Consider the following 60,222-nt stretch of genomic DNA (forward strand, 5'->3'; position numbering starts at 1 on the left):
AAAACCAGACATTTGCTGCTAGAATAGTCATTTACCACATTAGCAATGTATAGAGTGGATTTCTGATTAGTTTAAAGTGATCTTCATTGAAAAGAACAGTGTTTTTCTTTCAAAAAAAATAAGGACGGTAGTGTAAACGACGACGACGAATAAACATAATCTTTGTATAAACACACACACTAAGTGTCTGTGTTAATCTACATCACTGTGTTGTTTTTATCTGAATAACTAACCCCAGTTATGATTCACCCTAAACAAGGCCAAGTGTCTTCACCTGCGAGTCAACATTTACAGCTGATTAACGCTAGCTGACTAGCATTAACCCAATCTCTATTTTTAATTATACTGAATAAATCTTACCACATCGTATAATTAAAAACACCTCAGAAATGGTAAAAACGATTCTCCAGTCCATAACGATAAATCCGTCTACCAGTCCATCACACAGTTCATCTTTCATAAGGGTCTTTCCAGAGGCGGATTCCAAATTCTTTCCGAATGGTCACAATAAGGTAGGGTGCTATGTAGGGTGCCAACGCGGTGTTGTTGTACCCTATGTAGTGCACTTCCACAGAGCGAATAGGGTCGTTTGTGATACTTGTACTAATTTCAGGCTGAGTATTTGGAGAAGTGAAAATGGCAGCTTTACGATAAATTGCGCTTTAGCCTAGGCTAATACTGTAAGCTATAAGCTAATGTTGTGTGGTAGGAAATGTACATTGAAGGTGTGAAAGGCAGTTTCCTACTGTTTAAGTTGGTTTAGCGGTTATTGCATGGCGTCGTCGCCCCTGCGGTTTTTGTGGACAAAAGTGCGAGCGTTTTTATGGTAGTTGTATGACTTGTATTTCCGGGTTATGCACAGCTTTAAGCGGATCCGTGGTCGTGGTGTGATTTCTGTATTACAGGAGAAATGTCCTTCACGGCAACCTACTGTATATTTCAGATAAATATCTCATCTCATCTCAATACATTACTTAATAAACTGTCCCAGCACATTATAACTACACATTAGCCCAAAATATAATAATTAAAAGTGTGTTTTCTATGTATTGCTTTCCACAAGTCGTCCATGATGGCCTTATATACCAAAGAAAAATATGTCCAGATGTACACTACCGTTCAGAAGTTTGGGGTCACCCAGACAATTTTGTGTTTTCCATGAAAAGTCACACTTTTATTTACCACCATAAGTTGTAAAATGAATAGAAAATATAGTCAAGACATTTTTCTGGCCATTTTGAGCATTTAATCGACCCCACAAATGCGATGCTCCAGAAACTCAATCTGCTCAAAGGAAGGTCAGTTTTATAGCTTCTCTAAAGAGCTCAACTGTTTTCAGCTGTGCTAACATGATTGTACAAGGGTTTTCTAATCATCCATTAGCCTTCTGAGGCAATGAGCAAACACATTGTACCATTAGAACACTGGAGTGAGAGTTGCTGGAAATGGGCCTCGATACACCTATGTAGATATTGCGCCAAAAACCAGACATTTGCAGCTAGAATAGTCATTTACCACATTAGCAATGTATAGAGTGGATTTCTGATTAGTTTAAAGTGATCTTCATTGAAAAGAACAGTGCTTTTCTTTCAAAAATAAGGAAATTTCAAAGTGACCCCAAACTTTTGAACGGTAGTGTATATGGATACCTGGCCATGAAGACAAGACAAAAAGCCTTTATTTATCACACGTACACTCAAGCACAGACTTAAAGCAGATACACAGAACCTTTATTTTTAAATACATTTCTGAGTGGATAGTATCTCCATCCTTGATTCTTGTACACTGCATAAATTGGAATAAATATCTCATTTCATCTCATTATCTGTAGCTGCTTTATCCTGTTCTACAGGGTCACAGGCAAGCTGGAGCCTATCCAAGCTGACTACGGGCGAAAGGCGGGGTACACCCTGGACAAGTCGCCAGGTCATCACAGGGCCGACACATAGACACAGACAACCATTCACACTCACACTCACACCTACGGTCAATTTAGAGCCACCAGTTAACCTAACCTGCGTGTCTTTGGACTGTGGGGGAAACCGGAGCACCCGGAGGAAACCCACGCGGACAACATGCAAACTCCGCACAGAAAAACCCTCGTCAGCCATGGGGCTCGAACCCGGACCTTCTTGCTGTGAGGCGACAGCGCTAACCACTACACCACCGTGCCCCGACCAAAGTCATATAAATAAAAATTTATGGTGAAAGTAAGAAATACCGTTACCGACTTGCTCGACTAAGACTGATTTGACTTCATTAATTGTGGGTTGACTCTCATTAAAACAGGATAGATGTTATAACTTATGCAACATACATGTACATGCATGCATTTTCACTGATAAAACGTAAAAAGCTAATTAAATAATCAGATGAACTGAGACAATCACATTCTGAAGCAAATTAAATAATCTTACATGTATACCGGTAACTTAAATACACAATACAAGTTACATGTATTGATTCTTGTACGAAAACGAGGAAGGCCAAAGAGGAGATACATGGATGTGGTGAGAGAGGACATGAAAGTGGCAAGTGTGGAGTGAATGAGAAGTATATCAGAGTGGTGCAAGACATGTATGAGAACAGTGAAACAGCAGTGAGGTGTGCAGTTGGAACAACTGAATGGTTCAAGGTGAAGGTGGGACTTCATCAAGGATCTGCTTTGAGTCCTTTTTTGTTTCCCATAGTGATGGATAGCTTGACGGACGAAGTGAGGCAAGAGTCACCATGGAACATGATGTTTGCGGATGATCTTGTGATATGTGGTGAAAGTAGAAAGGAGGTTGAGCTGGGTTTGGAGAGATGGAGGTATGCATTGGAACGAAGAGGAATGAAGGTGAGGAGTAGCAAAACAGAATACATGTGCATCAGTGAGAATGGGGATGAGAGTGTAGTGAAGATGCAAGGAGTAGACGTAAAGAAAGTTGGTGAATTCAAGTACCTGGGGTCAACTGTGCAGGAAAATGGGGGTTGCGATAGTGAGGTGAGAAAGAGAGTGCAGGCAGGGTGGAGCAGTAGGAGAAGGATTTCGGGAGTCATTTGTGATAGGAAAGTCCCAGCAAAAGTGAAAGGTAAGATGTATAAGACCGTAGTGAGACCAGCTGTGATGTATGGATTGGAGACCGTACCCTTAACGAAGAGACAGGAGGCAAAGTTGGAGGTGGCGGAGTTGAGGATGTTAAGGTTTGCGATGGGAGTGACAAGGTTGGACAGGATAAGGAACGAGCACATCAGAGGGACAGCACATGTGGAGAGCTTGGGAATTAAGCTAAGAGAGATGAGACTGAGATGGTATGGGCACATCCTGAGAAGAGATGCAGAGCATGTGGGAAGGAGAATGTTGAGGATGGAGCTGCCAGGCAAACGAAAATGAGGAAGGCCAAAGAGGAGATACATGGATGTGGTGAGAGAGGACATGAAAGAGGCAGGTGTGTTGGAGAAGGATGCGGAAGACAGGCAAGGCAAGTTTATTTATATAGTGCATTTCATACACAGTGGCAGTTCAATGTGCTTTACAGAGGTAAAGGCAAAACAGTAAACAATAGAAAATAAAATTACATAAAATAAAGGGGGAAGAAGAAAGAAAAAAATAAGAATTAAACAATAGTAGAAATAAAATAATAAAATGAAGTAAAAGTTCAGTAAAAAACAGCAGAATAAAATAGAATAAAAGTTAAGTAAAGTTTAAAACATGCAAAGACTGTAAAAGTTAAGTAAAGTTTAAAACATGTAAAGATGATGATATTTATCAGTTAGCAGAAAGCATCTGAGAACAGCTTGGTCTTTAGTCTAGATTTGAAGCTACCAACAGCAGGAGCATTTTTGATGTCCTCTGGGAGTTGGTTCCATAGCTGTACTGCATAGTAGCTAAAAGCTGCTTCACCACACTTTGTTTTAACAACAGGTTTTACCAGTAAATTTTGCTGCTGCGATCTGGTAGATCTGATTGGGTTAGGCCGCTGCAACATGTCAAAGAGGTAATTGGGCCCTGTACCATTTAGAGATTTGTACACCAGCAACAATGCTTTAAAGTCAATTCTGTAGCTTACTGGAAGCCAGTGAAGGGACCTTAGAATTGGAGTAATGGGCTCTGTTCTTTTTGTTCGTGTGAGAACCCTAGCCGCTGCATTTTGAATCACCTGAAGTCGTTTGATGGTCTTTTTTGGCAGGCCTGTGAAAAGGCCATTGCAGTAGTCAACCCTACTAGAGATGAAGGCATGTATAAGTTTTTCCAGATCATTTTTTGACATAAGTCCTCTTAGTTTGGAAATGTTTTTTAGGTGATAAAATGCCGATTTAGTGATTGCTTTCATGTGACTGTCAAAGTTTAGCTCACTGTCAATGAAAACACCAAGATTTTTAACCATTTCTTTTGTTTTAATCCCCTTTGTGTCAAGAATAGTGGTAATCCTGAGTCTTTCATCTTTTTTCCCAAATAGAATTACTTCTGTTTTATCTGTGTTCAGCTGAAGAAAATTTTGTGACATCTAGTTGTTGATTTGGTCGATACACTGGTAGAGACATTCAAGGGGGACATAATCATTAGGTGATGGAGCAAAATAAATGTGGGTGTCATCTGCATAGCAGTGATACAAAATTGAGTTGTTCTTGATAATTTGTCCAAGTGGGAGCATATAAAGGTTGAATAGTAATGGTCCAAGGATCGACCCCTGGGGGACACCACAGGTCAAGGACATTGATGTTGAGGTACAATTTCCCATGGTAACAAAGAAGCTTCTATCTTTTAAGTATGATTTTAACCAATTGATAACTTTACCAGTCAACCCAACCCAGTGTTCAAGTCGATATAGCAGTATGTTGTGATCAACAGTATCAAAAGCTGCACTGAGGTCCAGTAACACCAGAACCGATGTTTTGCCTGCATCAGTATTAAGACGTATGTCATTTATAACTTTAATCAGCGCTGTTTCAGTGCTATGATTGGCACGAAATCCTGACTGAAATTTATCAAAACAGCTGTTTGATATCAAGAAGGCAGTTAATTGATTGAAGACAATTTTTTCAAGGATTTTCCCGATGAATGGTAGATTTGATATTGGCCTGTAGTTGTTCAATACTGAAGCATCCAGCTTATTCTTTTTAAGTAGGGGCTTTACAACGGCTTTTTTCAGGGACACAGGAAAAATGCCAGTCTCTAGGGATGTATTTATGATCTGAAGCACATCTGTAATTATGAGGTGAAGAAGAGACTTAAAAAAGTTGGTGGGCAGAATGTCCAATTCAGATGCTGAGGAACTGAGATTTTGTACAGTTTTTTTCAAGAGTCTTGTAATCAATCAAACAAAATTCTGACATTGTGTTGAAATTGTCTGTCTGTGTCACTGGTGATTACAGCTTTTCAGTTATTTGCAACTGAGATATATTATGAGCAATATTCTGCCATATTTTATCAGACAGGGAGCAATGGAGACGAAAGATCCGCTGTGGCAACCCCTAATTGGGAGCAGCCAAAAGAAGATGATGATGATACCAGTAACTTAAATACACAATACAAGTTACATGTATTAATCTAAATGCAGGTAAACGATGTTTTATATCCAAATAAGAGTCTAAGCTTACCCGTCTGTGTTCTCGCTTCTTGAAGGCCGATCTTGTGGCCGATTGTTTTGAAACAATCTGACTTTCAGTTGTTCGTTCAGTTCTCCGTTCATTCACTTCTTCCACGTAAGGGCAAGATGGCAGCAATATCCAGTTTAGAAATAAGACGGCTGGTCCACTCATTCTCTATTTTGTCCATACGGAGTACTCCACCATTACTGCTTGGCTCAGGCAATTACTAAAACCCGGGACGTCACCGGTTTTAGCAACAACCGCAGGGAGGTCACTGCCCGAGCGATATGTCACGTCCCATTCCATCCCAGGTTTTAGCAACAACCCTTGGCTCACTCCGGGAGGACTGGTGCAACTGAACTTTGCTTTTGAAAAAAATAAATAAATACTTTCCTTTTCTTGTAGTTTTCTTTTTCTTTTATTGTTGGTACTGCACCCTCTTTCAATACGGGCTTATAGCCAACGCTCCTCAACAGATAAGAGGTTACATACGAGTCCTCAGTAAAATGTGCAGAGCAGAGGAGAGACCACTTCATAGCCGCCCAATGTGCCCGTGAACTTCTTGCAAAACGTGTCCAAATCTTTGCAGTTTGAACATTCTTGGACTATGAATGCAACGTAAATCCACCTTCTGTCGTGTTGCTGGTGGGTGCAGCAACACATCTACGTGGCATAGCGATAAATTAGCTCAAAATGGAAGATCGGAGTTGCAGTCAGCTCTGTGTTTTAGTATAGCGGAAATGGCAATGAGACCGATAGACTTCCTGCTGTGACGTTACGGACGTCAAGGTCATTCACTCAGACCGCTACCTATATACATCACTTTAATCATAAAAATTACTATATTAGATTTATTGTTAACACTTAAAACTATTCCTGTGCCATTGTTGAGGTCTCAAGGCATTTATAAATGAAAGTGAGGCTATGGCTCTGTGTATATGCTTTAAGCACAGTGAAATTCCTCCTCTGCATGTAACCCATCTGAAGCAGTGAACACACACGTGAGCAATGAGCACACATACATACCCAGAGCAGTGGGCAGCTATGTTAGGGGAGCAGTTGGGGATTAGGTGCCTTGTTCAAGGGCACTCCATGGCTGCCCCATGTTAACCTAACCGCATGTCTTTCAACTGTGGGGGAAACCCACGTAGACACAGGGAGAACATGCAAACTCCACACAGAAAGGCCCCTGTTGGCCACTGGGCTCGAACCCAGAACCTTCTTGCTGTGAGGCGACAGTGCTAACCACTACACCACCGTGCCACCACTGGAAGCACACAATTGTATATAATGTCTTTGTATCCTGTAGTCTTACTATTTCCCTTCACTGGAACCCAGAGTGCCAACCTGTTCCAGCATGATACACCTGTACACAAAGCAAGCTCCATGAAGACATGCTGTGTTAAGGTTGGAGTAGAAGAACTCGAGACCTCAACACCACTGAACCAGGGGTAGACAGTAATGAAGTACATTTACTTGAGTAGTACTTTACTTAAGTATTTTTTTTGGAAACTTATGACTTTAACGTTTCCATTTGTTGACTTTTCCATTTGAAAGACAAATATCGTACTTTTCACTCCACTACATTTCTATCAAGGTCCTCGTTACTATGAAGCAGCTTTGAAAGTGGATTTTTTTTCTTTTCTTTTCTAAAACGTGATTGATTTTTTTTCGCAGATGACACTGAGACAGCCTATCAGTAATCACTAGGGTCACATCACGTCCATAGACTGGATAAAATCAAGATCAGTGATTTCTCAGCCACATTATTTGAACACGATCAGTTGATAGCAGAATGGAAGGAGGTGGTTCTTCTGGGGAATGCTCTGGGGAAAGGATTAAAGATTCGTTTCATTTTAAATGTTTGCTTTGTTTGCCTAAAACAAACCACATCATGGCCTCCAAAAACTCGCCATCCAACCTTCAGAAGCATATTGAGGTCTGTAAATGTTTTATTCCAAGAGAAAGCTTGCAATGAAGTTGTCTGTGCTTTTAGAGCTAACGATAACGTTACAATAGCTATGCAGTCTGGTTAGTCAAATGATTTCTATGGATTTGCCCGCCAAGTTGTCCACAGCTAATGTTAACACATAGCTATTTAACTTGGACACTCTTAGCATGTAAAAACGGAGTTACGCTAACATGAATAATGTTAACTTATCTGAAGTCCTTTCAGAAATATGTTTTAGCATAATCTTGCCAAATAAACAGAATGTAGAAATCTTTCTTTTCTAGTATCGTTAGCTATCCAGTATGATTTCAAGTTTGAAAAGCGTTTGCTAGCATATCAGGTGTCGCTTCACTGACTAGCTAGCTTAACATTAAACCACCATGATGGCACAGCATGCATTCATTTTATGAATTCACATTTCTGTCTTTGGTAACATTAACTTTGCAGCTTTTGCGACCTTGCATAATTACTATAGCTACCACGTATTTTTTTTTTTACCAGTAGCGAAAGAGAAAAACTAGCGAGCATCTTATTGATGATTCTGCTTGGTTGTAAGTTGTGTTTCATTTTGTAACATTCTACCAGGTGTTTATTCTACATGTTCTACAAGTCAGTAAATCCAGTCGGTTGTTTCAGAGGCATTAGGTTTTGTAAGCGGTGTGGCAATAATACAACAATGCATTGACAGAAAATGTACTTTTAATACTTAAATATTTTTAAAAGCAAGTACTTCTGTACTTTAACTTGAGTAAAAATTTGACTGGACAACTTTCACTTGTATTGAAGTAACATTTGACCAGTGGGATCTGTACTTTGACTTAAGTAATGAAGTTGGGTACTTTGTCCACCTCTGCGCTGAACACCTTTATTTGGGATGAACTGGAACACCGACTGCATTCCAGGCCTCCTCACTTAACATCAGTGCCTGATCTCACTAACGCCTTTGTGACTGAATGAACACAAATCCCTACAGCCACGCCCAAAATCTAGTGGTTTGCATTGTCTTGTTGAAATATCCCTGGAAAAGATGTCGTCATGAAGGCAGTATATGTTGCTCCAAAACCTCAATTAACTTTTCTGCATTAATGCTGCCATCACAGAAGTGTAAGTTACCTTTGTCAAGGGCACTGACACAACTTCATACCATGACACACCCTGGCTTTTGGACTTGTTCCTGGTAACAGTCTGGATGGTCCTTTTCGTCTTTGGTCCAGAGCACACGGCGTCCATTTCTTCCAAAAAAGGCCTGGAATACTGATTTGTCTGACTACAATACATGTTTCCACTGTGTGATGATCCATCCCAGATGCCTCTGAGTGCAGAGAAGCTGGCAGTACTTCTGGACACAGTTAACATAAGGCTTCCTTTTTGTGGTTATATCAGTTATAAATCAATGATGGTTCTTGATTCAGTGTCATTGAGGGATTGGAGATCACAGATGTTCAGCTTAGGCTTGTGGCCTTGCCCTTTATGCACTGAAGTTCCTCCAGAATACCTTCCAACATCTCATCTCATCTCATTATCTCTCGCCGCTTTATCCTGTTCTACAGGGTCGCAGGCAAGCTGGAGCCTATCCCAGCTGACTATGGGCGAAAGGCGGGGTACACCCTGGACAAGTCGCCAGGTCATCACAGGGCTGACACATAGACACAGACAACCATTCACACTCACATTCACACCTATGGTCAATAAAGGCTACGTTTACATTAGACCGTATCTGTCTCGTTTTCTTCGCGGATGCACTGTCCGTTTACATTAAACCGCCTGGAAACGCCGGGAAACGGGAATCCGCCAGCATCCACGTATTCAATCCAGATCGTATCAGCTCCAGTGCTGTGTAAACATTCAGAATACGCGGATACGCTGTGCTGAGCTCTAGCTGGCGTCTCATTGGACAACGTCACTGTGACATCCACCTTCCTGATTCGCTGGCGTTGGTCATGTGACGCGACTGCTGAAAAACGGCGCGGACTTCCGCCTTGTATCACCTTTCATTAAAGAGTATAAAAGTATGAAAATACTGCAAATACTGATGCAAATACTGCCCATTGTGTAGTTATGATTGTCTTTAGGCTTGCCATCCTTCCACTTGCAAGTGGTAAGTGATGTGCGCTGGGATCACACACACAGCAGCTCAGTCCCGAAAACACTGCTAGTGTGCTTCACTCGCGCGCTCTGTGAGCTGCACAGGGCCGGAGTGCGCACCCTCCAGAGGGCACTCGCTGTTCAGGGCGGAGTGATTTGGAGCGCAGGATGCCTGCGGAGCCGAGCGTATCCGTGTATTGGTATTGTTGTGTGCACGCAAATCGTGTATTGGTGTTGCTGTGTGCACACTAATCATTTTAAAAACGTTAATCTGATGATCCGCTGATACGGTCTAATGTAAACATGGGCTTAGAGTCACCAGTTAATCTAACCTGTATGTCTTTGGACTGTGGGGGAAACCGGAGCACCCTGAGGAAACCCACGTGGACATGGGGAGAACACGTAAACTCCGCACAGAAAGGCCCTCACCGGCCACGGGGCTCGAACCCGGACCTTCTTGCTGTGAGGCGACAGTGTTAACCACTACACCACCATGCCGCCCCAATTAACATTTAGTAAATAAATAATAGAGTCTCAAACACAGTCTCTTTATCAGTGCTCCACCGCAAATGTGGTCTTGGTACAGATGTGATATTAAATTCGCACAGCAGGACAGCTGTGAAACCCACTCGGGCAGATGTAACCCGAGAACCTACACAGAAGATTAAAAACAAAATTAAGTATTATTTCAGCAATCTTTTCTTGTTTCTTGTCTGTTTGATTGAAATTGGTTACTTACCAACACAGTTAGAAAACCACAAGATGGAACTACAGATAAGACAGGTTTTGCAGAATAGTCTCTGGAGTTGTGTGCAAATTTTCTAAAACTGTCATGATCCGCCCCGGACTTCCACCCCGGAGATTTACTATCTCCCAGTTCAGCACAATCCGGATCCGGGATGGGACTTCCTGGTCTGCTCTGCTGTGTATAAATAGGCCGGTCTCAGAAGGGGACTTTCCAGAACGTCTTGTTTGTTTCTCTTTTGCTCTCTGTTTTGCCTAGTCTTAGCCACTGGTTTTTGCACTCATGTTTTGTCGGTTTTTCATGTTTTTTGTCTCCAGTTTTTGTCAGAACTATTTTTCATGTTTCTTTTTTTTCATATTAGCACTTTGGCCCAATCCCAATTCTAATTTCTACCCCTACCCCTCCCCCTTCCCCTCCCCCTTCCCCTTGGCCCTTCCCCTTGAAACTGAGCTACAAGGGATAGGGCTTGAAATTCAACCCTTACGTATTGGGATAGCCCTTCAACGATCGCATACGTCATCGCGTACCTCCGTCAGCGTTTACGTTAGCAAAACGCGACCAAATGCGTCATTGGCTGCGACCAGCCGCTACAGTCAGAGCCAGAACCAGAAATCTCTGCTGGCAGGGTGTGATTTGTTAACTAACACCACTGAATGGGATATCTTTGGCGCTTCGTGCACCACATCCGACAGAATGAGGTGTCAGAACACTCATGTAAACAATAAAAGCGAGAATAACAGAACAAAATGTACGCAGTAAAGCAACCGAAAACAATACTCACTCCCAAAGCTTTTTAGCAGCAGCTTGGATTTCAGAAATCACTGCTCATTCTCAGCTCGAAAGCGAATCAAGCGGCGTGTTTCCTCTGGATAACAACTTAAAACACGTAAATAATGGAGAAAATACATTTATGACAATCTTTCACCGCGGGAACCGCCATCTTTCTGAAATCCGCATGAAATCTCGCTGAAATCCGCATGGCATTGTGGGAAATCACTCAAACCCCTTCGTTCAGAGTCAGCTCCAGGAAAATCTCCGTTTGGAGGGGTACAGAAGCCCTACCCCTTCCCCTACCCCTCCGCGTTAACTGGGATTGGGATACCCCTACCCCTTCACGTGAACGCGCAAAATGGAGGGGAAGGGCCAAGGGGTTGGTCCAAGGGGTGAAATGGGATTCGGCCTTTGTCTACCTCGTTGTCTGGATTATTTTTGCTATTTTTGTTCGTTGACTCTTTTCTGGACTTTAAATAATTTTTTATTCATTGGATTTTCTGGTTTGTGTTCTGCTATTGGATCCTAACTCACCACATCTCGCCACCCTTAACAAAAATAAAACAAATACAGACTTTAATGAATGTGACAACAGCTGACAGTTTAATAGAAAGCAGTCAACATCTCACATTTAACATTCGGATTAACCTCAACCACTAATCAGTGCACCATGTAACCACTAGTGGTAGTTTCAAATGAAATTTACTCATAGTGTGTGTAATAAACATGATTTACAGATAAAGATTCATTACTGTAGGCATTTTTAGGGCGTTCAAATAATTTATTTCAGTCAGAAAACCAAATTCTAAACCTCTAAGATGAAGATATTGTGCATTATGCAGTGATCATCACAGTGGTGTTTTAAAGGTGCAGGAAGTAAATTTATTTGGTTCTTTCCAAGATTAGGTTTTTAAGGGTTAATAGGTGGGGTCAACATTTTAATGATTTTTTTTTTCCTTTTTGAGCCCATCCCGTATTATCACCCATCATCACAAAGCTCCACCCTATGACCTCCAGTGGCCTGTAGAGTAAACTTCAGCCAGAGATACCAACTTCATCTCCCAATAGAAAGGCCTAGGATTATCATGAGCATGACATCACATCTGAATTGTGAATTTGAGAAATTCTGTACTGATCATGTGCAAGAGCTTATCTTTGCCTAAATAATCCACAGCATTACTTCATGTTCACTGAAACCGAAAACCCTGCTGCCTGAGCCCCTAAGGAGCGGCATGGAGAGCCTGAGGGTAACTGTATTTCCATGCACTGTAGACTTGTTTATGGACAGACTGACAATAAAGCTCTCTTGAATCTTACTCACCTCTTTGGCTGAGGCTGTGGAACATGTTGACTCTCAGTTTGAGTCACATGACCAGCTTCATACACACCTTCATTTCTGATTTTCTCAGGACTGTACTGATAAAATAATCTGTGTTAGACGAGACCATGGCGCGCGCTGTCAGTCCAAACTATCATGCACTGTTACATCAGACAGTCATGTGCTTGCAAGATTGATTAATTGATTGATTTGTGCTGTTGTGTGTGTTCTGCCTACAGGCAGGTCCTTCCTTATAGCTCCCATTCCATGGCGCGTCTCTTGACCATTACATAGGGGCCGCCATTCTTTACTCTGTCCAACATTCCTGTTCGGGGTCTTCCAGGAGGCCTCCTCCCTTCTATTCTCTCCTCTATTACTAGCGGGAGAAGATCACCATGCTGTAGGAAATGACCAAGCCATCTACTCTGTCTTCTATTGATAATAGATATGATGGCTCTCTTCTCACCAACACATCACAGTACTTATTCGTTGTTTACTTTGTCTGACCAAGAGATGTTCAAGATTTTTCTCCAAAAGACACATCTCACAGCTATCCAGCTTCCGCACATCCTCTTTCTTCAAAGACCATGATTCGGCTCCATCCAGTAGAGTACTCCAGATGACAGTCTTAATACACTGCAAAAAAATTATATCTTAGCAAGTGAAAATATCTTGAAAATAGTTGAAACGATCTCGCATTTCTTATTAGAAGAATACAAGACACCAATTCTGAGATTATTAAACCTAGTTCTAGATTCTAAGATGTCTTATCAAGTAAAAATATCTGTCCATGCAGCAAGATAATTTCACTAGTATTAAGTAATTTTCTCCTCAAATTCAGTTTTCAGTTTTTTGCAGTGTAATTCTCTTCTTCAGATCAAGGCTGAAGGCTTTTGTGAGCAACTCCTTTCATTTAGAAAATGCATCATTCTCATGCGCTATTCTTGAACTGATGTCTTTCTCACAATATCCATCCTGGGTAATCAGACTCCCAGGATAGTTGAAGTATGTTACTTGGCTTAGTTGATTGCCCCCAAGGAAGATTGTGAATTCCTCACCAGGTGTCTTACTGATTTTCATTACCTTGGTCTTCTTAAAGGTCCCCTTGCATAATTTTTTCATTAATTGTGCGGTGGTCTCTAGTATGAATGAATGCCCTGTGAGCCGGTTTTGGTGAAAAAAAGCTGTGGTTCTCCTGTTTCAGGCTGTTCTAGTTTGGTGGAGGAGTGGGTGGCGGGAGAATGACAGGATTTCAACTCTTACTCATTAATATTCATGACATGTAAACGTGTTACCTCTGATTGGCTAACAGCAATCAGTAAATGTGTTACCTCTGATTGGCTAACAGCACTGTGATGCTATCTCCAGTGGGTCAGAACAAGCGGATGTGGGTGTCTTTGTAAAAACTGTTTTGATTGGCTATTATGGTCTTGACATCGATGTTTTGACCAATAACAATGTAGATGTGACAGCGGGGGCGTGGCTGAGCGTCGGTCTGTGAATGGAGGGCGGAGTCAGGGAAGGTAAGTTGCAGAATCACTGCACCTGACGGGAATTAACGTGTGTTTGTGTGTCTTCCCCAGTGACCGCGCCCTATAAGAGGAGAGGGAGAGCAGAGGAAGGGAGCTCTCCCCAACCAGAACGCTTGTGTGTGTGTGCACGTGTGACTGGGAGGGATTCATTCATTCACTCATTCATTCATTTATTTATTTAATTGAATACTCCCTGCGGCAGCGGCTCTCATCAAGGCACGAGGCATGGAGCGGAGCTCGCTTCGGGGTGTGTGTGGGGGGAATAACGTCCCCTGGCTGGGAGCTGACGGGCCCTGGCAGCGCTGGTTCATTTGGGAGCGGGCAGGGGTCGCTGGCTACCAAGTCTGGGGAGGCTGGGACCTAGGGTTAGGGTTAGGTGAATTACGTCCCGAGGCGCGGAGCTAGCCCGCCCACACTGCAAAAAGGAATTTCAAGAAAGTAAAAAAGCCTTGTATCAAGGAAATAAGTCTTATTTTTTGTCCAAAAAGAAAGTTAATCTTGTCAAGCATGTTTTGCATTGGAAAAATAATCTAATTTTAAGAAAGCATGGCTAACTTTTTCTTAATAAGATATTCCAGCTACTTTTGAGCTAGAATAAACCAGTAACAGGGTATAAAAATGCTTTACAATAAAACCCAGTGGAGCAACAAGATTATTTGCCTCGTTTTAAGAGTAAGACCACTTGTACAACTTCTCAATTTAAGAATGCCAAGAAACAAGAAAAATTATCTCATCATCTCTAGCCACTTTATCCTGTTCTACAGGGTCGCAGGCAAGCTGGAGCCTATCCCAGCTGACTACGGGCAAAAGGTGGGGTACACCCTGGACAAGTCACCAGGTCATCACAGGGCTGACACATATGGCCCTTTTCCACTACCCTTTTTCAGCTCACTTCAGCTCGCTTCAGCTCACTTCAGCCCGACACGGCTCGCGTTTCGACTACCTTAGAGCAGCACGACTGAGCTCGCTTCAGCCCTGCTTAGCACCCAAAACTCGCACGGTTTTGGAGTAGGGCTGAAGCGAGCCAAACCGAGCCAAGTGGGGCTAGGGGCGTGAGGAGACACTCCCCTGTGCACTGATTGGTGAGGAGGAGTGTCCTCACATGCCCACACACGCCCCGCAAGCACGCTGGGATCTGTAAACACCGTAAACCCGGAAGAAGAAGAATTACGAATTACGAGAATTTCTGAAGCCTTATGCGCCTCGCCTCATCTATACGCTCTTGCCAGTATCTGTTTGCGTTGTCGGTGACAACAAGCCACAGCACCAAGACCAGCAACACTAACGACTCCATGTCCTCCATGTTTATTGTTTACTATCCGGGTCGTGAGACTACCGCTTAAACGATCACTGATGTCACTGTTTGCACCGCCTAACGACATCACGTGACGTCCACCCACTTTCGCTAACTCCACCCAACGTGTCCACCCACTTCCAGCCAGCACGGTTCAGCGCGGTTGTAGTCGAAATGCAACTCCAACAGCCCCGCTCAGCTCGACTCAGCCCAACTCAGCACGGCACGGCTCAGCCCAACTCAGCCGCATTGGTAGTGGAAAAGCGGCAACAGACACACAACCATTCACACCTACGGTCAATTTAGAGTCACCAGTTAACCTAACCTGCATGTTTTTGGACTGTGGGGGAAACCGGAGCACCCGGAGGAAACCCACGCGGACACGGAGAGAACATGCAAACTCCGCACAGAAAGGCTCTCGTCGGCCACGGGGCTCGAACCCAGACCTTCTTGCTGTGAGGCAACGGCGCTAACCACTACACCACCATGCTGCCCACAAGAAAAAAAAAAGGTTGTTTATTTTCATTTATGTGTTCTCAGGCCATCTGAACCTGGCAGAACCTGCTGCTTCATATCTAACATATTAAGATGACAGCAGGCTAGCCTATACAACATGATACAAATAACCATGCTGGCCAAAAACTGCATGGCTCATAAACAAAACAAAATGACCAAAAATGACCAAAATGAAATGACTCTTGACTCAACTGCATTCTCAATCACAATGTAGCAATGAATATGGTTTATGCAGTAGGATCCTGCAAACATCAGCATAAAGACTGCTATTAATTAATTGATTGCTGATCTGCTGTTTTATCATTCAGATTAAAGTTATTTTGATACATGAAAAGAAAAAACAATCATGAAACAAACAAAAAAAACAGCCAACAGTTTGTCTATGAGAGATCAATACATTAAACAGTGTGCCTTTTACAGTTCATCAGATGAGGCTCTGTGTAGCCCAAGCACATCTCCCAGATAATATTTTGTAGGAACATATGTCACATCCTTGTGAGTATAACTGTAATATGGAGTGAAATCTACCAGACTATCAGCAGTTATTAGTTCAGTTGCTTGTGCCATGTTTGGAATCTCTATTGTATATGCCATGTAATTTCTAGCATAACAAACAGTATTATGCTGCTGGAACTCAAAACAATATAATGATGAGTTAATTACACAGATATTGCTCAAAAGTCCAAATTCAGGTAAATCATTGGAATTAACAGCAGTCACAAGTAATGTCTTCTCCCGTATATATTTATTACCGTTTAGATTAATCAATTTAACAGACACTGCATTGTTTGTCATCATTTCCAAGGAAAGCCCTCATTTTTTCTTTTAAATATGACGTTGCGTATTTCTGATGTTGGTCCCAATGCACACTCATTAAAAAAAATTGGGTGTTCAGAATGGCTTACATTTTGGCAACATTCATACATTTGATTATGCCTTATCAAAGACTTGCAGACATTTCTAAAATTTAGTTTTGAGGCCCACTGTTTGAAAAAACAATGTTTTGATTCGAATCTCATGCACATGTGACGGACCATTGGTCCCAGGAACTTTATCTGCGATGGAGCATGAATCAAATAATGCTGTTTTGGGGTAATGTTGTTATCAGGGAAAATATTTTTCATATGTTTTAAATGCTGTTCAATTAGTGTTTTCAACTTGCTAATTGTCTGTAGACCAATGACAGGAGCAAACAAAATTTTAACAATTTCTATGAGTTCAAGAATTATTTTGTAGTATTCATTATCTTTAACTGTATCAATAAGAAATGGCAATATTTTTAGTAGAACAATCATTTGGCCTGAGGACTGCTTCAACTTATTATCACTTGAAGCTAATGTGCTGTAAGCTATAGGGCTTGGTTTGTCTCTGACATCAAGTGGAGAGTAGGGAAATCCAGTTAATGCAGTATTGAGGACATCCAAGTCTAGCTGACCTAAAATAACTAAGTGTTTTATCACACACTTTATTTCTAATGGAGCAATGCCTTCAAGAATTATATGCATCATACAGTATCCTGGGGTGTTTGTAGGATCAAGTTAAAGGCTGGAAATTCTACCAGCTTGCTCCTTCTGTTGATGCCAAATTTAGTTTTTAAACTGTTTCTAAGATACTCAGTATTTGCCTTCTCAATGTCACCACACTGCCGAACATGTCTTTCTAGTGTCCTGAGCTCAAAGTTATCCTCGTCAAAATACATTTGCATGTCCTCAAACGAACATTCACACTGCCGGCACTTACTATAGGCAAAGCCAACACTCTCTTTAAATCCACAAAGCTCATGTTGTGCTAAAGTGTCTCCACATATCGAAACCAATGCTCCAAATATTTCACGTTCACCATTCCCAGTTTGAATATTAACACCACCATATAGCATTACCAAGTCCTCATACTGTACAACCTGCCCGAAATTCCATCAACTCCACATTCAGACAGCTCGCTCTTCTTTGCAATAGCAAGTAGACGGATTGGAGCTAGTTTTGATCTATATTTTGGATTAATGTTTCCCAATGTATAATAAAACATTAGCAACTTATTCTTGGAAGCATGAGATCCAAGTGGGTTGCAAATTTCAATTTCATCAGAGTAAATGATTATCTGTAAAGCAGAGGGCCGGGCTGAAAATAAAGGGTGTGATTTCATGAGCTCTCCATCTATGATGTCATACAAATACCCATTTCTGTATTTCTGCGGCTGATCTATCATTTCCAAAACCTTTGGATGGGACAATAACTGTTCTAAACTTTTGATCAGAGGTACGTAATGAAAACATTTGGGTATTGTAGAGAGGACCCTTTTTGTCCCTTTTTTCTTCAAGCAGGCAGTATACCCAACAGAAACCTCCTCTGACTCCACAAAATTGAAATTTTCCTTAATCACATTGTCCTGCCTGTATGTTGTCGCAACAGAGGCAAATGGATCCTCAATCCGGTCAAATACTGCCATCGCTTCCTTTTCAAGTTCACTTCCTTGATGTTGCTGGAATACAGTTTGTAGCTGACTCCTTAGATTAGTCATGAACAGAGCTTGGTATTGCTGCATTGCTGCCAAAACGTCATTCACACCTTGCTGAAAAACAGGCAAGAAAGGAGAGCAAATCAAATCCAAAAACAGTCCAGTTTTAAAATTATTGTGTAATGCTTCCTATAGGGAAAATGACCATAATTTAATTTAATTTATTTAGCTTTTGCCATAGGAAGATCTATATATATATGTACATACATCATGGCATGGGAAACCCATTTTATAGAGATTAATAAGTGTAACATCAACACAACAATGCTTTTTCAACTAATTGATAAGACATTACAAGTAAATTCAAAATATGGATTTATCTTAACTAGATAGCAGAGAGCAAATACAAGCCATTATAAAATATCACATCTCACGGATTGATACAAGTTATGTTGCAGCAAAGGGAGACTAATAAGATAACTGCATGTTTAAAAAAAAAGTTTTTGATTGTAAATATCACAATATTTTAAACACAATGTTTTAAACTGCAGGCACCAGCACAAATGTGCAAGATTCAGAGTGAGATGTAGGCCTATGCCTAATACAGTTCACAGCAAGAGCAGTCAAGGCTACCACCTTCGACCTCATTTCCAAGACTGGACTTGTCATGCAGATAATCAACAAAGCCACAGATTAAATAAATGTAATAATGTTGTATGTAGACAAACCTGTGAAAGATGGTGTTTTTCTCTTGCAGTCAACATAATAGCAGTAGCTTGTCTGGCCAAAGTGTCACGCTTGGTGTCATCCTTTTAAAAAAAAAGAAAATTCAGTGTGTAAAACAATGTTGTCACAAACACATATGCTGTCATAAAACAGCATTTTATAACAATCAAGTTGAGATTTGTATTGGTCTGTTGAGATACACTATATTGCCAAAAGTATTTGGTCACCCATCCAAATTATCGGAATCAGGTGTTCCAATCACTTCCATGGCCACAGGTGTATAAAATCAAGCACTAGGCATGCAGACTGTTTTTACAGTTTGGAGCTGGCCCCTTCCTCTTCCAACATGATCGTGCACCAGTGCACAAAGCAAGGTCCATAAAGACATGGATGACAGAGTCTGGTGTGGATGAACTTGACTGGCCTGCACAGAGTCCTGACCTCAACCCGATAGAACACCTTTGGGATGAATTAGCGCGGAGACTGAGAGCCAGGTCTTCTCGTCCAACATCAGTGTGTGACCTCACAAATGCGCTTCTGGAAGAATGGTCAAAAATTCCCATAAACACACTCCTAAACCTTGTGGACAGCCTTCCCAGAAGAGTTGAAGCTGTTCTAGCTGCAAAGGGTGGACCGACGTCATATTGAACCCTATGGATTAGGAATGGGATGTCACTTAAGCTCATATGTGAGTCAAGGCAGGTGAGCAAATACTTTTGGCAATATAGTGTATAAACAAAAAGAATGATGATAGGGCTTAGCTCAGAGGTGTCTAAAAATATAACTAAATATGGCCCACTCATGAAACTTGGGCTGTATTCAAAGCCACATACTGCATACGACACCAGTATACACTGTATACTGTTGTTTTCAGTAGCGCCCAGTATGCGACAATTTATGATTACATTTATAACATGCTTTGCCCCAGGTGTTTGGTACTGCTGCGCTCTCAAGGTGCTGATGCTGACTTAGTTCATTCATTTGTTTATTGTACTGTTTTACTGTTATTTTCTGTAGTAAGTATTTCCACACAAAGCTGGTGGCAGACAGCGTGTTATGTGTCTCATTAAGATGGCAGAGCCAGAAGTTATTATATTAAGAGCATTCATAATCAGACATGCTTGAATTCATGGCGATTTGTGATTGTTAATCAACTAATAAAAGCACCCGGTTTGGAAAAGTTTAGACACCCCTGGTTTAGTTGAATGTAGTTGTGTACTGAAGGAAACAATAGGATTCCCTTTGATTGACATGATGCAGAAGAGTCAACTACAGCAGGACATGGAACATCCGGAATATTCAAAGTTTTATTTAAGGTACTATCAACAGTCTGGGACAAGGCAGGATGACTTGGAGAGGTACAGGTGCCATCGTCAAAGCCAGAGTACAAGGACGCAGTACTGTCAAATGCTCCAAAATGTTGTGGAGACACTGAGTACGGACAGGGCTGCACTCTGTTTTCCTCAGTCAATAGATCTTCAGCTTGCACTCTGTTTTCCATCACTGCTTCACCCGTTTGATGCTCTCTGTTTTCCACCGTTGCTGGCCTGTATGCCCACACGTTTCTGTTCACCGCTGATGAGGCTTCCCGGCTTGAGGTCACTGTTGCTGTCCTCTCTCTCCCTGACTTGCTGCTGCCACTTTCCAGATGTTCACAATGGTTTCTTTGAATGTGATACCATAGTGAGTTGTAGACTCGATACTCTTTGGAACATCCGTCGATTCCACAAACAACGCGAAAATCTGGACTACGACTATGAGCAGAATTTATATGACTCAATAAAGATTTGAGAGTGAGAGCCACAAACACAAAGCAAATAACACAGCGCCAAATCATTTTCCCGCCTGTTTTTAGCCTACATTAGCTAGCTGCCGTGTACCGCTCTTGCCTCTGAACCCAAGATGACCAGGTGATACATCATGTGATACCAAGGGTACGTAGCATAAATCCGTGCCTTATAAGGACAGAAATGACCTTCTATTTATTAATGATCACGTAGATGTGACTCGATTTTAATAGTTATAAAGTAACATGAACTTATTTAGATAAATATACTTTGTATAAATGCAAAATAAACTTATTTAGGCTGAGCGCCTAGCCCCGCTCCCTCTGTGCAGATGGTACAATCCACCGTGTTGCGCTCTTTTTTTTCCTCCTGAAGTCCATTGCATTTTGAAAATAACCGCGTGTGCACACTTCGGTGGTGTGCGGCTGCTGTGAATCCATCATTTTAAAGTGTCATATGTGGATATCAGTGGAGTCGAATTATGGATAAACTGGATGATGTTTCAATTGCCACACTCAAAGGTATGCTACAAGGGTTTCTTTTAAGTCGTACTGATGTTATATTTTACGTAGCTAACCTACGTAGCTTAACGAGAGAGGCTAATGGGCTAAGTGACATAAAAACGAGCTAGTACTTGGTAGGGCTTGGTGCATGATGACCCCCATCTAAAAACATGTGAAGTCTATTTGGGCTTTGGGACTGTTGTTGTATTTTCTTATTTCTTATTAAGGGCTGTAAATGCTGAAAATACAGTAACACCTGGTCAGTTGTAAAACATCAGCTGTTAAGATATTGGTCTAAAGCAGTGTTTCTCAAACTTTTTCAGACCAAGGACCACTTTGTCCCAAAAAAAAAAATTTCAGGGACCATCTGTCAACACCCCGCCCCACATAACACACACACACACACACACACACACACACACACACACACACACACACACAGACCATACAGAGATGTGTACTATTAGGTGTTTTTAATTGAAAAAATTATGGTTAACTAAATACATTAAAGGCCTATCCATTCCATATCCTCTGTGTTTTTTAAAGGCAAAAGTATGGAGGTTTAAAATTCAGCAAACAGTTAATCAGAACATTTCATATCAATAGTTCAAAATTGTTCAAAACTAGGAGGAACATGAATGAACTGAAATGAACAAAACAAATTTTAGATTTAACAGATTACACTTGTCTTCTGCGCAAAACTGACTTTTTTTTCTTAATGGGAGGAGTGGTGCTGATGCATACTAAGCATCAATGATTTAATATCTGGTTCCAAGCTGGACAGCTTTAATCTGAGATTGGGGGCCACATTGACTCGGTTTCGTTTTTTAGTTTTCAACCCAACCAGTGCTGAAAACCCAACCTCGCATCTGTATGTGGATGAAAATGGCAGGAGTGTTTTTAATGCAGACTCAGCAAGTTTGGGGTGTTCTGGCTGCACATGAACCCAGAAATTTGTTAGTGATTTTTCCCTAAATGCCATCTTTAGGGAGCCATCCACTGCAATGTCCACTAGGCTGTCAACCTCTCTTGCCACTTCTCCATCCTTGTTGTTTCACTTTCAGAAAATTAAAAAAAATCGCCATGAACACGAGCTAGTTAGGATTAGCCTATTACATATATGTTCAGAATTTTCGTTTGCTTGTTTTCAGGTCTGCCTGCCTGTTTGCCTGTGAGGCAGAGATTTGTGAGGTGACTGTTGCCTAGAGACAAGAGGCGGAATAAGAGCACATGCACACTACAAGTTTTATGTGGTGCAAATTCAGATGCAGAACTCTTTTTAAATAATAATAATGATGAAATTACAGGCCCGTTTGATTGCCGTTAAAAACAAGATTGGATAAATTAAACTTTCTAATAATGTTACAAAGCATACGCTAGCTTATCTTGAAAACGCTGACTACATTTGTAGATCACCTCGCGGACCACTTGAGATCTCTCGCGGACCACCAGTGGTCCGCGGACCACACTGGTCTAAAGCACATCACTCTGATTTTGATTGTGTTTGTCTCATATGTACATCAGTCCAAGGCGCCTGAGTGCTATTTATTAAATCTGTAACATGTTTGTTTAAAAGTGCTATAGCAAATACTTGCATGTATAATGTATTTAAGTAAAATTTAAAAAAAAAAATTGTCATTCTCTATCAAGCATTACAAAATATGAAATATGAATGCATTTTATCTAGCAAGGCTCTATAGTCACTCTTACTGTAGTTTGCATGGCTTGAATATAGATATATCTAATTTATAAATGCTGTCAAGTTCACTCACTGCCCTTGAAGTAGAATGGTAGTGTGTAGCAAGACTGAGCAAAGTGTCCAAACAATGCTAACTGTACAAGAGGTGTCAGGGTGTTGAGTTGGCAAAATATCCTCATCTGCTATGTTCAAATCTGAAGGAATTCAATGATAACATCAGTTTATTGGTCCTGACTGTAACTTGTCTATATTGCAGCTGCTAATATTGGAGAAGACTTATTACCTTCACTTTCCCGAGATGACATCAAAGATCTGTTTCCTGGTCCTGAAAATTTCTTGAGGCGCCAGGCTATATGGCTTGTTGTGAATAAAGATGAAAAGGTAAGGTCTGTCTTTCACAGTATGACAGAACTGTTTAACAGTACAACAGATTTTCCAATATCACAGAAATGTTAAGTAACTTTAATTCCGGTCCATATACCGGTACATAATATTTCATTATTTTAGACATTTCTGCTTTGAGTCCCTTTCAACAGTCCAACAAGTGCCCTTTTCAAGTTTTTTTAATCCACTAAAAGATAATGTTATTCAATAAAATGTTTGTGTAAATGTATTGTAGGTGGATGCTGCTCCTGAAATTCAGCAGTCACCCCCCACTGGAGGCAGCGACCTTTCAAAAGAGGAGGCCAGTACTTCTAAATTTGTGACTATGTCCAACCCAGAATACATAGTCTTCACAGACCGTGAGCTTGAACAGGTGAGACGCTCCTACTTTGAGCAGAAACGGCTGGGGACTGAGCACAGCGTGGCCTTATCCAAGGAGCTCCTCTGCCAACTCATAAGAAACACTATGACTAATATGATTTCTATTGCAAGAGCCACAGAGGACTGCAGATACCCCACCAAACATGAGGTGAATGCCATGGCAAAACGATTGGTGGATTACTATCCAATGATAAAAGACCGGTCATCAAACAGTGAGTGGGTGAGTAGATTTTTGTCACTATTGCTTGTTGATGGTATGATGTTAACTGTAAGATTTTGATAACTTCTATTCATACAGTGCTAAACCATAACAGAAGGTTCAAATGGAGCTAGACTTTGCTGAAAGCTATAATTACAGTATAATAAAACTTGGGTCTCTTGTCATTTTTTAATGTTTACTATGGATGCCTCACAGGAGCATGTTGCTAAAAAGCTCATGAAGAGACTCTCAAATCTCAGAAGTCCAAGGAAGGCCAAAGTTCCTCCTTCGAAGAAACCACGACAAGATGTGGAAGTCAGTTCAGACATTTCAACCACTGACTATGATGGAGATTCCAGTGCATCCACTATTATTCTGGAATGGTCACCTGTTAGTCCCATGGGCATCTCAGTGCTAGATCTGTCACCTAGAGCTAGCACCCCACTGCAGAGCCGGGACAGCAGTGATGAAACATGTATGTATTGTATCATTTTGGTTGAGTTAATTCACATGACATACCGTACACTGGACATTCAGCAGCTTTAGAATCTTTCAGTGTCTGTCCAAAGGCATACGGTATGTATTCTATTGCCCAATGTTTTGCTTTTATATCAAGTAACATGAACATTAATTAATTCCTTCCACTTCCTGAGTTTCATTATACTGACAACTTGTTAGTTTGGAAGTCTCATATCCTCTTTCCACCATAACTTCCCTCTAATGTCTTCAGGTGGTTCAGTTGACTTCATGGACAGCTCGAAAACCCAAGCAAGACACTACAAGACCCTCCAAGAAATGTTCAAGTCCAAAAAGCCAAACAAAGCTGCGATAACTCATTTGCTGAACCTGGAATTTGAGTCTCGAAGACGCTTCATCACCTCTGATGTGTTAAAGGAGCAAGACAGACCAACAAAGATTCTAGAGGCTTACCCATGTTTCCGAGAACTGGATCACGTAAGTGATGATCCTATTCAGTCCACGTTTTCAGCTCTTCCAAGGACTTATTTTAGCACGACATAATTGGCATAATGTTCATATACCTTAGACATTATAGATCTTTTTTGAAGAACGTTAGTCATCCGAATGTTTGACAAGGACTAGCAGTGAACATTTTTTTTTAGTGAATTTTCTTTCTGTATCTGAATTTATTTTTCAGGTGCTGGATGAGCTATAGCAAGTCATCCAACCAACCAACCAACTCCCAGTACATCTCTGAGATGAACAGCAGATGGGAAACCTTCTATTCAAAGGTCCAGTTTTATGGGGTGATGAAGAAAGCCATGAAGCCTCCTAAAACTTTGAATGGAGGTGAAGTCACAATATATTGACTTGTTCATTTTATATAATAATGTGTCAAGTTATTTATGGTACCACCTTGTCTTGTGCCTTTTCCATTAAACCAGTGGAGCATGTCACAGCTATGTTCTGAGCCCTGCCACTGCTCTTCCCGTCCAGCACCATGCCACCTAAGAAGCTAGGCTTAAGCAGCGAGACTGTTTTCCATGTCCTTACGGTGAGATTTACAGACTTACTGCAATATTTCATGCTATATATTTCAGTTATTCACACATATATTTTATGTCAGGTTTAGTTACTTTGAGATAAACTTTTTATCATTTCAAAAGGTCCAAAGGGGAAGTGTTCTCCATAGTGTAGTTGTTGTAATACTAACTTCATTTGAACTACAGTAGCTGTGGTGCATTCAGTATTTGCAGTACTCAACAATGACAGTACAACATCTTCTCCCTCTCAGGGATTATTGCGACTATATGTTTTGAAGTGGGCGGCATGGTGGTGTAGTGGTTAGTGCTGTCGCCTCACAGCAAGAAGGTCCAGGTTCGAGCCCCGTGGCCGGCGAAGGCCTTTCTGTTCGGAGTTTGCATGTTCTCCACGTGGGTGTGCTCCGGTTTCCCCCACAGTCCAAAGACATGCAGGTTAGGTTAACTGGTGACTCTAAATTGACCGTAGGTGTGAATGTGAGTGTGAATGGTTGTCTGTGTCTATTGGCCCTTTTCCACTACCCTTTTTCAGCCCGACACTGCTCGCGTTTCGACTATCTCAGAACAGCACGACTCAGCTCGCTTCAGCCCTGCTCAGCCCCCAAAACTTGCACGGTTTTGGAGTAGGGCTGAAGTGAGCCAAACCGAGCTGAGTGAGGCTAGGGGCGTGAGGAGACACTCCCCTGTGCACTGATTGGTGAGGAGGAGTGTCCTCACATGCCCACACGCCCCGCGAGCATGCTGGGATCTGTAAACACCGTAAACCCGGAAAAAGAAGAATTACGAATTACGAGAATTTCTGAAGCCTTATGCGCCTCGCCTCATCTATACGCTCTTGCCAGTGTCTGTTGGCGTTGTCGGTGACAACAAGCCACAGCACCAAGACCAGCAACACTAACGACTCCATGTCCTCCATGTTTATTGTTTACTCTCCGGGTCGTGAGACTACCGCTTAAAAGGTCACTGATGTCACTGTTTGCGCCGCCTAACGACATCACGTGACGTCCACCCACTTTCGCTAACTCCACCCAATGTGTCCACCCACTTCCAGCCAGCACGGTTCAGCGCAGTTGTAGTCGAAATGCAACTCCAACAGCCCCACTCAGCTCGACTCAGCCCAACTCAGCACGGCACGGCTCAGCCCAACTCAGCCGCGTTGGTAGTGGAAAAGCGGCATATGTGTCAGCCCTGTGATGACCTGGCGACTTGTCAAGGGTGTACCCCGCCTTTCGCCCGTAGTCAGCTGGGATAGGCTCCAGCTTGCCTGCGACCCTGTAGAACAGGATAAAGCGGCTACAGATAATGAGATGAGATGAGATGTTTTGAAGTACAATTATGATTTCACCAATGTCCTAGTCCACGTCAAAGTGTGTTACTTGTGATGTTTTTCTAATCCTCTACACTGATTTGTGTCATCTAGACTTCAGAGGATCCTGATGGTTTCCTGTGCCAGCGACCACTGTCTTGTCCAGTTGTGCTTGTTTCTGAGGACAACTGCATGATCGCCATTGGAAACATGCCAGTGACCACCTTCAACATTGAGAGGTTTGATGAGGGACTGCTGTACTTCATGGCATATTACTATGCCCTGCACCTCACTTACCCAAAGTGTATTTCCACACTTCTGTCAGTACTGCAAACAGAAATTCTCCAAGATTCCATTCATGAGCAAGATTTGACCCCTTCCTACAAAAAAGGCATTGGCGAGTGGAAGTCCTTCATTGAGTGAGTGAGTCTCTTTGTTTCTTGTGTGTTCTGTTCCTTGACACTGCCTCACTCTATCTCATGTAAGACTTTCAAAGAAAGTCAAAGTTCTGTTTCATAAAAGGTTTATCACTGTTAGCCACATTTGTTGGTGAAATTGAAAACTTTTCCTGTACAATATTGTGCAATAACAGCAGCTGCAAAGTTATGTTAATTGTTATAGTATGCTGCAACATTGTTATAGTATGCTGCAACATTAAACATTTTTGGTGGAAGGGCACCTTTAACGTTGATCTTCATACCATATTCCACTGTGGTCTCCTGCATTTTATCCATCGTGAGCTGTAGACCTTCAATCAAACTGGCTAAGGTTGCTTGATCATCCGCTTAACACACTGTCTTTATGAGATGACCTCCTACTCGAATACCTTCGTTCATATTGCTTAAAGCATCTCTTAGCATGGCTTCAGCATATATGTTGAAAAGTATGGGGGACAACGAGCAGACTTGTCTTATGCCACGACCAATCACTGCTGGGTCTGTCAAACCATCGTTCAACCTGACTCTCACTCTTTGCCCCAGATACAGTGGTGCTTGAAAGTTTGTGAACCCTTTAGAATTTTCTATATTTCTGCATAAATATGACCTAAAACATCATCAGATTTTCACACAAGTCCTAAAAGTAGATAAAGAGAACCCAGTTAAACAAATGAAACAAAAATATTCTACTTGGTCATTTATTAATTGAGGAAAATGATCCAATATTACATATCTGAGAGTGGCAAAAGTATGTGAACCTTTGCTTTCAGTATCTGCTGTGACCCCCTTGTGCAGCAATAACTGCAACTAAATGTTTGCGGTAACTGTTGATCAGTCCTGCACACCAGCTTGGAGGAATTTTAGCCCGTTCCTCCATACAGAACAGCTTCAACTCTGGGATGTTGGTGGGTTTCCTCACATGAACTGCTCGCTTCAGGTCCTTCCACAACATTTCGATTGGATTAAGGTCAGGACTTTGACTTGGCCATTCCAAAACATTAACTTTATTCTTCTTTAACCATTCTTTGGTAGAACGACTTGTGTGCTTAGGGTCGTTTTCTTGCTGCATGACCCACTTTCTCTTGAGATTCAGTTCATGGACAGATGTCTTGACATTTTCCTTTAGAATTCGCTGGTATAATTCAGAATTCATCGTTCCATCAATGATGGCAAGTCGTCCTGGCCCAGATGCAGCAAAACAGAACCAAACCATGATACTACCACCACCATGTCTCACAGATGGGATAAGGTTCTTATGCTGTAATGCAGTGTTTTCCTTTCTCCAAACATAACGTTTCTCATTTAAACCAAAATGTTCTATTTTGGTCTCAACTGTCCACGAAACATTTTTCCAATAGCCTTCTGGCTTGTCCACGTGATCTTTAGCAAACTGCAGATGAACAGCAATGTTCTTTTTGGAGAGCAGTGGCTTTCTCCTTCCAACCCTGCCATGCACACCATTGTTGTTCAGTGTTTTCCTGATGGTGGACTCATGAACATTAACATTAGCCAATGTGAGAGAGGCCTTCAGTTACTTAGAAGTTACCCTGGGGTCCTTTGTGACCTCGCTGACTATTACACGTCTTGCTCTTGGAGTGATCTTTGTTGGTCAACCACTCCTGGGGAGGCTAATAGTGGTCTTGAATTTCCACTATTTCTACACTATCTGTCTGACTGTGGATTGGTGGAGTCCAAACTCTTTAGAGATGGTTTTGTAACCTTTTCCAGCCTGATGAGCATCAACAATGCTTTTTCTGAGGTCCTCAGAAATCTCCTTTGTTCGTGCCATGATACACTTCCACAAACATGTGTTATGAAGATCAGACTTTGATAGATCCTTGTTCTTTAAATAAAACAGGGTGCCCACTCACACCTGATTGTCATCCCATTGATTGAAAACACCTGACTCTAATTTCATCTTCAAATTAACTGCTAATCCTAGAGGTTCACATACTTTTGCCACTCACAGATATGTAGGAGCTCAGACATCCGGAGGGATCTTGGAGTAGAGCCACTGCTCTTTCATGTCGAAAGGAGTCATCTAATTAGGATGCCTCCTGGGCACCTTCCTCTGGAGGTTTTCTGGGCACGTCCAACTGGGAGGAGACCTTGGGATAGACCCAGAATACGCTGGAGAGATTATATATCTCATCTGGCCTCGGAGCGCCTTGGGATCCCCCAGGAGGAGCTGGAAAGCATTGTTGTGGAAAGGGACGCCTGGAATACCCTGCTTAGCCTGCTGCCTCCGTAACCTGACTTCAGATAAGCAGAAGAAAATGGATGGATCATAATAACAGAAGACCATATAAACTGTTAATTCTGTCATCAGGCCATACAACATGTACCTTGTTCGGTAATGTGTTTAGTAATAGGACACTGAAAGGGGGAAACTCCCTTCTCAGGGAAGAAAAAGTCACTGAGGTTACACACACACACACACACACACACATATATATGGGACTGAGTTTGTTTAAACCTGAAAAATAAAATGTGCTTAAATGTTAAACTTGGACTTTTAATAATCATGAGTCCCATGATGTGTGCTATTGTGAATCTCATCTCATCTCATTATCTCTAGCCGCTTTATCCTTCTACAGGGTCGCAGGCAAGCTGGAGCCTATCCCAGCTGACTACGGGCGAAAGTCGGGGTACACCCTGGACAAGTCGCCAGGTCATCACAGGGCTGACACATAGACACAGACAACCATTCACACTCACATTCACACCTACGGTCAATTTAGAGTCACCAGTTAACCTAACCTGCATGTCTTTGGACTGTGGGGGGAACCGGAGCACCCGGAGGAAACCCACGCGGGCAACATGCAAACTCCGCACAGAAAGACCCTCGTCGGCCATGGGGCTCGAACCCGGACCTTCTTGCTGTGAGGCAACAGTGCTAACCACTACACCACCATGCCACCCCGACCAAAGTCATATAAATAAAAATTTATGGTGAAAGTAAGAAATACCGTTACCGACTTGCTCGACTAAGACTGATTTGACTTCATTAATTGTGGGTTGACTCTCATTAAAACAGGATAGATGTTATAACTTATGCAACATACATGTACATGCATGCATTTTCACTGATAAAACGTAAAAAGCTAATTAAATAATCAGATGAACTGAGACAATCACATTCTGAAGCAAATTAAATAATCTTACATGTATACTGGTAACTTAAATACACAATACAAGTTACATGTATTGATTCTTGTACGAAAACGAGGAAGGCCAAAGAGGAGATATGTGGATGTGGTGAGAGAGGACATGAAAGTGGCAGGTGTGGAGTGAATCCTAGAGGTTCACATACCGGTACTTTTGCTACTCACAGATATGTAATATTGGATCATTTTCCTCAATAAATAAATGACCAAGTACAATATTTTTGTCTCATTTGTTTAACTGGGTTATTTTTATCTACTTTTAGGACTTGTGTGAAAATCTGATGATGTTTTAGGCCATATTTATGCAGAAATATAGAAAATTCTAAAGGGTTCACAAACTTTCAAGCACCACTGTATCTACCACATATTACAATATCAGTAGACATTTTATATTTTGGTTTAGGAATGACGTGACCTTTGACCTGGATTTCCATGTGGCTACCATGTCAATTGCCTGTTGACATTTACTGGTAAACTACAAAACTAGAAATTAATACAAAACAACAACGAATGATTAACAAAATGTGATCTACGAAAATACTTAGGAAGTGGAACAAAAAGATTTTCTGATGCAGGTTAAACATTCAGTTCATTTGTTCACAAACATTAGAATTACTTCCTCATTGACGTAAGCACCGACATCCATATATTTATATAAAAGATATTTTGTATTAAATATAAGTCTGTGTAAAACAATTTTTAAATCAAAACTATGTTTTGTTAACTTAATACCACATACCGATCATTTATTTATTTATTTTAATAAATAATAATCTGAATGTCGATAATTGTGGAACGGTGTCAATAACTGTGGACAAAGGTGTCAATAATCGTGGAACGGTGTCATGTGATCTGATACGCGAAGTAATCAGGAATCATCTAATTTTTTTTTCCAGTGGAAGTTTGAGTAATTATTCATACACGATTTACATATTGAAAGTCTTTTCTACTTTTGTAATGGCCAAACAATCATTAAAGCATATACGCAGAGCCATGGCCTCACTTTGGTTTATAAATGCTTTGAGACCTCAAGAATGGCACAGGAATAGTTTTAAGCATGAACAATAAATCTAATATAGTAATTTTTACAATTAAAGTGATTCATATAGGTAGCAGTCTGAGTGAATGACCTTGACATCTGTGATGTCGCAGCAGGAAGGCTATCGGTCTCATCACCATTTCCGCTTTAATAAAACACAGAGCTGACTGCAACTCCAATCCTCCATTTTGAGCTAATTTATCGCCATATCACGTAGATGTGTCGCTGCACCCACCAGCAACACGACAGAAGGTGGATTTACGTTGCATTCATGGCCCAAGAATGTTCAAACTGCAAAGATTTGGACATGTTTTGCGAGAAGTTCACAGGCACATTGGGCGGCTACGAAGTGGTCTCTCCTCTGCTCTGCACATTTTACTGAGGACTCGTATGAAACCTCTGATCTGTTGAGGAGCGTTGGCTATAAGCCCGTATTGAAAGAGGGTGCAGTACCAACAATGAAAGAAAACTATAAGAAAAAGTATTAATTTATTTATTTTAAAAAGGAAAGTTCAGTTGCACCAGTTCTCCCGGAGTGTGAGCCGAGGGTTGTTGGTAAAACCCGGGACGGAATGTGCCGTGACATATTATCGCTCGGGCAGTGACCTCCCCACGGTTGTTGATAAAACCAGTGACATCCCGTCCCAAGTTTTAGTAACTGCCTGAGCCGAGCAGTAATGGCAGAGTACTCAGTATGGAGAAAATGGAGAATGAGTGGACCAGCCATCTGATTTGTCCGCTGGATATTGCTGCCATCTTGCCCTTATGTGGAAGAAGCGAATGAACGGAGAACTGAATGGGGGGCGTCGTGGCTTGGGTGGATGGGACGCCGTGCTGTGGGTCCGGGGACCTGGGTTCGATTCCGACCCAGGGTAGTTTCCCAATCCCTCCCTGTCTCTCTCTCCCCTGCTCGTTTCCTGTCTCTACGCTGTCCTGTCCAGTGGAGGTGAAAAAAGCCCCAAAAAAATCTCTTAAAAAAAAAAAGAACGGAGAACTGAATGAACAACTGAAAGTCAGATTATTTCAAAACAATCAGCCACAAGATCGGCTTTCATGAAGCGAGAACACAGACGGGTAAGCTCCAACTCTCATTTGGATACAAAACAACAAAAACAACACATTGTTTACATGCATCTAGATTAATACATGTAACTTGTATTGTGTATTTAAGTTACCGATATAAAATTATTTATTTGCTTCAGAATGTGATTGTCTCAGTTCATCTGATTATTTAATTAGCCTTTTACGTTTTATCAGTGAAAATGCATGCATGTACATGTATGTTGCATAAGTTATAGCACCTATCCTGTTTTAATGAAAGTCAACCCACAGTTAATGAAGTCAAATCAGTCTTAGTTGAGCAAGTCGGTAATGGTATTTCTTACTTTCACCATAAATTTTTATTGATATGGCTTTGGTCTATACCTATCAAAGGCCTCAGGCTTAAAACCAGTTACCACTGTGACATCACACACTCAGGGCTGGCTGGCTCAGCGGGGCAGCTCGAATGCCAACTTTGTGGTTGATTTTAACTCTCAAAAAAAAAAAAAAAAAATATATATATATATATATATATATATATATATATATATATATATATATATATATATATATATACACAACCCCGATTCCAAAAAAGTTGGGACAAAGTACAAATTGTAAATAAAAACGGAATGCAATAATTTACAAATCTCAAAAACTGATATTGTATTCACAATAGAACATAGACAACATATCAAATGTCAAAAGTGAGACATTTTGAAATTTCATGCCAAATATTGGCTCATTTGAAATTTCATGACAGCAACACATCTCAAAAAAGTTGGGACAGGGGCAATAAGAGGCTGGAAAAGTTAAAGGTACAAAAAAGGAACAGCTGGAGGACCAAATTGCAACTCATTAGGTCAATTGGCAATAGGTCATTAACATGACTGGGTATAAAAAGAGCATCTTGGAGTGGCAGCGGCTCTTAGAAGTAAAGATGGGAAGAGGATCACCAATCCCCCTAATTCTGCACCGACAAATAGTGGAGCAATATCAGAAAGGAGTTCGACAGTGTAAAATTGCAAAGAGTTTGAACATATCATCATCTATAGTGCATAATATCATCAAAAGATTCAGAGAATCTGGAATAATCTCTGTGGGTAAGGGTCAAGGCCAGAAAACCATACTGGGTGCCCGTGATCTTTGGGCCCTTAGACGGCACTGCATCACATACAGGCATGCTTCTGTATTGGAAATCACAAAATGGGCTCAGGAATATTTCCAGAGAACATTATCTGTGAATACAATTCACTGTGCCATCCGCTGTTGCCAGCTAAAACTCTATAGTTCAAAGAAGAAGCCGTATTTAAACATGATCCGGAAGCGCAGACGTCTTCTCTGGGCCAAGGCTCATTTAAAATGGACTGTGGCAAAGTGGAAAACTGTTCTGTGTTCAGATGAATCAAAATCTGAAGTTCTTTATGGAAATCAGGGACGCCGTGTCATTGGGACTAAAGAGGAAAAGGACGACCCAAGTTGTTATCAGCGCTCAGTTCAGAAGCCTGCATCTCTGATGGTATGGGGTTGCATTAGTGCATGTGGCATGACCAAAAACATCATCAGATTTTTGCACAAGTCCTAAAAGCGTCATTCCTTGTGAAATCATCAGATTTTCCAAAATCTTCCCGGGTCACCGACTCGGATTCTCATGATTTTTTTTTACAAGTACCCACATATGCCTGATGAACACATGCAAAAATATTTCTGCTTAATTCCAAGTAGTTTTTTAGATATAATTTTTTAAATCAGGGTACCCACAATCCTATTTTACACTCGCGAATGCATTTTGAGCTTTTTTTTCATTTTTAAAAGGCATTATCTCAGCTTAAAATGCAGATATAAAGCTCAAATTTGGAATACACCCTATTTGGGCACCCCAGATACAGTAGTAAATTTCAAAAGTGGGATACAGAGCTAATTTTTCATTCTGTAGCATCACAAAAATGGCAATTTGTCCATTCTCGCAAAAAATTACAAAATTTCAAAGAGCTGTACTAAAGAAGGGATTCAATGGATAATCTTCATATTGTAGAATACACATATCTGGGGTACTAGTTATATGTGTGTAAAACATTGTGGTTATAACTTGAAGGGTTTTTGAATTATTGACTCTTGAAAATCGAACATGATCATAGAATGTCAAAAATAGGCCTCCAATCTCTTTATGATTTGACCATGTGGGCAAGTGCTCAGCCACTTCATAATTTTTCTGTGGAGAGCATATTGATATACCAACTTTATGTCAAAATTTTTTCTCTAGCTCAAATGCCTTCATAGTGAAAAAAATTTGCAAAGTAGGGTACCGTAACATGGTGCAAACCAATCTTGAACCTGTATTTGCATATTCAGAAAGCAATATATCAGCTCTGAATGGAAGCATAAAGCTCAAATTTGGTATTTACAATATTTGGCACCCCAAAATAATGGATCAACTTTGAAAGACAGATTACTGAGCTTATTTTTTCTTTCATGGCATCATAAATTTAGCAATTCAGTCATCGCAATAATCAATTGATATTATAGAAACAATATGCCTGGTAAAAAGAAAGGGTTTTTATTCTACAATTAGCATAAAATAAACATTAATAACCATCATCAGATTTACTTTGTATAATTACAAAAAACAGCAGAAATACAAAGTTTTTAACAGTACTTGACAGTACTTAAAATTCTTCGGCTTCAAATCCATATCCAAAGCACTGATCTCTCTCTCTCTCTCTCTCTCTAATATATATATATATATATATATATATATATATATATATTTCTATACCTATATATGTATTATATATACACATGTACATGTATATCATGTGTCTAATGGGAAGATTTTTCCAATAATTTCACAGTAGTTTTCAACTTTTGAATTTCAGGAAAATATCTTTAACTTTTTTTTAAGTCTGTTTCAGCAAGCTTGTATCGCCTGCCACTAGCGTCTTTGTGACAAAGAAAAAATGTGTTTTGTTCACATTGCTGGCTGCCCAGTTGTATATTCTCTCAGCTATAAGAATTCCAGCATATTATGTGCCCCGTAGAAGCACCACTGATAGCTGATGCTAGTGGCAGGCGATACAAGCTTGCTGAAACAGACTTTAAAAAAGTTAAAGATATTTTCCTGAAATTCAAAAGTTGAAAACTACTGTGAAATTCTTGGAAAAATCTTCCCATTAGACACATGATATACATGTACATGTATATATAATACATATATAGGTATATATTGATCAGTGCTTTGGATATGGATTTGAAGCTGAAGAATTTTAAGTACTGTTAAAAACTTTGTATTTCTGCTGTTTTTTATAATTATACAAAGTAAATCTGATGATGGTTGTTAATGTTTATTTTATGCTAATTGTAGAATAAAAACCCTTTCTTTTTACCAGGCATATTGTTTCTATAATATCAATTGAATATTGCGATGATGACTGAATTCCTAAATTTATGATGCCATGAAAGAAAAAATAAGCTCAGTAATCTGTCTTTCAAAGTTGATCCATTATTTTGGGGTGCCAAATATTGTAAATACCAAATTTGAGCTTTATGCTTCCATTCAGAGCTGATATATTGCTTTCTGAATATGCAAATACAGGTTCAAAATTGGTTTGCGCCATGTTACGGTATCCTACTTTGCAAATTTTTTTCACTATGAAGGCATTTGAGCTAGATAAAAAAAATTTTGGCATAAAGTTGATATATCAATATGCTCTCCACAAAAAAATTATGAAGTGGCTGAGCACTTGCCCACATGGTCAAATCATAAAGAGACTGGAGGCCTATTTTTGACATTCTACGATCATGTTTGATTTTCAAGAGTCAATAATTCAAAAACCCTTCAAGTTATGACCACAATGTTTTACACACATATACAGTAACTAGTACCCCAGATATGTGTATTCTACAATATTAAGATTATCCATTGAATCCCTTCTTTAGTACAGCTCTTTGAAATTTTGTAATTTTTTGCAAGAATGGACAAACTGCCATTTTTGTGATGCTACAGAATGAAAAATTAGCTCTGTATCTCATTTTTGAAGTTTACTGCTGTATCTGGGGTGCTCAAATAGGGTGTATTCCAAATTTGAGCTTTATATCTGCATTTTTAGCTGAGATAATGCCTTTTAAAAAATTTTAAAAAAGCTCAAAATGTGTTTGTGAGTGAAAAATAGGATTGTGGGTACCCTTATTAAAAAAAATTATATCTAAAAAACTACTTGGAATTAAGCAGAAATATTTTGCATGTGTTCATCAGACATATGTGGGTACTTGCAAAAAAAAATCATGAGAATCCGAGTCGGTGGCCTGGGAGGCACCTGATGATTTCACATGGAGTGACCCAAAAGTAGATAAAGAGAACCCAGTTAAAAAAATGAGACAAAAATATTATACTTGGTCATTTATTTATTGAGGAAAATGATCCAATATTATATATTTGTGAGTGGCAAAAGTATGTGAACCTCTAGGATTAGCAGTTAATTTGAAGGTGAAATTAGAGTCAGGTGTTTTCAGTCAATGGGATGACAATCAGGTGTGAGTGGGCACCCTGTTTTATTTAAAGAACAGGGATCTATCAAAGTCTGATCTTCACAACACCTTTGCGGAAGTGTATCATGGCACGAACAAAGGAGATTTCTTAGGACCTCAGAAAAAGTGTTGTTGATGCTCATCAGGCTGGAAAAGGTTACAAAACCATCTCTAAAGAGTTTGGACTCCACCAATCCACAGTTAGACAGATTGGGTAGAAATGGAGGAAATTCAAGACCATTGTTACCCTCCCCAGGAGTGGTCGACCAACAAAGATCACTCCAAGAGCAAGGCGAGTAATAGTCGGCGAGGTCACAAAGGACCCCAGGGTAATTTCTAAACAACTGAAGGTCTCTGTCACATTGGCTAATGTTAATGTTCAGGAGTCTACCATCAGGAGAACACTGAACAACAATGGTGTGCATGGCAGGGTTGCAAGGAGAAAGCCACTGCTCTCCAAAAAGGACATTGCTGCTTGTCTGCAGTTTGCTAAAGATCACGTGGACAAGCCAGAAGGCTATTGGAAAAATGTTTTGTGGATGGATGAGACCAAAATAGAACTTTTTGGTTTAAATGAGAAGTGTTATGTTTGGAGAAAGGAAAACACTGCATTCCAGCATAAGAACCTTATCCCATCTGTGAAACATGGTGGTGGTGGTGGTAGTATCATGGTTTGGGCCTGTTTTGCTGCATCTGGGCCAGGACAGCTTGCCATCATTGATGGAACAATGAATTCTGAATTATACCAGCGAATTCTAAAGGAAAATGTCAGAACATCTGTCCATGAACTGAATCTCAAGAGAAGGTGGGTCATTCAGCAAGACAACGACCCTAAGCACACAAGTCATTCTACCAAAGAATGGTTAAAGAAGAATAAAGTTAATTTTTTGGAATGGCCAAGTCAAAGTCCTGACTTTAATCCAATCGAAATGTTGTGGAAGGACCTGAAGCGAGCAGTTCATGTGAGGAAACCCACCAACATCCCAGAGTTGAAGCTGTTCTGTACGGAGGAATGGACTAAAATTCCTCCAAGCCGGTGTGCAGGACTGATTAACAGTTACCGGAAACATTTAGTTGCAGTCGTAGCTGCACAACAGGGTCACAGATATGTAATATTGGATCATTTTCCTCAATAAATAAATTACCAAGTATAATATTTTTGTCTCATTTGTTTAACTGGGTTTTCTTTATCTACTTTTAGGACTTGTGTGAAAATCTGATGATGTTTTAGGTCATATTTATTCAGAAATATAGAAAATTTTAAAGGGTTCACAAACTTTCAAGCACTACTATAGATAGATAGATTGACAGACATTGGCTTTGATCTCGTCGGGGACATTTCCATCAAAATTGTGACACAGTCACAGTGTTCATCCCAGATATCAATATCAGATTTTCAACACAAACTGACAAGACAATCAGACAGAGTTTTTTTTCCCTCTTCCTATAGGGGGTCCATGCAAATGGCGCTGTGCACACATGTAAAAATAAACACACACAGTGTTATATCAATATTCACAGGTGAAATGTCCGTCCACAACCTTTGACCTGACGATTTGTACAGTTCACTGCTGCACATGTAGGCATTTTTTTTCTAATTTTTCTCACCGACTACATAAATAACTCGTCCAAATTTGTGTATCTTCCAGTAGTCTAAATGACCGTTCTGCTCCATGATGGGAGTGGTAAGATGGCAGCCAGCTGGCGACGAGCCTATGGACTCTCCAGATTTTATATAGAGCTCAGTGATGTTTTCTATAATCTAATCCTGTAGATAATAACAACAGAAAGGTTTACAATACCAGAGCATCAGTGTCATGGTCATGTTGTTGGGTTTGATCTTACCCTGTATCTGTGATGAAGATCTTTTCTCTTCTGTCTCCTGCCTTCTGTAAAAGACTGGGAACAAAAATAGTAGCTGTTAAAGACAAGAACTTTAATCCCTTTAAGACTGTAGTCTCAGCTTTAGTCCAAATTTTACTGCAATAAATGGAGCAAGTGAATAATTATTTAGAGAACACAGAACTAAATACATCACCAACATTGTGGACCTGGAGAAAAATCTGTCCCTGTTTTAAGTTTCTATTTTTTTTTCTTCTTCCGACAGTCCCCTCCAAAAGTACTGGAATATCAAGGCCAGCTCTTTTGTTTTTGCTTTACACTGAAGACATTTGGGTTTGAGATCCAAAGATGAATGAGAGAAGAGATCAGAATTCCAGCTGTTTCAGTTCTTTTTACTTATATTACCATTTCTGGCTTTAGCATTCAAAACATTAGCCGTAAGACATTTTCACCTGAATAAATGTTTACACAATTTCCTCTAAAGCATTTCTGAAAGCATTGTAGTATCAGTAAAGACCAAGGAACTACAATATACATCAAAACAGCTGCTAATGACAGTGGAACACATCCATTACTGTGACTTTAAAGGGGAACTGAAGTCATTTTTAAACTTGCTTTATGTAGAATCAGACCAGGTGGGTGCAGGCCAGAACTGAGTTCTCAAAAACCACTTTATTTTTAGCTTTTCAGCTTTGCAACCATTCACTCTCCCAGGCCTGCCCACGTACGCACACAAGTGTTCTGGTTGGGGGAGAGCTCTCTTCCTCTACTCTCCCTCTCCTCTTATAGGGCACGGTCACTGGGGAAGACACACAAACACAGGTTAATTCCCATCAGGTGCAGTGATTCTACCACTTACCTTCCCTGACTCCGCCTTCCATTCACAGACTGACGTTTGACCACGCCCCCGCTGCCACATACCCCCACTGCCCGAGGGAGCCGTCCGGCCTGCAGCCGACTCCCCCCCCCCCCCCCCCCCCCCCCCCTTGACGGGAGAGGAAATCCGCCATGACCATCTGTGCCCCCGGCCTGTGGACCACCTCAAATTTAAATGGCTGGAGTGCCAGATACCAATGGGTGATCCGCGCGTTGGCATCCTTCATGTGGTGGAGCCACTGGAGGGGCGCGTGGTCCGAACAGAGGGTGAAAGGGCACCCCAGCAGGTAGTAGCGGAGGGTGAGGACTGCCCAGTTGATGGCGAGGCATTCCTTTTCTATTGTGCTGTACCTACCCTCACGTACTGACAGCTTCTGGCTGATATACAGCACAGGACATTCCTCCCCCTCCACCGCCTGGGACAGAACAGCCCCCAGCCCTCTGTCCGATGTGTCCGTCTGCAAAATAAAGGGGAGAGAAAAGTCAGGGGAGTGTAACAGTGGCCCCCCACACAGTGCACCCTTTACCTCAGAGAAAGCCCACTGGTATTGATCTGTCCACTGGACCGGATCTGGTGCTTCCTTTTTAATGAGATCAGTCAGTGGGCTGGTGACATCCAAATAATTAGGTATAACCCTACGATAGTAGCCAGCCAGCCCCAGGAACTCTCTCACCCCCTTTTTGGTCTTGGGCCTCGGGCAGGCCACAATCGCTGCTGTCTTATTAATTTGGGGACACACCTGCCCATTGCCCAAGTGGAAACCCAGATACCGTACTTCCACCCACCCAATCACACACTTCTTCAGGTTGGCTGTGAGACCTGCTTGGCTCAGCGATCTACGGACGGCCCTTAGGTGTTCTAAGTGCCGCGGCCAGTCATTACTGTAAATAATAATATCATCTAAGTAGGCGGCCGCATAGGTGGCGTGGAGGCGGAGGACCCTGTCCATAAGCTGCTGGAATGTAGCGGGCGCCCCAAACAGTTCAAAAGGAAGTGTGATGAACTGGTGTAAGCCAAACAGTGTGGAAAAGGTCGTTTTCTCTCGGGATAGAGGAGTCAAGGGGATCTCCAGTGTCGAATAAAAATAAGCCGTGCCTGGCCAATCGAGCAACTTGTCAATACGAGGCATTGGGTACGTGTCAAATTTAGACACCGCGTTGACTGTTCTATAATCCACACAGAACCGGACTGACCCGTCGGCCTTGGGAACCAAGACCACCGGGCTGCTCCAGTCACTGTGGGACTCCTCGATGATGCCCATTTCGAGCATGGCCTCAAGTTCTTCCCGAACCACCTTTTTTTTGTGTTCGGGCAGTCTGTAAGGGCGGCTGTGCACTACTACCCCCGGGGGTGTCTCAATGTGGTGTTCGATGAGGCGGGTACGGCTGGGCAGGGGCGAAAACACATCAGAAAATTCTGTCTGCAACTGGGCGACCTCTGTGAGCTGGGTCAGGGAGAGGTGGTCTCCACAGGGGACCGGAGTGGTGGGCAATGTCAATTTTCCTTTTTGAACCTCCGGCCCCAGCTCCGCCTTCTCCAGAACCACCGACACCAATGCCATGGGGACCTCCTCGTTCCAGCGTTTTAGTAGATTGAGGTGGTAAATCTGTAGCGCCCCACCCCTGTCTGTTCGCCTCACCTCATAGTCTATGTCCCCGACTCGCCGTGTGACCTCAAAGTGTCCTTGCCACCTGGCGATCAATTTGGAGCTCGATGTGGGCAACAACACAAGTACTTTATCTCCCGGTGTGAATTCACTAAGGCGCGTGCCCCTGTTGTGCAGACGGACTTGACGTTCTTGGACCTGCCGCAAATTCTCCTGGGTTAGGTGTGTGAGTGTGTGGAGTTTGGCACGCAGGTCGATAACGTATTGAATTTTGTTTTTACTGGTTGAAGGTCCCTGTGAAAAGGCAGCCCTGCCTTTCCACAAACGTGTCAGACTTTTGCGCTACAATTTAGTCTGCTAATGTTATCTGGCAGGCACTAACACGGACACCTGCACACACACACACGCACACACAAATATTGGACTCTCAATCGCGGAGCCGGCAACCGCGTTTGGAGTTCTTTGCAGCACTAAACATTTCAAGAACTTTCAGTACTCACCCAATGGACTAATCAGCACAGCGCTCGGTGAGGTACCCGCCGAGATTGCTCCATACTCCCATTCCATTCCGTTTAACACATATTGCATACACAAACACTCACACTTCCTGGTGCACAAACTTTCTTTCCCCTGGAAAACACGAGCTGTGGGAACTGGGATGTTTTATTTCCCAAATAGCCAATCAGAGACATTTATGACCGTAGGGATGAAAGTAAAATGATTATGGGTTAAATGTGCATTTGGGATGCAGTAATGATGATTTGATGTGATGTATGTTTTATACCGAGAATATATTTTCCTTAATAGTAATGTAGAATGTACATGCATGTATTTTAACAGGGATTTAGAGTAGTATAATTTTGTTGTCTCACCTTTTTGTTTTGTCAGAATGGTTTCAACCACTTATTCAGTTAATTAGGTAATTTTTCAATTAGGCAGTGTATAAAAACAGCAGTTTTCTCAGTCTGGGTGTGGGAGCTTAGGAGAAAGACTGGTGTTGGAGACTGTCTGTTGAAAGCTGGTTTTTTGTGCTTATTGTAGATTTATAGGTAGTTTTATTTGACAACCATTGTGTTGATTTTTTTTCTTTTTTGTTTATTTTTGAAAAGTTTTTTTTGTTATTGCACTGTAGAGTACTGCAAATAAATCTGCCCCTCCGCATTTGCACTGTACGTTCCCATTGTGCTTCCTTTTCTTCAGTTTGGTGACCACCCTGCAGTGAAGGCTGAGCTGGACGGCTCAGCTACTTCACAGTCCCTCCTCCCAATTTTCACATAGCACATCCAGAATGCCATGCGGCTTATGCCTGTATAATAATTTGAACGGGGAGAACCCCGTGGAGGCTTGCAGGACCTCTGGCACTGTGAATAACAGGGGCTCAAGCCATTTATCCCAGTTGCGTGCGTCTTCGCTTACAAATTCCCTAATTATGTTCTTGAGGGTGCGATTAAACCGTTCGACTAAGCCATCCGTTTGTGGCTGATAAACGCTGGTGCGGATAGGCTTACAAACAGGTCCCAGAATGGCATTGGCGGGAGCAGCTGTCACAGAGCCTATAGGTTACCCAGTAACCCATACAGTTCATGCAGTGTGCGTGACATAAATGTAGTGCCTTGATCAGTCAGAATCTCTTTGGGGATTCTGACTCGGGAGATGATGCGGAAGAGCGCCTCTGCAATACTACGTGCTGAGATATTGCGAAGAGGCACTGCTTCCAGATATCTCATTGCATAGTCTACCAGAACTAAAATAAAGCGATATCCTTGTGCTGTCCGATCTAATGGCCTGACGAGATCCATCCCAATTCTTTCAAACGGGGTCTCGATTAATGGCAGAGGGTGCAAAGGCGCTTTTGGAATGGCCGCGGGATTTACTAACTGGCATTCATGGCATGCCGTACACCACCTACGGACAATGCCGCGAATCCCTGGCCAATAGAACCAGGCCATTATTTGGGCTAGTGTCTTATCCTGCCCTAAATGTCCGGCCATGGGATTAAAGTGAGCCGCCTGGAATATAAATTCCCGGTGGCTCTTTGGGATAAAAAGCTGTGTTATTGGTTCCTTAGTTTGAGTGTCCTGCATCACTCGGTATAATCTATCCTTAATAATGGAAAAATAGGGGAAGGATGGTGTGGCGTTTGGCTGGAGAGTTTGACCATCGATTACTCTCACGACTGCTCTAACGGGAAATCCACAAGGGAATCCCTGAGAGAGGGAGGAGGAGCAGGCTGCTCCTCAATCTGACACGGTGATGACGTAGACTGCTCTGTAACAGCTGCTCCCACCAATGCCATTCTGGGACCTCCCCTCGCTAAACTATGGCAGGCCCCACTCTTCACTAAATGCGTCATTAATTCCCTAAATCCTGGCCAATCAGTCCCCAGAATTATTGAGTGGGTAAGGCGAGGATTAACCGCTGCCTTTACTCTAAATTTTTCCCCTTGAAATAGAATGTGGACCGACACTAAAGGGTAGTTGTGAACATCCCCATGCACACACACAACACCTTCACCAATTGTACTCTCCCCAATGCCTCGTCTTGCACCAGGCTTTGGTGGATTGAGGTCTAATTACAGCCGGAGTCCACCAAAGCCTGATACGTATCCCCTTGGATACTCACTGGTATGCGATACGCTCCGGCCCGATCGAGGGCGGTCCCTGGCACGTTGGGGATCCAGACCACCGCGCCCACCTCCATCATCAAGCACTGATGCTGGAGGTGCCCCGGTTCCCTGCAGCGCCAGCATACCGGCCCAGGCTCTCCCTCTGCACCAGTGTTCCGGACATCACTCACCTGAGGGGGAGAAGACACAGACAAGGAAGTAGGAAACGGTAGGGCACTGCGGGTGCGGCGGGCCGGCTGAGGTAGAGCCGGCCCCCACCTCTGCGGTGGGGGAATGGGGTGAGGATGAGGAGCAGAGGGAGAGAGAGGAGAGATGGGAGAAGAGGAGACACGCTGTCCTGCTGTTGGAACGGCTGTCATATGGTCCTCCGCCAGCTCGATGGCCTGATCCACTGACGCCGGGCAATGGCACTGGACCCACTCCACTGTTTCTTATGGAAATCGGGCGACAAATTGTTCCAGCGCCACCAGGTCGACGATTCCCTCGGCATCGCGGTTGTCGACCCTCAGCCACCACCGGCAGGCATCCCGGAGTTGCTGGCCAAATGCGAATGGTCAGCCAACCTCCTCCAGGTGCAACATGCAGAAGTGCTGCCATTGCTGTTCTGGGGTGCAACCCACACATTGGAGGACAGCCCTGCGGAGGTCCGCGTAGACCAGCCGGCTGTTGGCGGGGAGCTGTAGCGCGGCTAGCTGTGCCTCGCCCATTAGCAAGGGGAGGAGGCGCACCGCGCGCTGTTCCACCAGCCAACCTCACACCTCTGCTGCCTGCTCAAAAAGAGCGAGGAAGGCTTCAGGGTCATCATGTGGACCCATCTTCTTTAGGGTGAGGTGGGGAGGGTCCGCGGTGGTGGTGATCGTGGGCCCCGCCGACGTGAGCAGGTGCCGGAACACCTGGCGATCTTCCTGCTGCGCCAGCACCAGGGCTTCGAACCATTGTTCCTGCTCCTTCTGGAGGGCGATCAGCGCCTGGTGCTGGCTCTGTTGGGCCATGGTGAGAGCATGGATCAGGTCCTTGAAGGGGGAGGACTCCATGGGGCTGTTCTCTTCTGCACCCCGTCCCGGGTTTCGGCACCACTGTAGAATCAGACCATGTGGGTGGAGCACAGAAGCACGGCAGGCCAGAACTGAGTCCTCAAAAAACACTTTATTTTTAGCTTTTCAGCTTTGCAACCATTCACTCTCCCAGGCCTGCCCACGCACGCACACAAGTGTTCTGATTGGGGGAGAGCTCTCTTCCTCTGCTCTCCCTCTCCTCTTATAGGGCTCAGTCACTGGGGAAGACACACAAACACAGGCTAATTCCCATCAGGTGCAGTGATTCTACCACTTACCTTCCCTGACTCCGCCCTCCATTCACAGACCGATGCTTGACCATGTCCCCGCTGCCACACTTTATTTCTTAATTAACGTGTTATTCAATTACGTTTTTGGTTTTATTAACTTTATATCGTGACTCGTAATGGCATATTATATTACACTTATTGGCATTTTGGTTTATAGCCGTGTTGAATGTGGTTAGTTTGGTCCACGGCAGGCGTAGCTTATCCGCGCGATCTTCACGAGACTTGCGCGAGACTTCAAAAGTGAAGTGTCAGCACCGCTATTTTGAAAACTGTTTACACAGCAGTCAGATCACCGTATCATTCCAATTTAGATTAATTTTGAGATTTGCCAGCTTCATCAGTGATGGAGATTATTCCATACAACTTCGAACCATTGGTTAAGTAAAAAAAAAAATGCTTTCAGACACTAGTCCGTCATGCTGGTATTTACGTCATTACTGTCGCACAATTAAAACGTGCCAGATCAGGTGGCTGGTGGGTTTTCAAAATAATAAATACATGCATGTATTTTTCTGATAAATCCATATTATACTGAGCATATTTCCCACATTAATCAATACAAAATACCTGCATCTTTCAGTTTTTTTAAATCAAGGCTGAATACTTTCTTCTTTGCCTTTTATTAAATCAAGTTTGAGACTTTTAATTTGATTTATTTCAGCGCAACCGCAAATCTAATCCGGATAAAAAGGGGAAATGAGTGGAAAACTACTTTCAGCACTACTGCTGGACACTTCGAATACCAGGTCATGCCTTATGGCCTTTCTTCGGCACCCAGCATGTTCCAATGCTTCATCAATGTTGTGCTACGGTACATGCTGGGCAAATATGTCATCATTTACATTGACGGCATCTTGATTTACTCCTCAGATGCCCATCATCACCAGGAACACATCAGAGCAGTCCTCAGGCAACTACTGGAGAACAATCTCTACGTGAAGGCTGAGAAATCTGAGTTTCATCAAAGCAGGATCTCCTTCCTGGGCTATATTATCAGTGCTAAAGGAGTAAGCATGGACTCATCTAAAGTCTCAGCTGGAACATCCTGGCCAACACCCAGATCTACCAAGGCTCTTCAATGTTTCTTAGGCTTTGCAAACTTTTACTGCTGGTTCATTCGAAACTTCAGCACTCTGACAGCCCCTCTAACCTCTTTGCTGAAGAAAGGTCCCAAAGGCCTACATTGGAACCCAGTGGCAGAGGAGGCCTTCAACCGGCTAAAGCTAGCCTTCACTTCAGCCCCAATACTCCAGCACCCTGACCCTACAAAGCCGTTCATCATAGAGGTAGATGCGTCTGACACTGGAGTAGGGGCCATCTTGTCCCAGCGTTTTGGGGAAAAACAGAAGCTACACCCAGTAGCCTTCTTTTCAAAGAAACTAACTTCAGCAGAAAGGAATTATGATGTGGGAAATAGAGAACTGCTTGCTATAAAACTAGCTCTTGAAGAGTGGTGGCATGGGTGAGTGGCTCCCTCTAACCATTTCATAATCCTCACAGATCATAAAAACCTAGAATACCTCAGAAAAGCCAAAAGGTTGAATCCACATCAGGCCAGGTGGGCATTATTCTTCACAAGATTCAACTTCACTATTTCATTCCATCCAGGTTCCAAAAATACCAAGCCAGATGCTTTATCCAGGGCATTTGGGCCTTCCCACCATGATACAGGTTCTCATCCCATCATCCCACCACAATGTTTCATGCAATCCATCACCTGGGAACTGGACAAGGAAATCAGCAAGTCACAGCCACAAACTCTGCCTATTCACCTCCCACCTGGCCTTCTCTATGTGCCGAAGCATCTTCGCAGCAGACTCATCACCTGGGCGCATGCATCTCCCACCACCGGACATCTGAATAGCCAACGCACGCACCAGATGTTAAGGAACAGGTACTGGTGGGAGAATATGCTGTCTGAAATCAACCAGTTCATCGCCTCCTGCTCCGAATGCGCTGAAGCAAAGGTTCCAAGAAGAGGAGGCCAAGTCGAGTACCTGGTAGACTGGAAAGGATACGGGCCAGAGGAACAAAGCTGGGTCAAGTCCAGAGACATCCTCAACCCCCTTCTTAAGCAAGAGTTCCATGCCCAGCATTCTAATAAACCAGCACCCAAAGGTAGGGGTTGTCCCAGAAAGAATGTAGCTCCCAGAGGTAGCTCCTTGGGGTAGGTGCTCTGTCAGTAAACCTGCTGAGAATGAGCAAACTACAAACATGGACACTCCGGACTACAGCTCCCAGAACACACAGTGCCCTCTGTCTCCTGCCTACTAAATCGCAGCTGGCTCTCATTTCCTCAATCACCTGTCCCTCTATTTAAGCTCCCTTCACAAACACACCATTGTGAAGTATTGTCCTGCTCGTACTAAGCCTTGTATCTTTCTGACTGCCTCTTACAAACACTTCTGATCCTTACTATTTTCTCCTCATTTCTCGCTCTTTGTGTTTCCTACGTTACGTTGTTCGCCGATTGCCCGACCCTCGCTAGTTTCCTGACTTCGATGCCAGTCCTTTGATTTGGTTTCAGTGACTTTCTGCAATCTGTCTTTCTCCGTGCATACATCTGTAAGTGCTTGCATTCTCACATACATGGGCAACCAATGTGATGTCAAGTCATTGATGGCCAGGTAGCAGAAGTGAAGTGGAGGTGATGTAAACATACTTGTTAGCCTGGATTTAGTCAGATTAAAAAAAGTTATCTTCATGTCAGTATGGACAGTGGTACGGACAAGCCTATTTATTTATTTATTTATTTATTTATTGCATGTGTTAATGCAGATATACAGCGCCTTGCAAAAGTATTCATCCCCCTTGGTGTTTGTCCTGTTTTGTTGCATTACAAGCTGGAATTAAAATTGATTTTTGGAGGGTTATCACCATTTGATTTGCACAACATGCCTACCACTTTAAAAGTGCATATTGTTTTTTTTTTATTGTGACAAACAATAATTAAGATGAAAAAGCAGAAATCTGGAGTGTGCATAAGCATTCCCCCCCAAGTCAATACTTTGTACAGCCACCTTTTGCTACAAATTACAGCTGTAATTCTCTTGCTGTATGTCTCTATTACATTAGCACATCTACTGTAGCCACTGGGATTTTTTTCCCATTCCTCAAGGCGAAACTGCTCCAACTCATTCAATTTAGATGGGTTGCTTTGGTATACAGCAATCTTCAAGTTATGCCACAGATTCTCAATTGGATTGAGGCCTGGGCTTTGATTAGGCAATTGCAAGACATTTGAATGTTTCCCTTTAAACCACTGCAGTGTAGCTTTAGCAGTATGTTTAGGGTCATTGTCCTGCTGTAACATGAACTTTTGTCTCAGTCTCAAACCTCTAGCTGACTCGAACAGGTTTTCCTCCAGAATTGCCCTATATTTAGTGCCATCCATCTTTCCTTCAGTCCTGACCAGCTTTCCTGTCCCGGCAAATGAAAAACATCCCCACAGCATGATGGTGCCACCACCATGCTTCACTGTAGGGATGGTGTTCTCAGGGTGTTGGGTTTGTGCCACACATGGCATTTCCTATGATGGTCAAAAATTTCAAATTTTGTCTCATTTGACCAGAGAATCTTTTTTCATGTGTTTGCGGAGTCTGCCACATGCTGTTGGGAAAATTTCAAATGTGTTTTCTTCAGCAATGGCTTTTTTCTGACCACTTTTTCATAAAGCCCCACTCTGTGGAGTGTATGGCTTAAAGTGGTCCTATGAACAGATACTCCCATCTCCGCTGTGGATCTTTGCAGTTCCTTCAGTGTTATAGAATAGAATAGAATACCTTTATTGTCACTATACACATGTACAATGAGATTAAAAGCAACTCCAATCACAGTGCAAACAGCATAAAAATATGCAATATAAACACATAACAAAGAATATCATGAGGAAAAAAAGGGGGTGCTGTGTACAGTGTTGTGTTCCACGTTATGGAGTGGGGTATTGCACATTATAAGTATTGCACAGAGAGACTCCACGTACAGTGGTGCTTGAAAGTTTGTGAACACTTTAGAATTTTCGATATTTCTGCATAAATATGACCTAAAACATCAGATTTTCACACAAGTCCTAAAAGTAGATAAAGAGAACCCAGTTAAACAAATGAGACAAAAATATTATACTTGGTCATTTATTTATTGAGGAAAATGATCCAATATTACATATCTGTGAGTGGCAAAAGTATGTGAACCTCTGCTTTCAGTATCTGGTGTGACCCTCTTGTGCAGCAGTAACTGCAACTAAACGTTTGCGGTAACTGTTGATCAGTCCTGCACACCGGCTTGGAGGAATTTTAGCCCATTCCTCCGTACAGAACAGCTTCAACTCTGGGATGTTGGTGGGTTTCCTCACATGAACTGCTCGCTTCAGTTCCTTCCACAACATTTCAATTGGATTAAGGTCAGGACTTTGACTTGGCCATTCCAAAACATTAACTTTATTCTTCTTTAACCGTTTTTGGTAGAATGACTTGTGTGCTTAGGGTCATTGTCTTGCTGCATGACCCACCTTCTCTTGAGATTCAGTTCATGGACAGATGTCCTGACATTTTCCTTTAGAATTCGCTGGTATAATTCAGAATTCATTGTTCCATCAATGATGGCAAGCCGTCCTGGCCCAGATGCAGCAAAACAGGCCCAAACCATGATACTACCACCACCATGTTTCACAGATGGGATAAGGTTCTTATGGTGAAATGCATTGTTTTCCTTTCTCCAAACATAATGCTTCTCATTGAAACCAAAAAGTTCTATTTTGGTCTCATCCATCCAGAAATTTTTTCCAATAGCCTTCTGGCTTGTCCACATGATCTTTAGCAAACTGCAGACGAGCAGCAATGTTCTTTTTGGAGAGCAGTGGCTTTCTTCTTGCAACCCTGCCATGCACACCATTGTTGTTCAGTGTTCTTCTGATGGTGGACTCATGAACATTAACATTAGCCAATGTGAGAGAAGCCTTCAGTTGCTTAGAAGTTACCCTGGGGTCCTTGGGGACCTTGCCGACTATTACATGCCTTGCTGTTGGAGTGATCTTTGTTGGTCGACCACTCCTGGGGAGGGTGACAATGGTCTTGAATTTCCTCCATTTGTACACAATCTGTCTGACTGTGGATTGGTGGAGTCCAAACTCTTTAGAGATGGTTTTGTAACCTTTTCCAGCCTGATGAGCATCAACAACGCTTTTTCTGAGGTCCTCAGAAATCTCCATTGTTCGTGCCATGATACACTTCCACAAACGTGTTGCGAAGATCAGACTTTGATAGATCCCTGTTCTTTAAATAAAACAGGGTGCCCACTCACACCTGATTGTCTTCCCATTGACTGAAAACACCTGACTCTAATTTCACCTTCAAATTAACTGCTAATCCTAGAGGTTCACATACTTTTGCCACTCACAGATATGTAATATTGGATCATTTTCCTCAATAAATAAATGACCAAGTGTTATATTTTTGTCTCAATTGTTTAACTGGGTTCTCTTTATCTACTTTTAGGACTTGTGTGAAAATCTGATGGTGTTTTAGGTCATATTTATGCAGAAATATAGAAAATTCTAAAGGGTTCACAAACTTTCAAGCACCACTGTATTGCACATTATAAGGATTGCACAGAGAGAGTCCGAATATTGCACATTATAAATGTTGCACAGGGAGAGTCCGGGTATTGCACATTTTAAGTATTGCACAGAGAAAGTCCGGGTATTGCACATTATAAGTATTACAAGTTGTAAGTTATCTTTGGTGTCTTTGTTGCATCTCTGATTAATGCCCTCCTTGCCCAGTCTGTGAGTTTTGGTGGGCGGCCTTCTCTTGTCAGGTTTGTAGTGGTGCCATATTCTTTCCATTTTCCTATAATGGATTTAATGATGCTTCCTGGGATATTCAAAGTTTGGGATATTTTTTATAACACAACCCTGATCTATACTTCTCCACAACTTTGTCTCTGACCTGTTTGGAGGCTCCTTGGTTTTCATGTTGCTTGCTTAGTCGTGTTGCAGAGTCAGGGTCCTTCCAGAACAGGTTGATTTATACAGACATCATATGACAGATCATGTGACACTTTGACTGCACACAGGTGGATCTTAATCAACTAATTATTTGAGTTATGAAGTGAATTGGTTGGACCAGCTCTTATTTATTTATTTATTTATTTATTTATTTATTTTAATTCCCTCTTGTAATGCGACAAAACAGGACAAACACCAAGGGGAATGAATACTTTTGCAAAGCACTGTAGACATGCAGTGTGCCACAATAGTGTATATGGTCTAAATATAGGATTGTGACAGCTCGAAGATGAGAGAGATTTTATAGCAGGTGAAATGTGGAGCAGTGGACAATTAAATTTGTATCTTTATTTACAGAAGATAGATGGGTTTTTAACCCAGTGCTTATTTTTAATTTGCTTGAAAAAATAAAAAGAATATGGGATTATTTACTAACACATTTTACATATCTGGAGCTCTGCTTTTAGGCAGTGCCAAAATATATATATTATCTTTGAATGTCTGTACTATTCCAGCTAATCGGCTTGCATGGCCTGAATCCCTTTTCCGTAGACGGTGTTGGAATATTGTTGGCACAACAATGAGTTTGAGTCTAACATGACCTATGTAGCCCAAGAGCTCAGCCTAGAGATTCCTTTCAAAGCAATCGGGCTCAAAATGGTCCTCACAAACAGAATTTCTGCCAAAGGAGAGTTTCTTAAGTGTGACCTATTCCCAGGTTAGTTATGTAGCCACTGTTTAGCAAGTCGTTTACGTCGCTCGGTTGTCGGCAGTGAAACACAGAAAAAAATACTTTTATAATAATATGTTCATTATTTTTGCAACCACATGTTTTGCACCCTGCTATTTTTCAAAAAGTTTTTTTTTCATCCGACGACACTGTAGTGTCAGGAGCAACAAGCCAATGAAGATACAGGAAACCTATCAATGATACTACGTCATGTTGACCTCTGACACCACCCACAAAATAGAAATATGGTTGCGCCCTTAAGTGAGTGTGAATAAAAAAAAGAAGAATTTTAAAGAACTGATTTATGCAACACAGTGTGAAAATACAGCACAGTCAAAATGCATTCGTGCAAAATATGCAGTATTTCTAGCCTCTGTTTATTTTTCGCCATGGGTTCCCTTTAAAAAGGAAATTTACTTTCATATCATCTTTCTCCATCTCATCAGTATGGTCCTGTGAAGCCTGTTTTGGGATACGATTTGTATTGTCGCTTTAGTGTTATTATCATTATTTTATAAGAACATCATTTTACTGACAGTGAACAGAACCTGAATGTTTAAAGTGGTGACTGATAACTTTTCGTCCTGAGGATATGTTTTTGTTCAGTTATTCTTTTCATATCTACTCACTCCATATTTCAGATATGAACAGTTAATGACCAGAGGTGGACAGTAACAAAGTACATTTACACTTTTTGAGTATCTGTACTTTACTTCAGTATTAATTTTTTTGGCAACTTATGACTTTAACATCACTACATTTGAAAGGTAAATATCGTACTTTTTACTCCACTACATTTCTATCAAGGTCCTCGTTACTTCTTACTATGAAGTGGCTTTGAAAGTGGATGTTTTTTTTCTTTTCTTTTCTAAAACATGATTGGCAGTTCAATGATTTCTCCGCAACATTATTTAACACAATCAGTTGATGGCAGAATGGAAGGAGGCAATTCTTCTGGAGAATGCACACACTCATGGCTATAGCTAGAACCCATGTTTCAGTTTTCTGTATGGATTAAAGATTTGTTTTGTTTTAAATGTTTGCTTTGTTTGCCTTAAACGAACCACATCACAGCTTACAAAAACTTACTGTCCAACCTGCGGAAGCATATTGAGGTATATAAACATTTTATTCCAAGAGAAAGCTTGCAATGAAATTTTGTGCTTTTAGAGCTAGCAATAATGTTGCAATAGTTATGCAGTCTGGTAGTCAAATGACTTTCTACAGATCTACCCATCAAGTTGCCATAGCCTTGTCCATGGCTAATGTTTACACGTAGCTAGTTAACTTGGACGCTGTTAGCATGTAAACACGGAGTTATGCTAACATGAATAACGTTAACTTATCTGAAGTCCTTTAAGAAATGTTTTAGCATAATCTTGCCAAATAAATGAAATGTAGAAATGTTTCTTTTCTAGTAACGTTAGCTATCCAATTTTGAGTTTGAAAAGATTTTGCTAGTATGTCAGGTGGAGCTTCACTGACTAACTAGCTTAACATTAAACCATCATGATTCCACAGGCAGATTCATACGTGCATGAATACATACACTTGCGCACGCGAGACCTGTGAGATGAACAGTATTGTACTAGTCAGTCACAACAAATTGTCGGAATTTTTTGTTTTGATGTCAGATGATGGTCTTGCCTTTTTTTTGTGTTGCTTAAAGCAGTGTTGCTGTTGGGTGGTTATTAAGCTTGAGGTGTGGACCTGGGTTTTAAGCAGGTTGGATTGTTATTTTTATTTTCCGAGCAAGCTGCATTTACAGCTATTCCACTGTCTTCCTGATTAACATACACATACATGTGTGCACACACTGTGACAGTTTTGTCAGAACACTACCATGCTGCTTTGTGGGGGTGGGGAGGAGTGTTACAATTAAAAAAAAAAAAACGAAAATGACAGTGGCTCTTTCTCAGTTCAGTCGTGTTTCATTTTGTAACCTTCTACCAGGTGTTTATTCTAAAAGTTCTACAAGCTAGTCAGTAAATCCAGTCGGTTGCTTCAGATGCATTAGGTTTTGTAAGCACTGTGGCAATAATACAACAACGTGTTGACAGAAAATGTACTTTTAATACTTAAGTATTTTTAAAACCAAGTACTTCAGTACTGTCAGTAAAAATTTGACTGTACAACTTTCACTTGTATTGGAGTAACATTTGACCAGTGGGATCTGTACTTTGATTTAAGTAATGAAGTTGAGTACTTTGTCGACCTCTGTTAATGACTAAAATATTAGAACATAGCAGTTTACCATTTTTCTGATGGTGGGGTCACATTATCTGTGTCCAGATCAAAGCTCTCCATTTTTTAATATTAGTGTATGGACACACAGCTCATGGACACACTGCTGATTCCTGAAGACACTGATCTCTTCTGCTAGAAAGAATTTCACTCCTAGAAAAGACAAAAAAAACATGCAGTTTCACAGCTAAACTCCCCCAAACTCTCTGAATGTTTAATAGATGAGAAATGGAAGAGAGAAACTCAAATATATAACACACAGCCGATAAATAGCAGCTTTACAAGGAAGATGATTTCAGTTCTGCTGACGAGATGCAGTTTTACTTCTGTTTTTACACGAGCTCAATCAAATACAACCATATTTCTGTTGAACAAATCACTTATTTTTACTCAGCAGTCCATGTTGGGTGACATTAATGTCCCCGTTTTGGCCTGGTGCTGAAGTTTTTTTTCTTTATTTTTCCAACAGCAACAGACTGGCATCGAGGCTGAAAGAGAAGACAATTCCTAAAACCCGTGACACAGAACAGGACTGTCACAAGAGGTCACTGCCCGAGCGGTGTTACATCACGTTCCGTGTCACGGGTTTTAGCAGCAATCATGTAACCTGTCAGAAAATCTTTTTGTTCCACTTTCTAAGTATTTCTGTAGATCACATTTTGTTAATCATTCTTTGTTGTTTTGTATTAATTTCTAGTTTTGTAGTTCACCAATAAATGTCAACAGGCAGTTGACATTGTAACCACATGGAAATCCAGGTCAAAGGTTGCGTGTCTTTCCTCGAACCAAAATACAAAATGTCTACTGATATTTTAATACAGTATGTGATCGATATGTACAACAAACTGCAAAATAAATAAATAAATAAATAAAAATCTGAATGGAATAGAAAAATCTGAATATTTCAAGCATGTAATTTTTTATATGGTAGGAATTTAATTCTGGTCTAATTCTATTTATTGCAATAGGATTCCAAATACTCTATAAACATTCCATTCTGTTATGAATCAGAAAAAAAAATTATAAATCACAGCACTTTTTTTTAAAGTACTTCATCTACTTCAACAATGTTACACAAAGATCGAGCCATAACAGTTGTAAATGTCCCTTAATTCCACAGGGTGTCGATAATGGTGGACACCGGTGAAAGTGATCGCTTTTATCGACGCCTCACATGACTTCTCAAACGCGTGTTTAGATACAAAATGGCGACTGTCAAATGAAAGAGTAAGAAACAAAGTAGGTTTCGACAAGGAGATCATGAAATATCGGTGAATTTGATCAGTAAAAACATGTCCATGATCTTTCCACCATGCTTACCTACGATGATAACGTCCAGGTTTTCCTCAAATTGCTGATCATGCTAAAAAAATTCCATCTCAGATAACGAGCTGTGTCATGAGACGACAAGATCAAAGGTCAAGCTGGGTCTTCTGGTTGATTATTTAATCAATAATAACTGTTGTAACTGAAACTCACCTTTGTAAAATTGTTTTTTATTGGTAAATCTGAAAAGGTGCCGATAATTATGGACTGTCGATAATTGTAGTCGCCGCTCTAATACTCTTAAATTAAAGGATCTGCATAGATTCATGTTAAATGTGTAATTTGCCATACTTTATGGGAACAAATCTACTGTAATGGTGTCTGACTAGCTTGGCTCTACTCTCAGAGGCTACTGGGTTATTTAAATGCAGATCCAGGATGAGTTTCATAGAATCAGAATGGTGCAACTGGAATCAAAGTTCATGTCCAAGTTAGTTGAATGCAATCCCAGGCTTCTGAACCTCTTCCAATCCAAGGGAGGAACAATGGGGTTGACGTTGCAGACTATCCTACTCAAGGTATCCTTCGGTGAGTATAATGTTTGCTCTTATTTTATTTTAGGAGTTTTGTGATCAAACTGTTGTAATATCATTCTTTTAATTACTTAAATCTACTGACGCACTGTAAAACCCGATAAGGTCACTGAGCTCAAAAATTTTATTGAAATCGATTACGTAAAAATTTTTGAGGTAAGTAACTTAAATTTTTAAGGTAAGATTTCTTAAAAATTACACTATAGTTACACTTAATTGTAATTTTTAAGAAATCTTACCTTAAAAAATTTAAGTTACTTACCTCAAAAATTTTTACGTAATCGGTTTCAATAAAATTTTTGAGCTCAGTGACCTTATCGGGTTTTACAGTGCGGTAATGTTAGTCTGTGAAGCTCTCTACAAACAGTGTGAAATACCGTAATTACATATGTTTTTAAATAATTTATATCCACTCAGGGGCTACTTAAACTATAAATATTCAATGTTATAATGTTCAGTTTTTGTTGATATTGTCAGAAGTTTGTACATTCCATGATATGTTTATTACTGTGATCATCGTTAAATCTGGTACTGTACTGAAATGCATTATACTGAAGGGTCTTTCTAATTCTTTGTACTTCATATATAATACGTGTGGGGGTCAGTATACTCTTCCAAATAGAGTCGTCCAGAACAATATCTTAAAGAGTTATGACCTCAATGCCTCCAATGCTTTATTAACACTTTATTAAGACCACTGTTTCATGTTGTTGTTTGGACACCAAAACCCTCAACCTGCAAAGGATATGTGATTAAGAGCCCTTTTTCATCACATATGTCTAGGTTTCTTTGTTTTTTAAATTATTATACTGAATGATTATTAAACAGGTCAGCTATCATCCACAAATGATGTCCTGTGTGTGTGTGTGTGTGTGTGTGTGTGTGTGTGTGTGTGTGTGTGTGTGTGTGTGTGTGTGTGTGTGTGTGTTACATTTACAATTCTGCTCCTGCCAGTGTGTTTTGTGTATGTGGCAGTACTTTGGAACACCTGACTCATTTAGCACCAGCTGCCACTTGGCTCTGTGTTTTTGCTACTTAAAGCAGTAGGTCAACATTTTGGATAATACACATATTTGTATTCTCTCTGGAAGTTATAGTTTCAGACTGATACTATTCCCACACCTGTACTATAAATTTGAAGCTATAACCAGCAGCACAGACTGTCATAAAAGCTGAAAGATATTTGAGGGAAATAGCTAGTCTGGCTCTGTCCAAAGGTAACAAAATTTGCTGATACCACCAAATCTAGCACTTACTGATTATCATGTTATGTCTTATTTGATAAAAAGCAAGGTGTAACGTTGTAATTTTATGTGCTATGCGCTACTTCTTTTCTGGGACCAGTGACTTCCTTGTGTTACAGATGGTTCCCTGGAAACCTCACCTCATCTCATCTCATCTCATCTCATCTCATCTCATCTCATCTCATCTCATCTCATCTCATCTCATCTCATCTCATCTCAGCTGACTACGGGCGAAAGGCGGGGTACACCCTGGACAAGTCACCAGGTCATCACAGGGCTGACACATAGACACAGACAACCATTCACACTCACACCTACGGTCAATTTAGAGTCACCAGTTAACCTAACCTGCATGTCTTTGGACTGTGGGGGAAACCAGAGCACCCGGAGGAAACCCATGCGGACACGGGGAGAACATGCAAACTCTGCACAGAAAGGCCCTCGCCGGCCACGGGGCTCGAACCCGGACCTTCTTGCTGTGAAGTGACAGCACTAACTACTACACCACCGTGCCGCCCCCTGGAAACCTCATTAATAATTTTATTTATTTTTAATTTACACTGGTCCCAGAGATAGCACATCAAGGATCCTTGATGGGGGTTTGTTTAACAGTAATGTAAGCCACCTAGTGCTACACATGGCAGCTTTTACAAGTTTTAGGTCAGTGGATGATTTTTACACGATGAATAATTTTTTTTGTCATTTCAGGCACCAAGCAATCCTAGCATAAATGTGAGCAGAGATGTTGTCATTCAGCATTTGATGGTGTACCTTGGGGAATCTACAAATCAACTCCTAAGAGTATGATGTAAGTTCAAGTACATGTTGAAATATAAAGAGGGTAATGACTTCTTTTCAAGGTGGCATGGTGGTGTAGTCGTTAGCACTGTTGCCTCACAGCAAGAAGGTCCTGGGTTCGAGCCCAGCAGCCGACGAGGGCCTTTCTGTGTGGAGTTTGCATGTTCTCCCCGTGTCTGCGTGGGTTTCCTCCGGGTGCTCCAGTTTCCCCCACAGTCCAAAGGCATGCAGGTTAGGTTAACTGGCGACTCTAAATTGACCATGAGTGTGAATGGTTGTCTGTGTCTATGTGTCAGCCCTGTGATGACCTGGCAATTTGTCCAGGGTGTACCCCGCCTCTCGCCCATAGTCAGCTGGGATAGGCTCCAGCTTGCCTGCGACCCTGTAGGACAGGATAAGCGGCTACAGATAATGGATGGATGGACTTCCTTTCATCGCTTCCATCATGTCCTGGGAAGGTTATATGACAAAATACAGCCATAACTTTAATTCTCACCATAATTCTTGGCAAGTTACTGAGTTTTGTAGTTTTGTTGAGTCATGTAAGTAATCATTGTCAGCCAACTAGAGACTGAAAAAGGTTGCTGTTTAATTTTCATACAGCAATTAACATTTGGAGTAAAGTATACTATACTGTATAGTACATAAACAGAACATTAAAATACAGTTCTGTGTATATACTGTACTTATTGGTTATGAATGGTCATGGAAATGTTATTATGGATCTTTGAAAAGTCATGGAAAGGTTTTGAAATTTTGTCCATGAAAAGGTGTGGGAACCTTGCAAGTAAATTGTCTCTAATTTTTCTAAAACACTGACGTAAAAATAGGTTGTATTATATGCAAAAGCTATGACAGCCCCAGGTTTTCTTGTCCAAAATGTTGGAGATAATTTGAGAGATGTTCAATTCTGCTTCTTTGGCTGTGCAGTTTGAAATACACAACATTGTTGTTTCAGGATGCTGATGAAGACAGTGTGTCGCAGGACCTTGCTGTCCAAGGGATGAAAATTTACAGCATCAAGACTACTACGTCAGAGGGTCCCAACTACATTGGTCATCGTGGTCGAGGGTGACTTTCCACAGGCTTGCTCCGTGCTTGTTGGGTTGGCATACGTAGTGAATCTTGCCTATCTCAAGGACCACAGGTACACATTTGAAGTCTTTCAGAAACTCTTCCTTGAGCTGGATTGTTCAAAGCTGTCCACCAAAGTCAACAAACCCAAAAGTAGCTTAAGAAAATTGACCCTTGTGGAATGAAGGGGAGTTGTTAAATGACTGTCAGAACATGTCACAGGGTTACCTTCAAGGCTTTTTGAATGTGGTGTTAATTGTTCAGGTTGTCATTGAGGGGAGTGTGTGGGGCCATTATTGTAGCAAAACTATTTACAACTGTGAGTGGAGAGTTGTGTATCCGTGTGTGTAATCAGATTTACAAATGTGTCAAAAATCTCTAAATATACTGTACTGAGTTTTGAGTGTATACAGTAACCTACAAATCTGTATTCGGATTTGTGTACAAGTGTATATAGCTCTGTAAATGTGTAGACAGATATACATGCATAGATCAGTACATATGTGACAAATGTGTAAACTCAGTTTGCCTCTCAGTTGGCTCCTTTTACTTGTGACTTTTCTGATTAAATACGCATGGATTGAGATATAGTTATCCACTCATATTTGAAAATTGTTTTGGTACAATAATGGCCCCATAGGAGTGGCATCATGTTTTTGATCACAGGCAGCTGTTCTTGTACATTGCAATTCCAATGTGTACACCAGAGATGCAGATTTTGCATGTTTTAATTCAGGAACTTGAATTTCCACATGAATGTGATTGTTGAAGTCAGTCACATTTTAGCAATTACAATTTAAAAAGTATTTTTTTGAAGTCTGAAAACATTGTCAGAATTTAAAAGTAGATGGCCTTTCGATTTCATAAAACTGGTGAAATTTAGTTCAATCTGAAATTTGGTCATTATGATATACAGTGCCTTGCAAAAGTATTCATCCCCCTTGGTGTTTGTCCTGTTTTGCTGCATTATAAGCTGGAATTAAAATGGATTTTTGGAGGGTTAGCACCATTTGATTTATACAACATGCCTACCACTTTAAA

At 41.4% G+C, this 60,222-nt stretch overlaps 2 protein-coding genes across 6 annotated transcripts in view; one reads left to right on the forward strand and one right to left on the reverse strand.

Moving 5' to 3' along the window:
* Positions 1 to 781, reverse strand: part of ifngr2 (interferon gamma receptor 2) — a 78,702-nt gene extending 77,921 nt beyond the window's left edge. Inside the window, exon 1 of the mRNA XM_060929130.1 lies at positions 361 to 781. Within this exon, the coding sequence (XP_060785113.1) occupies positions 361 to 460 (100 nt within the window). The 5' untranslated portion in view covers positions 461 to 781. The remainder of the gene's footprint in view (positions 1 to 360) is intronic.
* A 2,527-nt stretch (positions 782 to 3,308) lies between these two features.
* LOC132891144 (uncharacterized) lies at positions 3,309 to 58,047 on the forward strand. Of its 5 annotated transcripts, none has more exons than XM_060928604.1 (11): positions 3,309 to 3,464; positions 23,212 to 23,336; positions 23,575 to 23,940; positions 24,136 to 24,394; positions 24,650 to 24,873; positions 25,076 to 25,227; positions 25,323 to 25,432; positions 26,839 to 27,143; positions 55,904 to 56,060; positions 57,429 to 57,925; positions 58,018 to 58,047. In XM_060928604.1, exons 1-6 carry the CDS (start codon positions 3,398 to 3,400, stop codon positions 25,091 to 25,093), a joined length of 1,059 nt encoding a protein of 352 aa, XP_060784587.1. In that variant the 5' UTR covers positions 3,309 to 3,397; the 3' UTR covers positions 25,094 to 25,227; positions 25,323 to 25,432; positions 26,839 to 27,143; positions 55,904 to 56,060; positions 57,429 to 57,925; positions 58,018 to 58,047. The 5 variants fall into 5 exon arrangements, with proteins under 5 accessions (XP_060784587.1, XP_060784588.1, XP_060784590.1 ...); XM_060928605.1 differs by having other exon boundaries at positions 26,839 to 26,963; positions 27,050 to 27,143; positions 57,429 to 58,028; XM_060928607.1 differs by having other exon boundaries at positions 26,839 to 26,963; positions 27,062 to 27,143; positions 57,429 to 58,028.
* The last annotated feature ends 2,175 nt before the right edge of the window (positions 58,048 to 60,222 follow it).

The sequence above is a fragment of the Neoarius graeffei genome, chromosome 9 (genome assembly GCF_027579695.1).
Source record: "Neoarius graeffei isolate fNeoGra1 chromosome 9, fNeoGra1.pri, whole genome shotgun sequence".
Lineage (NCBI taxonomy): Eukaryota > Metazoa > Chordata > Actinopteri > Siluriformes > Ariidae > Neoarius > Neoarius graeffei.

Coding starts and splice junctions, on each gene's coding strand:
- LOC132891144 (XM_060928604.1), top strand. CDS start 3,398: ATGGATGTGGTGAGAGAGGACATGAAAGAGGCAGGTGTGTTGGAGAAG. Junction 3,465..23,211: donor GGATGCGGAAGACAGGCAAG/GCAAGTTTATTT, acceptor TCTATATTGCAG/CTGCTAATATTGGAGAAGAC. Junction 24,395..24,649: donor GGACAGCAGTGATGAAACAT/GTATGTATTGTA, acceptor TAATGTCTTCAG/GTGGTTCAGTTGACTTCATG.